This window comes from Miscanthus floridulus, chromosome 18 (genome assembly GCF_019320115.1).
Source record: "Miscanthus floridulus cultivar M001 chromosome 18, ASM1932011v1, whole genome shotgun sequence".
NCBI classification, from domain to species: domain Eukaryota; kingdom Viridiplantae; phylum Streptophyta; class Magnoliopsida; order Poales; family Poaceae; genus Miscanthus; species Miscanthus floridulus.
Genome location: NC_089597.1, coordinates 52,892,625 through 52,958,570, shown reverse-complemented (window position 1 = coordinate 52,958,570; position 65,946 = coordinate 52,892,625). Strand labels below are relative to the sequence as shown.

Here is a 65,946-nt window from a genome sequence, read left to right as displayed (position 1 = left end):
TTCAAGGGTGTTAGCCATTCAACTTGCCACGCCACTCGATCCTAGCGATGATGCAAAGTTAGATCACTCGAGTGGCACTAGATGACCGATATGCAAACAAGTTTGCCCCTCTTGATAGTACGACCATCTATCCTAAACCCGGTCATGAACTTCTCTACACACCTATGACCGGTTAAAAGAAATGCCCTAGGTTATACCTTTGCCTTGCGCATTCCATTCCATCTCCTCCAATGTTGATGCAACACATGCACCAAGAAGATCAACAATGATATGATCCACTTCATATCATCATGTGATCATATTGGTTCATCGATCTTGACTTCACTTGCTTTTCACTGTTGCCTTCATCCATCGGCGCCTAGTCTTGCTCAAGCTTCACCGCCACGTGGTCCATCGCTCCAAAGCCTCTAACTTGCCCTTCACGCTTGCAACCGGTCCATCAAGCCAAGTCTTGTCTTGATCTTCTCCACCTTGACCACATGACTCAATGTCATGTCTCATGTGCAATGAGCTCCTTCATCTTCACATGTGTGAGCTTTGCAACATCTCCAAGCCATTTTCACCTTCATGGCATATGTTGCTCACACACATGTACCTGTGGACTAATTACCTATGTATCTCACATAAACACAATTAGTCCACCTAGATTGTCACTCAATTACCAAAACCACACAAGGACCTTTCAATCTCCCCCTTTTTGGTAATTGATGACAACTCTACAAAGATATGGAAAATAAGCTCTTTTGGATTCATGTTGCTTGCCCAAGCAATTTTACCATGTGAAAATGATTTTGGACAAGTACCACAAACCTGAAATGGTAGTATTAGCTCCACCTACATATGTGCTAGAGTGTTTGATTTGAAGCTCGCACATATGCATAGATTAAAATTGTGGGAGAGTAATTACTACTAAATGATGCTAAGGTGTATAGAATAAACCTTTGAAGCGTGTACCAATTGGAGTTGCACCTTTAATTTCATCCTTAGCACCATGGTTAGCTAGATATCACTTGGAACTAAAAGCACTAGATACCTTGTGAGATCAACATTAAAAGCAAGGTACTAGCATTACTTGAAAAGCATACCAAGTGTCTAGCTATCATCCTATGCATGCTAGTTATCAAATCATTATTCAAGTTCTACAACTAGCATACACCACACAAGCATGCATATTGATTTTGAAAGCTTATGTAATGCAAGCAAGCACATGAATATGCACATATTAAATGCAATCAATCAAAGTTCATGAGCTTGCTCCCCCTACTTGTGTGCTTCTCTTGTCCAAGAATTTTGATCCATCTCTTTTCTTCAATGTTGCTCCCTCTTTGTCCATGTCCATGTCCAACCTCTACTTCTTTGAGCTTTTATATCTTATCTCTCCCCCTTGTAAAATCTCAATCTCAAAGCTTTCATATCTTTGTACAATCTCTCCCCCTTTGTCATCAATTTCCATAAAAGGTGAGCTTCTCATTGATGCAAAGGTATATGTTTGGGGTAGATGGTTGAGGCTTGAATCTTGCATTTTTATGGACATCACTTGATTGTTGAAATGACACCATTTGTAGATACCACTTGTAACTTGTACCACTTGTATCTTGTGTAGGGCTTCTTGAGATACCACACATAAGATTTTTTTATCTTGATATCAATTTGTGGGACACCTCCCCCTATGTGATAGCATGGGTCATCTATTTGATACACTTGAGCTCTTGTAGGTGAGGGATGCATTCTTCATTTGATGATCACTTAAAGTTGAGGATCACTTGTGGAACCATCATCTTTCATGGTTGATATCATATATAGATGTAATACCAGTTGTATGAAGTATATACCACTTGAAAGAATCTTCTAGTTTGGAACCACTTGTTTGTTTTATCAATAAAGACCATTTCTTAAACATTTGCTATCTTTATGAGTACCACTTATAGGATATCACTTGTGAGTTGATCTAGACATCACTTATGAAATCTTGATGAAATACTTGAGTCTAGATACCACTTGAAACAAACAATGTAGATATCCACTTGCATTGTTGTCTAGTGCTTGTACTCTTGTTACTTATCATGAGCTTCTAAGTTGACTTGAACTAAATTGATTTGCCTAAGCTTCCAAGTCCGGTTTGAACCAATGACAAGCTTCTTCACACCTCTTGCAAGGGTTATCTTGCCAATGTTGTACTTGTCACTTGTTAGCAATCCAAATTGAGTCAAGTACTTGGGTTCACTAGCTCATGAACAAATTCATGTACTAACCACTAGATCAAGTAATCATTCAAACAATAGTGGTAGGCTATGAATTTAAGCATTTCATTTGTTATGCATGATCCTATGAAGCATGTACTATATGCACTAACCGCATACTAGTAAGGGATGAAATGATCATGCACATTACAATGATACCTTTGCTATGTTGGAGTAGAGGATAGTCACATAGATTATAATTCATTACTCCAATAGCAATGTGAAGTCCAATTATAAGCTTGGTGAAGACCAATAGATACTATTTTTGAATTCCATTCGTCACCCATATGAAATGAATACCACTTATGATCAAGTGGACTTTCTTGTTATGGTTGGCTTGCTTTATCTTTTGATCTTTGCTTGCATGAGAGCATCAATTTGAGAATACCACTTGAAATATCATGACTAGCTCTCTTTTGGGTGTTGCTTGCTTTTCTTGATCAACCCTTTTGATTGCTTCAATTAAGCATCTCAAATGTTCCTCGGATCACCACTTCCATGTTAGCCTTCCAAGTACCACACTTGGTTCACCTACACATAGGCGGCAAGCCCCTACACTTGGGAGAAGTGACCTCTCTCTAAAGAACCATCCTTGATACTCACTTAAAATGACTTGATTGATTGATCCAAGTGGTGGACTTAACTTGATCAATAACCTTGAATCCTTCTTTAAGTCCTTTTCTTTCTAATTGTTTAAGTCCTTTTCTTTCTTTCAAATGATCTCTAGTCATCACTTAGAACTTAAACTTTATCTCCATCTTGAGTTTGATCTTGATCTTCCAATTTGAGTACCAAATGTGTGCCAAGTACACTTCCACAATCAAATGGCCTTGTACTCTTTTCTTGTCATACTTCTAGATCATCTCAAAACCAAACTTAGGTGCCTCAATTACTTATAAACATGTTTCAACTTGAGAACCTTTCAAGCAAAGTGACTCCAAATAAATCTAATAATTATCACTTTTCTGGCAGATTCTGTACTCTTCAAAGAAAAATACATATCTCCTAAAGTACAAATCCAAATACCACAAAATTTGGTGGAGATGTGCTTCACTAAGTTATCGAGCAGCTGAAAAAATTTGAGCTTCATTTGACTTCTAGATTGCTACCAGATTTCAATTCTTCAACCACTGTTACATGCTCAAAACTGCTCCACTATAGCTGATAAGATCTACTCCAAAACTGAAGCATCTCTTGTCCAATTCTCATGAAATTTATACAACATCTTATATCATAAGTCTAGAGCATGTACACCAATTTTTATGCCAATAAAATAAGTTTTGATCACTCAAACATGGCTAAGATCACAGCTCACTCAGATTTTCAATATAGGACAGATTTCAATCACTTGAGCTATACTTTATCAAATGTGAATCCAATTTGAAATCAACTTGTTTGAATACTTTCACAAGACATAAATCCATTAAATCCACTTACTAAATGTCATCTTTTGAACTTATTCAACACAAATCAATCCAAACTTGATTACTAAGCTATTTATCCATTCAAACATCTCATAGCAAGCAACATTGCATATTTATCCAATTCAATCAACTCATATGCACCCAAATGAAATGATCAACAAGAGATATACTTTGGTTAGCTCATGATCATCTAACTAGCAAGCTTTAACTCAAATAATTTTTCAAGCCATCAAATAATCCAATAAATCACCACAACTTGAATATGACACTTGTATGTTGATAGCACTTGGACTTCACTTAATTTTCACTTGGCATTGGGTTTGGATGTGCACTAAGCTTTATAACTTGACTCAATATGTGATGAACAATTTGAGATCAATTGAATCAAACCTCCAATGCCATGGTACCTACAATCATTCATCCACTTTGTGATGGTACCCAAACTAGTTTGGGTCCTCTCAAGTTAGGAGCAACATACTTAGGCATAGCCTTAGTATGAATAACGAGATGTTTTGCAATTTCAACCAATGATGTATCATTGCCATCCTTTCTAAGCATATTATTATCAATAATTGAAATAGGCTTAGAAATATTACCTAGGGGACATGAATGTGTCATGTGTTCCCTTTCCCAGCATAAGTAGCACTTTCTCTTTGATTGAGCCTTTTCTTCCTTGCTCATGTGGTGCTTCCCATTGCCTTACCTCTTATGGATTGCTTGAGCCTTCTTCTCAAGCTTGGTAGGATACTTAGAGACAAAGTGTCCTGTATTTCCACACTTAAAGCACTTGATGTGAGCATAGACTTTCTTCTCATCTTGTGTCTTGCTCATCATCTTGGCATCTTGAGTTTGCATTGGATGCCTTGCCTTTCCACCCCTTCTTGTTTTCTTCTTCGTCGTCATCAAGTCACCACCATTTTTATGATAGATCTTGACTTGCTCTTGGGGTGTCTTCTCTTGCTCAACTTGTGGCATTGGTTGAGGCTTCACTTGTTGCTTCACCAATTGCTTGGTTGGGCATATTGAGGTAAGATGACCCCAAGTGCGGCACTTGAGGCACTTCACATGCTTGAGCCTCTCTTCTTCTTTCTTCAACTTGAGCTTTTCTTCATTGGGGCAACCATTTGCAAGATGTCCCACTTCATGGCATTTGAAGCATATGAAATGAGAGAGACTCTCCTTTTCTTGCTTCTTTACCTTTCTTTATCTTTTTCTTTCGCCCTTGGTTATGCTCTTCTTGTTGAAGCCGATGCCACACTTGTCACCATAGCTTCTTTGAGTCTTCAATATGTTCTCAAATGTGACTTTTGAGTTGTAGCACCTCTCTAACTTGTTGCTCAAATTCTTCACTTCATTTTTGAGCTCATTGTTCTCCTTCAAAAGGTTAGTCTCACAAGATATAGAAGTAGAACAAGCATCTATATGTGAAGAGCATGGCATATCTAATAAATCATCACAAGAGGTGGATACATGCTTCTTGCCTACATCACAAGGGTTAGCAACAATTTGTGATTGATCAATTGACCCATGTGATGAGCTCTCACTAGTTTTAGATTTTTCATTTGAAGGTTCTTTAGTGAGAAAAGCATGGTCTTGTACCAAGTTATCATGAGTAACACTAAGTTCCTCATGAGCCAATTTTAGCTCCTCATGTGAACAAGTAGTAACATAGAGTAGATGCTTTTGTTGTTCACAGGTGTTCTTTAGAAAAGAGTTTTAAATTTTAAATTTCTCGGTTTTAGCCATCTCTTTTTCTAAAGCTTTTATTATGCAACCATATCTATCTAGAAGCTCCTCATATGAATCAAGATCAATCACATTTGCATTAGATACCTTAGTGTCACCTTGTGACATGAAGCAATGTGATTGTGGCAGAACCTCCTAAATTATAGGACCCACATGCACTTGTCACTGTCCAACGACCTTTGACAACAATGCATATGTTCCTGGTAAATTAAGAAGTCTGTCGGGTGTCCTCGGGAACCCCGAATCATCCATGATTTCCGAGCAGGATCACGTTACAGAGTCATTGCAGTATTACAACATTTATTCAAATATCAGCACCAGAGTAAAAATAGCGGAAGTCTTACGATAACATAGTTTACAAACCAGTTGTTTCAAACCTTACAAACTAAGTTCGATAATTATTACAAAACGAAATAGTGGAGTGGCATTATAATATAATACAAAACACACAATGAAACTGCCCTACCCAAGGACCACACATTTACTTCTCATCGTCAGAACGAACGATAGTCATGCAGCACGATCCAAAACAGATTTGCTCATGAGGCTCACCTGCAACAAGGGTCAACGAACCCTGAGTACAAAAGTACTCAACAAGACTTAACCGAAATAAAACTGATAGAACTCAGGAATGCAGGCTCAGGGATTCAAGGTATGGTTTTAGCAATAATCAAAGTTATTTTGCGTAAAAGCTCTTTAATAAAATTCTTTATTTCAACAATTTAAACTTCATAAAATCATATACAAAGATGACACGATCCGTAATGAGATCATGAAACTTCATATCCAACACCTTCATCAACCATTCTCAAGTTCTAGTTATTAATACTACGATGATGAACAGTGAGTTGAGTCTCCATAACCGAGGAGCAACGACGATTCGAACCGATTATAAACCTAGCTGGGACTTCCAGACCACACGATATATGCAGGTCCCTGACCTGCATATACCAACCTATTCTCGAATCCTCTAAAATAAGAACGAGTCCGCGCCACCCGAGAATACAGTACTCCACCAATCCAGCCCATAGCCACGTGGGTACACGCTATTCCCGCCATCTCTCCACTCCCAGTGCGCGAGTAGCCATTCTCGTAATAGAATCACCAAGTTAAGGCTTACCGGAGTATGTGGTTAGTACTACAAATTCTCACCTCATGCAATTCAACAACGGACGTGCCTTAATCGACAAAGGCGGAAAGAACCCGCTCACAAGACCTCCATGTCTTATGGCTCACACACACCGAGTCCGCCTGGTCTAGATTTATTACTCCACATCCCCATATCACATGATAACATAAGTAACCAACGTTCCATTTGAAACTTGCATGTGACAGTTAATCACCTGACTTCATCGTTCTATGCATAGCTAAGCAAAACTAGGCATATACGAATTTAAAACTGGTAATATGGTAAATATGGAATAACAAGGTTGGTAATGCACCAATTAGGCTCTTACTTAACTCCTCATCACTTAATGCAGTAACGAAAAGCAAAAGCGAAATTAATTTGTAAAACACAAGGTAGGGTTGTATGCATCCGGGGCTTGCCTTCGTTGACGGAAAAGTCCGATTCCTGCGACGTCACACAAGTATTCGATCCGACCTCAACAGACGGATTAACCTCCTCAACAACTTGATTAACTACCACATGTTCACCTTCGTTCACTACACGTAATAACAATGCCATGTTTAACATGATGCGGAATACGAAATATGATGCTCGATGATGGATACAAAAATTAACAATTTGAATACAACTTTCCTTCGCGGTACAGTTGCAAGTCAAACAAACTAAATCTTTTTCATAACACATACATCAACTACCAAGGACCATTATCAACAAATGACCCAAGGTCATCACTCAATCCAAAATTACAAACAAAACCTAAATCACTAAAGGTTACTATTTGCTTTTATGAATTAATTATTTAATTCAAAATTATGAAATAAATCAACTTATTCTAATTGAGCTCAAAATTTTAGTAAATGTTCATTACATGATAACTAAGTGGCAAAACAAATTTCATAATATTTGGACAAGTAAATAAGCCTAGAAAAATCATGGAAATCCATTTATTATTAAATTGAGCAATTTTTATCACATTCAAAAAGTACTGAAAAACATTATTTCATATTTTTCTTAAATACTTTACATCACAGAGAAGTCACACAAAAATTTTCATAATTTTTGGAGCTCTAAAGAAATCTACACAAAAATAAGAAAAACAGACACTATTCATTCAAATCTGAAAATAGAAAATTCCATTTAGAACGCTGAGTCACTGACAACCCGACCCCACCTGTCATCCCTAACCTCCGACGTTGACCACGGCAGCGACGGCTCTGACCGGCGATTTCTCGCCGACGGTGAGATCAATGACGACGGCAAGGGTACTAACATGTTCACTACTTCACAGCGCATCGATCTATGGCACTAACGCGACCAATTACGGACCGAACCAAGCACTTCGCCGATCATGACGGACGCGGTGGCACGGCAGTGCTACGCTGGCGGTGTGCGACCGGTAGAGCTCAAACAAGGGATCCAGGAAGCACCAGTGGCTCACCTCGAACGCGTTGAAGCAAGGAGCAAGGTCGGAGAAGCAACGGAGAGGCGTGACGACGATCATGGTGATCACGGCGGAGCAAAACGTCGTCGGTGATGGTGTACCGGCGACTGTAGTGGTCAAAATGAGCAACCAGCTAAGGATTAAGTACTACAGCATCGAGACGAAACAGAATTAGCCAAAACTAGGGCCGAAGATGCACCGTGGAGCTCTGGCCGCGGCGAATCATGCTCGGCGGAGGAGTTACCGGCCGCGAGGAAGAAGACGATGCAACTCGAGTTCCCGACTTAGACTAGCTGAATTGGTGGGTTGGCTGGATGCGCAAGGATACGGCGGAGTTGGAGCATGCTTTGCCGAGACGGCAATGGCGCTAGGTCGACGGCGAGAGCTCGACGAAGCTGCGGCGGTGGTGACTGGAAAAATAGAGAAGGAAGAAAAACGACGACGACGGCGTCTTGGTTCTTATAACACGACTCAGAAGCTCAAGGAAGCCACGACAGAGCCGTTTCCACGCCAGCGCGACGCCAAGGACGGCCACGACGCGCCTGGAACGCCGAAGAAGGTCGCCGGCGGTGTAGTCTCGACGGTGGATACTGTTCACAGTAATTACAAGTTTGCCATTCGCCAAAATTCACAAATTACTCTCAAATTTTCATAACAACTCAAAAATCTCCAAAAACAAAAGTTGTTCAAAATCAAAAGTTCTACAACTTTGCTTCTATAACCATCTCCTAATTCGGTCTAGATTTTGAAATGAACTTTTGAATTTGAATAGGGAAATTTAACGAATTACGCCTTTTTGAATTACTCAAAATTTTTCTAAACAACTTGAAAAACTCCAAAAACAAACTTTGTATAACTTGCCAAGCTCTACACTTTTGCTTTTGGGATCAACCCCAAATTATGCTTAGATTTTGAAATGGATTTTCAGGGTAGGATTTAAATGCTGAAAAGCGGGGTTTTCTCGAAAAATTCAAAAATCCAAACAAACTTTGAATTTAAGTCAAACAATACAATTCAACACATACCATATGAATATAAACTTGTTTTAGTGTATGCATCTCAAAGTTTTCACCAAATGCCAAATGCTTTGCAATGCATATGATGACATGTCAGGTTTTAGTATTTTAAACACCCGAGGTGTTACAATCCTTCCCCCTAAAAGGAATCTCGCCCCGAGATTCAAAGCCATAGAGTAAGTAATGGAAAAGGAAATGTGTCAATCCAAAAACATCCAGAACTTTTCCATAAAACAACTGAGGTTCTTTTACAAAACACAACTTAGCTCAACTAATATTACTCTATTCTATATTGACGCTAGAAATTCTGGAAACTTTTCTAACAAGTAATCTTCTGATTCCCAAGTAGCTTCCTCTTCTGAATGTTGATTCCATTGTATTTTATAGAACTTGATTGTCCGTCTTCGAGTAACACGGTCTTTCTGATCTAACACTCGGATAGGATATTCGGAATAAGTTAAATCCGGCTCTAGTTCCACTCCTTCAACTTTAACATTCTGTTCAGGCACTCGGAGACACTTCTTTAATTGAGAAACATGGAACACATCATGTACAGCTGTGAGATGTTCAGGTAATTTCAAGCGATATGCCACTTTTCCATACCTCTCCAAAATTTGATACGGCCCAATGTATCGGGGTGCCAACTTTCCTTTAACACCAAAACGGATAACTCCCTTCATTGGTGATACTTTCAGATATACAAAATCTCCTTTGTTGAATACCAATGGTCTCCGTCGTCTATCCGCATAACTCTTTTGGCGGGACTGAGCTATCTTCAGATTACTCTGTATTTACCTAACCTTGTCTTTTGTTTCTTTCACAAGGTCAACTCCAAAGAATCTTCTCTCTCCTGGCTCAGACCAACTCAACGATGTTCTGCATCTACGACCATAGAGTGCTTCAAATGGAGCCATTCTAATGCTTTCCTGATAACTATTGTTGTATGAGAACCCGGCCAAAGGTAAGCACTCATCCCACTTATTAGAATAGTTAAGGACACAACATCTTAACATGTCTTCAAGTACTTGATGGACTCTTTTAGTCTGCCCATCAGTCTGCGGATGATAAGCTGTACTATACAGAAGTTTGGTACCTAACGAAGCATGTAAGTGTTTCCAAAAATTGGAGACAAACTGTGTACCCCTATCTGACACAATAGTCTTGGGTATTCCATGGAGACTCATGATTCTTGCTAAATACATCTTGGCATATTGGATCGTAGGATATATTGTCTTGACTGGAAGAAAATGTGCTGACTTAGTGAGTCGATCTACAATAACCCATACTGAGTCAAATCCCTTTGATGTCCTGGGTAGACCAACAATAAAGTCCATACTTATGTCCTCCCACTTCCAAGATGGAATAGGTAATGGTTGTAATTCACCAGCAGACCTCAAATGTATAGCTTTTACCTTTTGACAAGTATCACACTTTGCTATATATCTAGCAATTTCTATTTTCATTTTAGTCCACCAGAATCTTTGCTTCAAATCATGGTACATCTTGTTGCTTCCCGGATGGATAGATAACCTAGTAGCATGTGCCTCATCTAGAATTGACTGCCGCAACTCAGGAACTTTTGGTACCACCAGGCGATCCTTGAACCATAACACATCTTCATCATCTATGCTAAAACATTCTGCTTTTCCATCCCTGACTCTTTCCTTGATATGGGCTATACCCTTGTTTTCCTTTTGAGCAGCAATAACTTGATCTCGAATAGTAGCTTCAACAATTATGTTGGTCAAACTTCCTTGTTGAATTATTTCTACATTCAACTTCTCCATTTCTTGGCATAAATTGAAACCCATTGTTCTCACTGTCAGACAATTGCAATAACTTTTGCGACTAAGGGCATCTGCAACCACATTTGCTTTACCAGGGTGATAATGTACTTCCAAATCATAATCCTTAATCAGTTCTAACCATCTTCTTTATCGCATGTTCAACTCTAACTGAGTAAAGATATACTTTAAGCTCTTGTGGTCTGTATACATATGGCACGTATTACCAAGTAGGTAATGCCGCCAAATCTTTAGAGCATGAACCACAGCTGCTAACTCCAAGTCATGAGTCAGATAGTGTTCTTCATGTTGCTTAAGTTGCCTGGACGCATAGGCAATGACCCGGCCTTCTTGCATCAACACACATCTAATACCAATACCTGAAGCATCACAATAAACATCAAACAGCTTCTCGATATCAGGTTGAGCTAACACTGGTGCAGTAGTCAACAGCCTTTTCAAAGTCTGGAAAGCCTCTTCACAATCTGATGACCAGACAAACTTGACTTGGTTCTTCAACAATTCAGTTATAGGTTTTGATACTTTAGAGAATTCTGGAATAAACCGACGGTAATATCCCGCCAATCCAAGAAAACTCTAAACTTGATGAACTGTGGTTGGCGGTTTCCAATCAAGCACATCCCTCACTTTGTCAGGATCAACTACAACTCCTTCGGCTGACAAGACATGTCCAAGAAATTGCACTTCCTTAAGCCAAAAATCACACTTGCTGAACTTGGCATACAATTGATGTTCTCTCAAACGAGTCAGAACAATTCTGAGGTGTTCTGCATGTTCTGTCTTATTCTTGGAATATACTAGTATATCATCTATAAATACCACTACAAACTTGTCTAGCTCAGGCATGAATACTGAATTCATCAGGTACATGAAATGAGCTGGAGCATTTGTCAAACCAAAAGACATCACCAAGTATTCATATAATCCATATCTTGTGGTAAATGCCATTTTGGGAATATCTTCAGGCTTTATCTTAATTTGGTGATACCCTGATCTCAAATCTATCTTGGAGAAAACTTTGGCTCCGGCCAATTGATCAAAAAGCAAATCTATCTGAGGTAATGGATACTTATTCTTGATGGTCACTTCACTCAACGGACGATAGTCAACACATAACCTCAGGGTCTCATCTTTCTTTTTCACAAAAATTGCCAGACATCCCCAAGGTGAGGAACTAGGTTGGATAAACCCCTTCTCAATTAATTCTTGTAACTGAGCCTTCAACTCGGCTAATTCCTTAGGTGGCATTCTATAAGCTCTCCGAGAAATTGGAGCTGTTCTAGGTTGTAACTCTATGTTAAACTGTACATCCCTATCAGGTGGTAGACCAGGTAAATCTTTAGGAAACACATCCGGAAATTCATACACTACCGGAATATCTCTAATCTCTTTGACAGCAGTCGCACAAATCTTGCCCACTGATCTTCTTAGGGTTGGAAGTTGGATGAGAAGTTGAGAATTACTATCAAGCAAACTTACTCTTAAAGTCCTATTCAAAGCATCTATAATAGCCTTATGCTGATACATCCAATTCATTCCCAAGATTACATCTATATCCTGATCCTTAAGGATAATCATGGTAGTGGGAAAAATATGCCCACCCAGGTTTACGGGTACCTGGTATACCATTTCCTTAGTACACAGACGTCCCCTGAGCGACTGTATAAAGAAACTTTCCTTTGTTGCCCCAATTGAAATTTCATACTTCATGACAAATGTTCTATTGATGAATGAATGCGATGCGCTAGAATCAAAAAGTATAACTGCAGGGTGATTGGCAACAGGAAACATACCCATCATCACTGGCTCCCCCTCCGGAATTTCTCCAGCTTGAATATAGAACACCCGTCCTGTCTTCCTCTCATCTTTGCCCTTCTGAGCATTCTGATTGTGGTTCTTGTTTGGTGCCTGACCCTGTTGTTGATTGGTAGGGGTCTTCTGATAATTTTGATTAGCCTGCCTAGGATATGGACATTCCCTGGAGAAATGAACAATCCTTCCACAATTGTAACACGGATAGTTGTGACCCTGTGACGTTGGAGCATTGCCACCAGGAGCATTGGTTGACTGTGAGTTCGGATAGGTTATAGCAGGACAAACATTTGACTATTGCCTGGCTTGAGACTGTGGCAGACGGTAAGGAGGACGATAATGGTTTACTAGATGATAAATCACTCTCTGCCTCTTTTGGTTTCCACCAAAAGGTCCAGACGGCACATTCTTTTTCTTCTTGAGCTCCTTATGCTGCCGATACTTTGCCTCTGAAGCAATTGCAATATTTACTGCCTCATGATAAGTGATATTGGTATTGGCTGTCATCATTGTCTGCAGTTTGGTATTCAAACCTCTCATGAACCATTTCTTTTTCTTGGCATCCGTATTAACATGTTCAGATGCATACTGCGACAGATGATTGAATCTTCCCACATACTGCATCACTGTTTGATCCCCTTGCCTCAAAGCAAGGAATTCATCCAGCTTCATAGCCATCACTCCTTCTGGGATATAATGGGCTCTGAAAGCAGTGCGAAATTCTATCCAAGTTAACGGAACGCCTGCGGGTTGCATGGCCATTAGATTTGCATACCAAGCACCAGCTGCACCTCTAAGTTGCTGGGCAGCAAACACCGGTTTCTGAAACTCTATGCAGTGAATAAGATCAAATTTATGCTCCATGGTCCTAAGCCAGTCATCAGCCTCTAGTGGTTCATCTGCCTTGGTGAACACCGGGGGTTTTGTATCCGTGAAATCCACATAGGTAGCCTCATGCCTGTTATGATTGCGGCCACGGTTTCCATGCATCTGATTCTGATTACTTTGAGCCATCTCATGAAGCAAACGAGAATTTTCCATAGTCACATTGACTAATGCAGCGATAGCATCAGCCAGATTGGTCGGCATCGGTGGCGGGTTGGGGATATCATCATCATCTTGTGAAGTACCAGGAATATGCGATCCCCGCGTACGATGCATCTGCTCATAACAAACCAAACTTTATTCACAAGCCTTTATTGAATTGCACAAAAGCTTACTCCAGACACATTACATAGGGTTTACTACTATAAACACCAGACCCTATAAGTACCAAAACAAGATACATAGCTTAACCATAATTAACTATTATACAACTCTACTCTTTTCCGTGATTACTTCAAACTTCCGGCTCGGTATCCATTCTGGAATTATTACCGCCTTCATCATCACTTTCATTGATCATTACTAATTCTTCAGGATCTTCTTCTTCTTCCTCTTTCGATTCGTTATCATCGGCAAGGATGACACCGGGGTCCATGGCATCAGCTTGAGGCTCATGATTTGGGTTTAGTAGATTGCTAAGCCTATGAACTTCCTCATGTAGATAGGTATTATGTTCTTCTAAATCTTCTACATAGAATTCTAGCTCATGAGTTCTAGCTCTAGCTACATTTTCCCTATGCCAAGCCTCATTTCATCCCTCCACCATACGAACTAACATGTTTTCGTAGTTCCTGTGTGTGGTGGTGAGACGCCTCAATTGACCCTGCAATTCTCCTACCTGTATTGCATCCAAAGCCCTATCTCTAGTAGCTTGTGCTAATTCTGCAGAAATTCTCTGTATCTCCACCTGGGGATCAGGCCTAGAACTGCTACTGCTAGCACCATCGTTTCTAGGGGCAAGTTGGTGACGAGGAACTCCTTTGGGTCCTGTGGACTTAGCCATACTGTAGGAAACCAATTTAATCCAAGTAAGACCATTTGATCAAAGTCTAAAGAGCAGCTATGATGGATTACATTACTCAAACCAGTCTCACTACTCAACTCCAGACTAAGAGGTGAAGGAAGTAACGAGTGAATTATTCATGATGCATGAATCGTTCTTACGAACAAAAACATCAAAGTTTATAATGCACATAAACAACATTTATTTTTATATAGGGCATAGTAAGATTACTACTCCACCACACAAGACCCTTTTAATCAAATAAGGAATGGTGAGAAAGAAATAAGATAAGTCAGAAGCAATTTGGACTAAATTAGCAAGTTTAATTTAGTCATCCCAAATCATTTTGAAGTTTTTTGTAAACAATACAACAAAAACCTTGTAACGATTGCTCTGATACCATTCTGTGGCAGAACCTCCTAAATTATAGGACCCACATGCACTTATCACTGTCCAACGACCTTTGACAACAATGCATATGTTCCTGGTAACTTAAGAAGTCTGTCGGGTGTCCTCGGGAACCCCGAATCATCCACGATTTCCGAGCAGGATCACGTTACAGAGTCATTGCAGTATTACAACATTTATTCAAATATCAGCACCAGAGTAAAAACAGTGGAAGTCTTACGATAACATAGTTTACAAACCAGTTGTTTCAAACCTTACAAACTAAGTTCGATAATTATTACAAAACAAAATAGTGGAGTGGCATTATAATATAATACAAAACACACAATGAAACTGCCCTGCCCAAGGACCACATATTTACTTCTCATCGTCAGAACGAACGATAGTCATGCAGCACGATCCAAAACAGATCTACTCATGAGGCTCAGCTGCAACAAGGGTCAACGAACCCTGAGTACAAAAGTACTCAACAAGACTTAACCGAAATAAAACTGATAGAACTCAGGAATGCAGGCTCAGGGATTCAAGGTATGGTTTTAGCAATAATCAAAGTTATTTTGCGTAAAAGCTCTTTAACAAAATTCTTTATTTCAACAATTTAAACTTCATAAAATCATATACAAAGATGACACGATCCGTAATGAGATCATGAAACTTCATATCCAACACCTTCATCAACCATTCTCAAGTTCCAGTTATTAATACTACGATGATGAACAGTGAGTTGAGTCTCCATAACCGAGGAGCAACGACGATTCGAACTGATTATAAACCTAGCTGGGACTTCGAGACCACACGATATATGCAGGTCCCTGACCTACATATACCAACCTATTCTCGGATCCTCTAAAACAAGAACGGGTCTGCGCCACCTGAGAATACAGTACTCCACCAATCCAACCCATAGCCACGTGGGTACACGCTATTCCCACCATCTCTCCACTCCCAGTGCGCGAGTAGCCATTCTCATAATAAAATCGCCAAGTTAAGGCTTACCGGAGTATGTGGTTAGTACTACAAATTCTCACCTCATGCAATTCAACAACGGACGTGCCTTAATCGACACAGTCGGAAAGAACCCGCTCACAAGACCTCCATGTCTTGTGGCTCACACACACCGAGTCCGCCCGGTCTAGATTTATTACTCCACATCCCCATATCACATGATAACATAAGTAACCAAGGTTTCATTTGAAACTTGCATGTGACAGTTAATCACCTGACTTCATCGTTCTACGCATAGCTAAGCAAAACTAGGCATATACGAATTTAAAACTGGTAATATGGTAAATATGGAATAACAAGGTTGGTAATGCACCAATTAGGCTCTTACTTAACTCCTCATCACTTAATGCAGTAACAGAAAGCAAAAGCAAAATTAATTTGTAAAACACAAGGTAGGGTTGTATGCATCCGGGGCTTGCCTTCGTTGACGGAAAAGTCCGATTCCTGCGACGTCACACAAGTATTCGATCCGACCTCAACAGACGGATTAACCTCCTCAACAACTTGATTAACTACCACATGTTCACCTTCGTTCACTACACGTAATAACAATGCCATGTTTAACATGATGCGGAATACGAAATATGATGCTCGATGATGGATACAAAAATTAACAATTTGAATACAACTTTCCTTCGCGGTACAGTTGCAAGTCAAACAAACTAAATCTTTTTCGTAACACATACATCAACTACCAAGGATCATTATCAACAAATGACCCAAGGTCATCACTCAATCCAAAATTACAAACAAAACCTAAATCACTAAAGGTTACTATTTGCTTTTATGAATTAATTATTTAATTCAAAATTATGAAATAAATCAACTTATTCTAATTGAGCTCAAAATTTTAGTAAATGTTCATTACATGATAACTAAGTGGCAAAATAAATTTCATAATTTTTGGACAAGTAAATAAGCCTAGAAAAATCATGGAAATCCATTTATTATTAAATTGAGCAATTTTTATCACATTAAAAAAGTACTGAAAAACATTATTTCATATTTTTCTTAAATACTCTACATCACAGAGAAGTCACACAAAAATTTTCATAATTTTTGGAGCTCTAAAGAAATCTACACAAAAATAAGAAAAATAGACACTATTCATTCAAATCTGAAAATAGAAAAATCCATTTAGAACGCTGAGTCACTGACAACCCGACCCCACCTGTCATCCCTAACCTCCGACGTTGACCACGGCAGCGACGGCTCTAACCAGCGATTTCTCACCGACGGTGAGATCAATGACGACGGCAAGGGTACTAACATGTTCACTACTTCACAGCGCATCGATCTATGGCACTAATGCGACCAATTATGGACCGAACCAAGCACTTCGCCGATCATGACGGACGCGGTGGCACGGCAGTGCTACGCCGGCGGTGTGCGATCGGTAGAGCTCAAACAAGGGATCCAGGAAGCACCAGTGGCTCACCCCGAACGCGTTGAAGCAAGGAGCGAGGTCGGAGAAGCAACGGAGAGGTGTGACGACGATCATGGTGATCACGGCGGAGCAAAACGTCGTCCTTTATGGTGTACCGGTGACTACAGTGGTCAAAATGAGCAACCAGCTAAGGATTAAGTACCACAGCATCGAGATGAAATAGAATCAGCCAAAACCAGGGACGAAGATGCACCGTGGAGCTCTGGCCGCGGCAAATCGTGCTCGGCGGAGGAGTTGCCGGCCGCGAGGAAGAAGACGATGCAACTCGAGTTCCCAACTTAGACTAGCTGAATTGATGGGTTGGCTGGATGCGCAAGGATACGGCGGAGCTGGAGCATGCTTTGCCAAGACGGCAACGGCGCTAGGTCGACGGCGAGAGCTCGACGGAGCTGCGGCGGTGGTGACTAGAAAAACAGAGAAGGAAGAAAAACGACGACGACGGCGTCTCGGTTCTTATAACGCGACTCAGAAGCTCAAGGAAGCCACGACGGAGCCGTTTCCACGCCAGCGCGACGCCAAGGACGGCCACGACGCGCCTGGAACGCCGAAGAAGGTCGCCGGCGGTGTAGTCTCGACGGTGGATACTGTTCACAGTAATTACAAGTTTGCCATTCGCCAAAATTCACAAATTACTCAAATTTTCATAACAACTCAAAAATCTCCAAAAACAAAAGTTGTTCAAAATCAAAAGTTCTACAACTTTGCTTCTATAACCATCTCCTAATTCGGTCTAGATTTTGAAATGAACTTTTGAATTTGAATATGTAAATTTAACGAATTACGCCTTTTTGAATTACTCAAAATTTTTCTAAACAACTTGAAAAACTCCAAAAACAAACTTTGTATAACTTGCCAAGCTCTACACTTTTGCTTTTGGGATCAACCCCAAATTATACTTAGATTTTGAAATGGATTTTCAGGGTAGGATTTAAATGCTGAAAAGTGGGGGTTTCTCGAAAAATTCAAAAATCCAAACAAACTTTGAATTTAAGTCAAACAATACAATTCAACACATACCACATGAATATAAACTTGTTTTAGTGTATGCATCTCAAAGTTTTCATCAAATGCCAAATGCTTTGCAATGCATATGATGACATGTCAGGTTTTAGTATTTTAAACACCCGAGGTGTTACAGTGATGTAGTTGGAGAACTTGAAGAAACATCACTCTCATAGCCCGAGCATGATCTATCATTATCACCGTCAAGTGTGCATGGAGTAGCATCATCATTGGCATCACTTGTAGCATCATCATCAATCTTGTTAAGTGATCTTGTGGTATGATCATCATCATCATCACTTGACCATGAGGTGGAGCAATCTTCTATAATCACCAAATCGTGGTCATGCTCAACACACTCATGCGCCTCCTTCTTAGGCTCATCTGCATCGTCGGAAACTGTCCCATATTTCCCATTGAGATAACTCCAAATCTCATGGGCGGTTGTGGGGGTATGGCCCTTGATATCCATAAGATAAGACATGGGCCGCACCATCAGAGGTGGCCCAACCCACAAGATCAAGGCGTGCACCGCAAGCTATTGTATAGTACCAAATAGGATACTTTTCTTGTAACCCTACCCCTCCAGAGTATATAAGAAGAGGCAGGGGTCCCCTAGTGGACATCGAGATACACCCCATATTCAATACAATACACAAAAGACATAGAACGTAGGGTATTACGTCGATCAGACAGCCCAGACCTGTCTAAATCGTTGTCTATGCGCCTTGTGTTACCTCCGGTTCCTGATTACGCGCACCCCCACCGACAAATCTACCTTCGTGGGATACCCCTCGGAGGACTATCGAGCATCTTCTGTCGATAGTTGGTGCGCCAGGTAGGGGCCTGTGCATGCTGATCCCTAGCGAACCAGATGGCGTAACTCAAGATCAACATCCTTTGCGGCAACTCGGCGGATCGCATCGACATCCTTCGACAACCACAGCGCACGTCTTCGTATGTGGATTGACACCACCAAGCTCTGACTACATCCGTCCAACTCCAACATGAGATCAACTTTGTTCTAGCCGGATAGTGAGCTGCTAAGCGAGTTGCCCGCGTCGCCGACCAGATAATGCCATATGCCGCCAACCAGACATTCTGTCTAAAGCTAAGTCACAACTTTAATATTCTTCTAAATATTCTCTGCTCTTTGTATATTGCCATAATGTTTCTCCGAGATATTTTCTCCATATTTGCTCTCCAAACGATTTTCCGAACCCCTGAACAGTCATGTTGATGCTCAGATGCCTCTAGAGATGGCCTTGTCTCTGGCTCCTCCCTACATGTGCTACGGGCTCCGCGCTCTGCGTTATGGGTGGTCGGCAGCGGCTCCTTGGTCACACCTGTTCCTCCTACACGTGCACAGGCTCCGTGCTCGATGTTATGGTTAACAGGCTAGCTAGGGCTAGAGACTCAGCTACACACTAACTGGTCGAACGGTTTATATTAAATATAAATACATCTTCACACCAACTAATCGCTGAGCTGCATACGCTATTTCATCACCATTGCTGATTTTTCTCTAGAGTTCATATATTTTTACATCATGTACTACCTATTCTACATATTTATATGTCAGGATCATCGTCCAGCTGATCGGACCACCTGGTGCTCAGACTTCTCCACCGATCAACTGGTCGGACCACTTGGTTCATGGACTCCGTCACCGACCAATTGATCGGACTGTTCGTCGGTCGCTTCTACTCAATGCTCACTTCATCGCCGACTAGTTGACCAGACTGTTCATCATTCATGCTTCATCGCCAGCTATGCCGGTTACTCCTCGGCGCTTGGTTTCTTTGTGCTCGAGGACTAAGTGGGCACACTTCACCTTGCGGACATCGCCAGCTACGCCGGGGGCTCCTCAGTGCTTGGACATCGCCAGCGACATGGGGGACTCCTAGGTGCTCGGACATCGCCAGCTACGCTGAGGACTCCTCAGTGCTCGGACGTCGCCAGCTACACCGGGGACTCCCTTGGTGGTCGAATCTTGCTATGTCTCATTGGTGTGCTATCAAGCTGCTCCATGCTGTTCGGATCAGGGTGCTGATCTTGGGCAGCATGTCTGGGGTCTTGATACACGCATGTCAGACAATGTCAGCAAGCTTTCAGACTTCTTTTTCTTTGACCCTACTATAAGATTCATTCTTCATCTTCCAGTAGGCTTGGGGACTAAGTGGGCACACTTCACCTTGCGATGAATGTGCGCTTTTTGATTCAGGGCTCCACCCGTGGACTGGTTGCCTGCTCAGCCGGTCTTCTGCCTTTCTTCTACTTTCTAACCCTAGCACCATGTGACTATGTCACCTACTATCAGGCTCGGGGACTAGTTGTGGGGATATGGCCCCGGGTATCTACAAGACAAGACATGGGCCGCACCATCAGAGGTGGCCCAGCCCACAAGATCAAGGCGTGCACCGCAAGCTATTGTATAGTACCAAATAGGATACTTTCCTTGTAACCCTACCCCTCCAAAGTATATAAGAAGAGGCAGGGGTCCCCTAGTGGACATCGAGATACACCCCATATTCAATACAATACACAAAAGACATAGAACGTAGGGTATTACGTCGATCAGACAGCCCAGACCTGTCTAAATCGTTGTCTATGCGCCTTGTGTTACCTCCGGTTCCTGATTACGCGCACCCCCACCGACAAATCTACCTTCATGGGATACCCCTCGGAGGACTATCGAGCATCTTCTGTCGATAGTTGGCGCGCCAGGTAGGGGCCTGTGCACGCTGATCCCTAGCGAACCAGATGTCGTAACTCAAGATCAACATCCTTCGCAGCAACTCGGCGGATCGCGTCGACATCCTTCGACAACCACAGCGCACGTCTTCGTATGTGGATTGACACCACCAAGCTCCGACTATGTCCGTCCAACTCCAACATGAGATCAACTTTGTTCTAGCCGGATAGTGAGCTGCTAAGCGAGTTGCCCGCGTCGCCGACCAGATAATGCCATATGCCGCCAACCAGACATTCTGTCTAAAGCTAAGTCACAACTTTAATATTCTTCTAAATATTCTCCGCTCTTTGTATATTGCCATAATGTTTCTCTGAGATATTTTCTCCATATTTGCTCTCCAAACGATTTTCCGAACCCCTGAACAGTCATGTTGATGCTTGGATGCCTCTAGAGATGGCCTTGTCTCTGGCTCCTCCCTACATGTGCTACGGGCTCCACGCTCTGCGTTATGGGTGGTCGGCAGCGGCTCCTTGGTCACGCCTGTTCCTCCTACACGTGCACAGGCTCCGTGCTCGATGTTATGGTTAACAGGCTAGCTAGGGCTGGAGACTCAGCTACACACTAACTGGTCGGACGGTTTATATTAAATATAAATACATCTTCACACCAACTAATCGCTGAGCTGCATACGCTATTTCATCGCCATTGCTGATTTTTCTCTAGAGTTCATATATTTTTACATCATGTACTACCTATTCTACATATTTATATGTCAGGATCATCGTCCAGCTGATCGGACCACCTGGTGCTCAGACTTCTCCACCAATCAACTGGTCGGACCACTTGGTTCATGGACTCCGTCACCGACCAATTGATCGGACTGTTCATCGGTCGCTTCTACTCAATGCTCACTTCATCGCCGACTAGTTGACCAGACTGTTCGTCGTTCGTGCTTCATCGCCAGCTATGCCGGTTACTCCTCGGCGCTTGGTTTCTTTGTGCTCGAGGACTAAGTGGGCACACTTCACCTTGCGGACATCGCCAGCTACGCCGGGGGCTCCTCGGTGCTTGGACATCGCTAGCGACACGGGGGACTCCTAGGTGCTCGGACATCGCCAGCTACGCTGAGGACTCCTCAGTGCTCGGACATCGCCAGCTACACCGGGGACTCCCTTGGTGGTCGAATCTTGCTATGTCTCATTGGTGTGCTATCAAGCTTCTCCATGCTGTTCGGATCAGGGTGCTGATCTTGGGCAGCACGTCTGGGGTCTTGATACACGCATGTCAGACAACGTCGGCAAGCTTTCAGACTTCTTTTTCTTTGACCCTACTATAAGATTCATTCTTCATCTTCCAGTAGGCTTGGGGACTAAGTGGGCACACTTCACCTTGTGGTGAATGTGCGCTTTTTGATTTAGGGCTCCACCCGTGGACTGGTTGCCTGCTCAGCCGGTCTTCTGCCTTTCTTCTACTTTCTAACCCTAGCACCACGTGACTACGTCACCTACTATCAGGCTCGGGGACTAGTTGTGGGGATATGGCCCCGGGTATCTACAAGACAAGATATGGGCCGCACCATCAGAGGTGGCCCAGCCCACAAGATCAAGGCGTGCACGGCGTTGCTCGGTGTGCACCGTAAGCTATTGTATAGTACCAAATAGGATACTTTCCTTGTAACCCTACCCCTCTAGAGTATATAAGAAGAGGCAGGGGTCCCCTAGTGGACACCGAGATACACCCCATATTCAATACAATACACAAAAGACACAGGATGTAGGGTATTACGTCGATCATATGGCCCGAACCTATCTAAATCATAGTCTCTGCGCCTTATGTCACCATCCGGTTCCTGATTACGTGCACCCCCACCGACAAATCTACCTTTGTGGGATACCCCTCGGAGGACTGCCGAGCATCTTCTATCAACAACGGTCTTCATGTCAATGATCTCTCCAAATATGCTATCATCCAAAGATCTATACATGATGTTAATAGCTTGGGTGTCGAGATCTAGGCATTTCTCTTATGCTTGAGTTAGATTGTTTTTATCCAACACATGAGAAAATCCGACATCTACCATCCACCACATTTGAGGGTAAATAAACTTAAAATTGCATATCATCCAATTTTTCCACCATGCAAAGTGTGTGCCATAAAAAATGTGTGGACAATCAACATCTAGCCCATAAGTTACCATCCTCTTAGGTTGGTGAAGACCACAAATGAGAGACCTAGCTCTGATACCACATGTAGGGTCGAGATGGCGGACTAGTGGGGGGTGAATAGTCCTTTCTAAATTTAATCGCGCTGGCTAACCAAAACAAATGCAGAATTAAAACAATCGGTCTAGCCAAGACTACACCCCTCTATCAAAGTTCACAAGCACCTTATAAAGATACTAATTAGGCAACAAAGGTGCCAGGTTAGCTAGAGTTCACCTAACAAATTCTAGAAGCAAGGTCACACAAACCTATGCCACTAGTACTTTAAACAACGAGGGAGCTCCTACACATGCTAGTAAGCAAAATCACAAATCTACTTAAGCTCACTAGCAATGCTCAATAACAAGGCTACACAAGCCAAATTATAGAGCGCAAATTTCTTAGCTACACAAACTAAGCAATGTAACTAACAAGGTTACTCAAACCGAATTAGCCACACAAGGGAACTACTTCTATGCTTCACAAGCAAGATGGTAACTAGCAAGCTACACAAGCTAACTAATTACAAGAGCAACTACACAAGCACAATGTATGAAATTTAAAGACAAGCTTGTGTAAAGGGGATGCAAACCAACAGGAAGACAAGGATGACATGGTGATTTTTATCCCGAGGTTTACTTGGTTGCCACCAAGCTAGTCCCCGTTGTGTTGACCGCTCACTTGGTGGTTCGACGACTAATTGGCATCATCCGCCAAGCCCACACGTTGGGCACCGCAAGAACCTACCCACAAGTGAGGCTAGCCAATGCTTGGTTTTATAGCCCCCAAGAAAATAGAGCCATTGTAACCCTTCACTGGGCACTTTTTGAACTAACCGGACTCACAGGTCATAACGACCGGACGTGCAGGAAATAGAGTCTAGTCGCTAGGATGACGCCACACGTCCCCTCCTTTAGAAGCCAACCATTGGGCTTCAATGGCTAGCTCCCGCGCAAGCATACTCTTGACCGGACATGCCTTGGTCCAATGATCGGAAGCGCCGAGGCCAAGTCCGGTTACCAACGCATGTCTGCACAACTGATCGGACCCACCTTTATCCTATGACCGGACTCGACTTTCCCAGCGTCTGGTCACTTCCAGAGAGGTCCTAGAGAGCACTTTTGATGACCGGACCAGACTCTCTATGCATCCGATTGCTCCTAGACATGTTAAAAACACTGACCAGACTTGCTGGTGCTGACCGGACGCGCAGAGTCCGGTCACAAACCTTTCAACGCTAAAATGACTATAACTCTTAGCTCCGAACTCTGATTTCAATGATCTTGGACATTTTTGGAAAGCTTACTCAGAGGGCCACACATCCCACATGCATACTTGATCCAAATCATAATGGATCAAAGCAGTATTCTAATCGAAGGACCATCCTATAGTTCAGAGTATACCAAAAAACCTTTTTCTCTTCTCTAAGTTGATTCACAACAACTCCAACTTCTTCTCCGTTGCAAATGTGCCAACACCACCAAGTGCAAGTGTGTTAGCATTTTCAAAAACATTTTTCAAAGGATTAGTTACTGAATTTATCACGCCACTCGATCCTAGCAACATCGCAAAGTTAGATCGCTCAAGTGGCACTACATGACCGATATGCAAATAAGTTTGCCCCTATTGATAGTACGTCCATCTATCCTAAACCCGGTCATAAACTTCTCTACACACCTATGACTAGTGAAATGAGATGCCCTATAGGCTATACCTTTGCCTTGCGCATTCCATTCCATCTCCTCCAATGTCGATGCAACACATGCACCAACATGATCAACAATGATATGATCCACTTCATATCATCATGTGACCTTATTGGTTCATTGATCTTGACCTCACTTGCTCTTCAGCGTTGCATCGGTCCATTGGTGTCAAGTCTTTGCTCAGGCATCCCGCCACGCGGTCCAGTGCCTCAAAGCCTCTGACTTGCCCTTCACTCTTGCAACCGGTCTAAAAGGATCAAGATGCCCAAGAGGGGGGGTGAATTGGGCTAATTCAAAATTTCTTTGCAATAATTAAATCCTACGGTTAGCCCAATTAACCCCTTGTGCCTAGAAAGTGTTTCTATTGATCTATCGCACAAAAGTTTAGCAACCTATGTTCCAATTCTACTCTAGCATGGCAATTCTATGAATTTAAATGACAAGAATTGAATTGCTCAAAGTAAATGCACAAAGTAAAGAGAGAAGGAGGAATGCGGCGATGTTTTGCCGAGGTATCAGAGAGTCGCCACTCCCCACTAGTCCTCGTTGGAGCACTCGCGCAAGGGTGTAGCTCCCTCTTGATCCGTGCAAGGATCAAGTGCTCTCTACGGGTTGATTCTTTGACGCTCCGTCGCGGTGAATCACCCACAACTGCTCACAACTTGAGTTGGGTCATCCACAAGCTCCGCTAGATGATCAGCAAACTCCCAATCACCACCAAGTCGTCTAGGTGATGGCGATCACCAAGAGTAACAAGCATGAACTCTCACTTGACCACGACAAACCTAATGAGAAGGGTGGATGCACACTTTGCTACTCTTGCTTTCACTAATGAGGGCTCTCTTTAGGATTCTCAAATCTCAATCACCTCACTAGGACATTGCTCTTCTTAGCACTCTCAAAGGTGTTTCTCAGCTATTGGAATGAGCAAAAGTGCCCCCACACATGAATAGAGGAAGTATTTATAACCATGGCTGAAAAACAAACCATTATGTGCCTCTGTGGGGTGACCGGACGCTCCGGTCAGTTCTCCCCGAACTCCAGTGTTTAAGTTGTGCCTGGACGCGTCCGGTCGTGATTTTCCCTCTCTAGAACCTTACTGGAGTCGACCGGATGCTGGGACTCAGCGTCTGGTCACTTCACCTCTCAGCGTCCAGTCACACCAGACGATTTTACCTTGATCAAATGAACTGACTGGACTCTGCGCCAGCGTCCGGTCACTCTGGAGCCAGCGTTCGGTCAGTATTTGACCCTCCATTCACTTCCAACTCTCGATCATATGTGAATGTAGTTTGCTCCAATGGATCTAAGGGCTTTTTTGGAGCTACCTAGTGCTAGATTTAGCAAAGTGTGCACCACACCTAACTCACTAGACTCACCTAGGTCAAGCTACCCGTCCATACCCCCTTAATAGTATGGCCAAAGGAAAAACAAAGTCCTAAACTACTCTAAGTGTCTCTTCCACTCCAATCAACACTTAGAACTAGTCCATCCTTAACCTTGTCATCCATCCTTTGAAAACCGAAACGATTTCCATCGTAGGGGCATGACCACCATGATAGCCCAACCGATCTCCATTACCATAACCTAACTTAATTGCCTCTGCAAAACACACGTTAGTCATAGTAATCATGTATTGTCATTAATCACCGAAACCCAACTAGGGGCCTAGATGCTTTTAATCTCCCCCTTTTTGGTGATTGATGACAATACCACCTCGAGTATGTGAAAGAGTTGAGGTTTTTAACATGCTTGGTTCATATAAGCTTTTGACAATAAGAACAAAGGAGTTAGGCAAGCTTATATGACCCAAGCCAACATGATGTACTCAAAAGATATGAAATAAGCATGAGTACAAGTAATAAAGCTCATTTGCATTGGAGTAAAATGCGGAAGCAAAGCAAATGAGCATAACACTAGTGATATGACATATAAAAGATTCAAAGTAGAGAGCACACATGTCAAATATCACAATCACGTAGATATCACTATCATATAAATATAGTTTGATGCATGAAAGTAAACACACACAAATGCATAATAGTGTATCACACATAAAAACCAAATGTAATAGATAAGCTAATAGATAGACTCCCCCTAAATGTATTGCTCCCCCTATGACTAACATACTCGATCGGGCACTGAGGTATGAGGAGCGAGTTGGAATTGTGTGCCATCATCATCTGATCCAGAGCTCTAAGGAGTCTGACCCTCTGTAGCTGGAAGCGATGCTGAAGCGATCTAGGTCGGATCAGGGACTGGAGCGGCCGTAGAATGTGCAAGAATCACTGAAGCAGCGGCTCTAATGATGCAACAGAAGAAGGGAGCATCTCTGTAGTCCTGGTAATAGGTGCAACTGTAGAAGGACCTGGGACATGTAAATATGGAGTAGGCTACCCTATTAACTCACTGAAAGTTGCTCTAAGGCTCCTAGAGACTGAGGTATCTGGCACTAGCAGCGAGGAAGTCTGAGCCGGTGTGAAGCCTGTCTGAAGAGGTGTGAACTACGGGGCTAGCACTGGCGAGGCAAACCACTAGGACACCTGCTCTATAGGTGAAGCAAACTGTGCTGGTGGCTATCCCTAACTCTGAAGCCCACTAGGCTATAATGCTGGAGTCATAGAAGTGGTGGCAGGCTGGCCAATCTAGGGTGAAGGCTGTGGCGGTGGAGCCCAAATGGCTGACACAACATGCTGCATAAACCCAAGTAGCTACTACTGCATGAGAAGCTGCTGCTGATGCATGGCCTGCTGCTGCTGGATCGCCTGCTGCTGTCGCTAGAACTCATATTGCCGAGTTTGGAACTATGCGAAAGTAGCGGCGGTCTCCTGTGCCTAGCGAGCCTAATCCTGCCTCATCCGCTCAAGGATGGCAAGTAGTGCGGGTCTATCTGTGATGCAGGTGGAGCTAAACTGGAGCTACCGGCCTCATGGTCATGTCATCATGGAGGCATTTGAGGGATATCGTGGTAGTCCTCATCTGAGCTATCGTTGGGGTCGCTCTCGACCATCCCCTCCTGCTGAGCATCAAACTGCTCCTCGACTATAGCTGCTATGCCCCTGATGGTCTCATCCTGCTGAGCTGCATTCTCTAGCACCTCTAGACATCAGCTTGGCTGGCTAGGTGTCCTCACTACACTATGACGGATCATCTGAGTCATATTATATGTAGGGAACTCTGTAATAGCACCACTATACTCTGCCAACATCTCAGGTGGCCTCACAGTAACTGCCCTGTGGATCAAGAATGTAATCCAGTGAGCATATGGCAGCTGCCTGTGACCCCTGAACCCCTCTGCAATAGTATCATCCATCTCTGATAGAAGGAGATCCCAAATATCAAACACTATCTGCTACATCAGAGAGTTCAGTAACCATAACTGTATGTGAGTCAAGCCCTCGCGATACCCCATCCTCGAAAGCAGTGTCCTTCTCATAATAGCATCTAGCACTCTAGCTGTAGGAGTGAGATCACTGGGTGTCCTACTCGACCCCTCGCTGAATGGCTCTGTAAAGCAATGGCGGACTAGATCTATAGGGGGCACAAGACCGCTGTGAGGGCGTCTGGGAGGTGCTGTCTGTCCATAGCAAACCTCATGTAGCCAGATAGGCTACTCCTGAAGTCTGAGTATCTCTCTGACCCTAGTGCTCATCAGCCTATAATCTCTGCCTCTGAAAGCAAAGTGAATGAATCTGTGCTGCGGGTCAATCCAAAGTGTAGCATAGAACTGACGGACCCAAGATGGAACATATAGGCCTGTCCATCCAAGTAAATCTGTCAGCCCTGGTAGGTAAGATAGGTAAGGATGAATATGCTCTCCAGCTGCTACTACAATGGTCTCAATGTTGCACACCCTCTGAGATCTAAATACTGCCCCACTGTTAAGATATGCATTATAAAAATCCTTCTACAGAGGTGTGTAGAAGCCTTCTGAAGTTCAGTCATCCCTCCTCAGCGGGAACCACTGCTCAAAGTCCACAAATCTGAGCTGCTGAACCTGCTTGGCCGTGGCAGCCCTCAAATCCAAGTGAGTCACTAGAGTCGGATCCTGTGGTCTAGGCGGTGGACGTGAACCCCTCCGTTGTGTCTCTGACCTTGGTGTGACTGGAGCATGGGTATGACTAGAGCGGTGAAGCTATGGCTGAGGTACCTGCTCTGTCTGCTCGGCCTGCTCTCCCTCCTAAGTCTAGTCTGCTGGCTGTGGTTACTGCTGAGGCTCCCCCTGAGACTGACTCTCATCAATAGCGACACGCCATCCTCCAACCATGAGAGTCCTAGCTGGACGACCATGACGGCGCTCAACCTGCTCAAGTGTAGCCCTCGTAGATGGAGAAAGTTGATCTACAATAACAACACCACTCTGAGCACCTCCTCTCTTAGCTGCGGCTGCTCTCACTATATCTGCATCAGGGTACTTGTGCTTCCTCGTTGCTAGCTATTTTGTCACCTTGCCTTTTACATCTGTAGGCTGGCGAGGCAGGGCCTCGGATCCTCATCACCGAGACCTCCTCCGACATTCTTAACATGAGCCATCTGAAGAAGCTAAAAAGAACAACTGCCCTGACAAGAATCAACTACCAACTATCACTTTCGAGGCTTCGCCTCGATCCATACTCACGAGCTTGGCCCCGAGTTAACTGTCAACTGCCAAAGGGACCACAACGGCATCGACTCGCTGCACGATAGAATAGATAGGATATACAAATAAATACAATATATCTAGAGATATGAAACCCTAAGAAAGCAAGCAATGGATACGAATTTGGAAACGAGGGCTTGCTACCTTATGAACCGGCGAATCGACGAGAAGAGGAATGAATCGGGGAACCACCGGGTCGGCAACTGAATGTCTAGGGTTAGGGTTGCGGTGAAATTCAGCGACTGAGCAATGCAATGAGGGCACGAGCATGGGCGGCGGTGCTGGAGCTAGGGCATAGGAGCAGAGAGCATGGCGGCGGCACTGGTGCATGGGGGCGGCACTGCTGCTATGGGAGCTCGACGGCGTGCGGGCATGTGAAGGCGCGGGGAGTAGGAGCAGGGCGGCGCAGCTACGGCGGCATGGAGCTAGGGCGCGTGGAGCAGAGGCACAGCAGCGCGGATGTACGACAATGGCGTACGGGCGCGATAGCGCAGGTAGGGCGTGGACAGCGTAGGCGTGGTGGTTGCTGCGGCGACGGGGGCAGGAGCGTTGCGGGCGGATACGACGGCGATGTCGGCGTGGGCTCGAGCGGATTGGGTCAGGTCGCGGCTCAATCTTGGTTATATGGTGGCCCCCATGATGTAACAGAAAAGGAAACAGGAAAGAGTCCAGAAACCGCATGTTTTCTACTGACCGGACACTCCGGTGGTAGCAACCGGACGCTGCCACCCAGCGTCCGGTCGATTCCAGAGAGGTCCAAAATCCCTGGAATCACGACCGGATGCGTCCGATCACCACTGACCAGACGCAGACAGAGTCCGGTCGATCCTGACTTCGTCTTCTTCGCTTGATCGGACGCTGGGAAGGCAGTGTTTCAGTGTCCGGTCACTCCTTCTTAGTAGCAGTTCACCTCCTGTGAACTGACCGGACGCTAGAATTCAGAGTCTGGTGCAGCGTTCGGTCAATCTTTTTCCTGCAAATCTTCAAAGTCCTTCGTGCTGCCTGTTCCCAATCAAGTCCCAACTCCAATAAGATCCAAATAAACACCAATTGAGACTGATGTGAGTGACCTCTCTCAAACCCTCAAATTTTTCAAAAATATTTTGCCTCAGGCTATAATTTTTTTAAGAAAATAGGCAATAAGAGGGCAATTGAAGATAAGCGACAAAGCAACATTCATGCATGTGCAATGCAATACTTGAAAGTAAATCTAGTTGCTTGTCAAGTTTGATCCAAGGTTAAGCTTCTTCACACGCTTTATAGCGGTTATCTTAACCATGTTAGACAAGCCCTATATGCATTACCAAAGATTAAACATATTGTATATTACAATGCAATGCAAGGGACAACACAAGCTCATTTTTAGTGAAGTTACTAAAATAAAGCACATTGGGCTCATTCCGCAATCGACAAAAAGTCACCTCATCTAGCGGTTTAGTGAAGATATCTGCCAATTGATCCTCGGTCCTTACACCTTCTAATGAAATATCATTCTTTGCAACATGATCTCTAAGAAAGTGATGACGGATATCTACGTGCTTGGTGCGAGAGTGTTGAACCAGATTATTTGCAAGTTTTACCGCACTTTCATTGTTGCACAAAAGAGGTACTTTTTCTAGAACTACACCATAATCTAGCAAAGTTTGTTTCATGTAAAGTATTTGTGCACAACAAGCAGCCACAACAATGTATTCCGTTTCAGCGGTGGACAAAGCCACACTATTTTGTTTCTTGGAGGACCAAGACACAAGTGATCTACCAAGCAAATGCACCCTTCGGATGTGTTTTTTCTATCCAGTTTGCAACTGGCATAATCCGAATCGGAATAGCCAACTAATTCAAATATAGCTCCTTTGGGATACCAAAGGCCAATGCTTGGTGTGCTTAAGATACCTAAGGATTCTTTTAACGGCAATCAAATGAGTTTCCTTTGCATTAGCTTGAAATCTAGCACACATACACACACTAAACATGATGTCGGGCCTAGATGCGATTAAATATAATAAGCTACCAATCATGGAGCAGTAGAGAGTTTGATCAACCAAGTTACCTCCCTCATCTAGGTCGAGATGTCCATTAGTTGGCATAGATGGCTTAATTGGCTTACATTCATTTATCTTGAATCTCTTGAGAAGATCATTTCTATATTTCTTTTGAGAGATGGAAATCCCTTCTCTCATTTGCTTGACTTGAAAACCAAGAAAGAATGTAAGCTCTCTAATCATTGACATCTCGAACTCTTTCGACATTAATTCACCAAACTCTTTGCAAGAATCTTCATTTGATGATCCAAAGATGATATCATCAACATACACTTGAGAAATCAAGATATGCCCATCAAGCTTCTTGGTGAATAGTGTGGTGTCGACCTTCCAATGGTGAAGCCCTTCTCAATGAGGAAGTCCCAAAGGCGCTCATACCAAGCTCTTGAGGCTTGTTTAATCCCATATAATGCCTTGGACAACCTATAAACATGATTAGGATATGTAGGGTCTTCAAACCTAGGAGGTTGATCAACATAGACTAGTTCATTAATAAAGCCATTTAAAAATGCACTTTTCACATCCATTTGATATAGTTTCATGTCATGATGTGATGCATATGCAAGGAGGATACGAATGGCTTCTAGTCTTGCAACCGGTGCAAAGGTCTCTCCAAAATCCAAACCTTCAACTTGAGAGAACCCCTTTGCAACTAGTCTTGCCTTATTCCTCACAACTACACCTTAATCATCTTGCTTGTTGCGGAACACCCACTTTGTTCCAATGACTCTTGCACCTTTTGGTCGCTCTTCAAGAGTCCAAACTTCATTGTGGGTGAAGTTGTTCAACTCTTCATGCATGACATTTATCCAATCCGGATCTTGAAGAGCTTCTTCTACCTTAGTAGGCTGAAAACAAGAGACAAAAGAGTGATGTGCAATAAATGAAGCACGTTTTTGTGAGCGAGTCATTACACCCTTTGATGGACTCCCTATGATGAGATCTTGTGTATGATCTTGTAGTAGAGGTGTGTTTCTTCTATTGACCACTTGAGGAGGAGGTTGTGGAGCATCAACATCTTGTGCTTGTACCACCATTTGATCATGGGAGACATGAGTGTCTTCATTTTCGACTCTCCCATCTTTATCACCATCTTGTGGCACATTTGATGAAGAGGGTGGATCAATTACTTGTACATCATCTTTAGGCTTGATGTCTCCAATCAGAATGTTCTTCATAGCCTCCCTCAATGGTTCATCACCTACATCATCAAGATTCTCATGTGCTCCTTGGAAGCCGTTAGATTCATCAAATTCTACATCATATGTTTCTTCAACCAAGCCGGTGGCATAATTAAATACTCTATATGCTTTGGACTTTGATGAGTAACCAACAAGAAAACCAATATCACAACGTCTTTGAAACTTCCCTAGATGTTGCCACTTCTTATAGATGTAGCATTTGCAACCAAACACCCTAAAGAAGGAGACGTCCGGCTTCTTCCCATTGAGCAACTCATAAGGTGTCTTGTCAAGAAACTTTTGAAGGAATAGGCGGTTTGATGCATAGCATGCGGTGTTGATAGCTTCCGCCCATAGAGCTTCGGGGGTGTTGTACTCATCTAGCATTGTTCTTGCAAGAGTGATCAATATCTGATTCTTTCTCTCAACTACACCATTTTATTGAGGAGTATATGTTGTGGAGACCTCATGCTTGATCCCAACTTCATCACAATAGGCTTCTATATTTATGTTGTCAAATTCCTTCACATTGTCACATCTAATCTTCTTGAGCTTCACTTCAAATTCATTTTGTGCTCTCTTGGCAAACTTCTTGAAGCAAGATGCAACTTCAGATTTGTCATGAAGAAAGAATACCCATGTGTATCTTGAATAGTCATCAATAATAACAAGACAATAAAGATTTCCTCCCAAACTCTTGTATGTTGTTGGTCCAAATAAGTCCATGTGAAGGAGTTCTAGCACTCTTGTGGTTGACATGAAAGCTTTTGTTGGATGAGTATTTGCAACTTGCTTGCCGGTTTGACATGCACTACAAAGCTTGTCCTTCTCAAACTTCACATCCTTCAACCCTCTCACCAAATCATTCTTCATTAGCTTCTTGAGTGAGCTCATCCCAACATGAGCAAGTCTTTTATGCCATAGCCACCCAAGTGTTGTTTTGGTGAATAGGTATGTCTTCAAGTTAGCATCTTTAGAGGTGAAGTCCACTAGATATAGGTTGTTGTATCTAAATCCTTTGAATATTACTTGATCATTATCCTTTTTAGATACAACAACTTTCTTCTCGGTAAACAAACATTAGAAGCCAAGATCACACAATTGTCCAACGGATAGCAAGTTGAAGCTCAATGAAGCAACTTATAGCACATTTGAGATAGAATGATCATTTGAAATTGTCACTTTGCCCAATTCTTTAACCTTGCCCTTTGAATTATCTCCGAATGTGATTCTTTCTTGTCCATCTACTTCTTCATCTAGTGAGGTGAACATATGAGGATCATCGGTCATATATTGTGTGCAACCACTATCAATAACTCAATGACTTCCACCGGTCTTGTAGTTCACCTATAGACAAGAGATCAAGCTTTAGGAACCCAAACTTATTGAGGGCCCTTCACCTTCTCAACAAGTGACTTTGCAACCCAAATTTTCTTAGGCCTATTCTTGTTTGGAGGTTCTAAGAACATGACTTTCATCTTTCCACTAGAATCCTTTCTAAGCATGTAATGAGTATTGAAGGCAAAAGGTCTAGCATACTTGGGCAAGGGTTGTGGTGGTGGAGTTTGGTACTCATGGGCAAAGTGGCATTCTTGTCCACACTCAAAACATCTCTTTGGCTTTGACTTTGACTTGTGTTGTTGTTGAGCTTGAACCTTCTTCTCTTGGTTTGCCAAGTACCTAATGCCACTTCTATCCATCTTTATGATGGTGTTCATTAGTAGCTCACTTTGAAGATGCTTGCCTCTTGTGAACTTGCTCAATCTAATCTTAAGATGCTCTTTCTCCAACTTGAGCTTCTTGTTCTCTTCCTTGAGAGCATCATTATTTTTGTTTTCCTTGAGATTCTTGTTCTCTTCTTTGAGCTTCTTATTCTCAAGAGTCAAATCACTATCATGATCAAGAGTTTCTAGCACAATAGTGTTGTGGCTTTTGATCTCTTCAAGATCTTTCTTGAGCTTTTCATTGTCATTCTTGAGCATAACAAACTCATCATAATCATCGGCCTCAACCACTTGCTTGCCCTTGCTACTAGAACTTTGCTCAATGCTCTCAATGATCAAATCATCACATGATGTAGCTATATCAATCTTAACAACGTTGTAGTAGCATCATGTGGCTCATTAGATAGAAATTCTTAAGCAATGATAAGATTATCATGATTAATCTTAAGAGTAGTATATTCTTCTTTTAGCTTGTTGTGGCTAGTGATGAGCTCATTGTGTATCCTCTCAAGTTTATCATGCTTATCTTTAAGCTCTTTCTTAGAAGATTTGAGATCCTTGAGTTTGGATGATATAGCATCATTTGCTTCTCTAAGCTCAACACTAGCCTTTTCGGTTACATCACATTTAGCTAAAAGAGAATCATTCTTAGCTTCTAGTTTTTCATTTTTAGCTCTACTCTTTCTAATGATCTTAGTGTATTGATTTAGTAATTTAACAAGATCATCATAAGAAGGTGATTCATATTCATCATCATCACTATCGCTATCATCATTGCTAGCATGTTCATCACCACTACTATCATCATTTGATACCTTGCGATCACCCTTGGCCATAAGGCATAGGTGTGTAGAGGATGATGGTGGTGGTGGCGGTGAAGGTGATGAAGAGTCAATAACAATGGCGGCCACCTTCTCGTTGTCACTATCATCATCGGATGAGCTACTAGATGAATCAATGTCCGTGAGCCAATCACCGACGATGTATGCCTTTCCACTTTTCTTCTTCTTGTGGAAGTCCTTCTTCTTGCCATCTCTCTTCTTGTATGGCTTGTTTTTCTTCTTCTCATCTTCTTCTTTATTGCTTGAGTCATCTTTCTTGCCCTTGTACTTGTTCTTGTACTTATCTTTCTTGGGCTTTGTGCATTGATGTGCTAGATGACCAAGTTCTCCACAATTTTAGCAATCCATCTCCGAGATTGGCTTCCTTCTAGAGCTTGTGAAGAACTTTTTCTTGCCATCGAACTTGATGCCACTCTTGTTGAGCTTCTTTAGCATCTTGGCAGTTCTTTTCACCATGAGAGCAATACTTGCATCATCAACTTCATCATCACTTGAGCTCTCATACTCAAGCCTTGCATTGCCCTTCTCTTGGCTAGCTTTGAATGCTAAGTCCTTTTCTTTCTTCTTAGTGGAGGATGAGCCATCTTGTGGTGTGATGTGCATGTACATTTTGTCAATGGGGAGGACACTCAAGATCTTTCTTACAACATCAGATGGTTGCATTTGAGTGAGTCTAAGGCTGGATAATGAGCTAGCTTGGCTCGTTACGGCTCGGCTCGTTTTGGCTCGTTAAGATAACGAGCTAGCTCGGCTCGGCTCGGCTCATTATCCTAACGAGCCAGAAAGCTAGCTCGGCTTGGCTCGTTAAAAGCTCGAGCTGGCTCGTTAAGCTCGCGAGCCAGGTATAAAAAATACGCAAAATATAATATTTGCATTTATCTAAAGTTTGAGAATAATAATAATATAAAAGAAATGTATCTAGACTAGTTACCAGTCAATTTATAGGGTCTAGACCAGTTATCAGTCAATTGTAAAGTGCAAGACATGAAGTAATACAAAAACTAATATAAGTTTTGATACTTTTTTTTCCTGAAAGCTTGGCTCGTTTAGCTCGCGAGCTGGCTCGAGTTGGCTCGTTATAGCTAACGAGCTAAAATCTTGGCTCGGCTCGGCTCGTTATCATAACGAGTCGAGTCGAGCCAGCCACGAGCCGAGCGAGCTAACGAGCTTCGAGTTTTTCGTCCAGCCTTAAGTGAGTCCAAGCCCATTGACTTTCTCTACAAGAACATTCAAGTGTGAGTACATTTCATTAGCACATTCTTTATGAAGCATCTCAAAAGAGTTAAGCTTTTTCATGACAAGATGATAGCGTTCCTCACGCTCACTCTTTGTTCCCTCATTGAGCGTAGAAACGTCCGACCATAGTGCATGGACGTCTTTGTGGTTCCTCACCCGGTTCAACTCATCTTTGCAAAGGCCTCTAAAGATGGTGTTTCGAGCCTTTGTATTCCATTTTTTGTAATTCACCTCATCGCCTTGTAGGTGTGTAGTATCCCGAGGTTTTGGAAAGCCTTGTGAGACGGCTCTAAGTATTCCAACATCTAGAGCTTCTAGATACGCCTCCATGCGGATTTTCCAATATGGAAAATCATCCCCCTCAAAGGTAGGAGGAGGTCCATCCCCGTGAGACATCTTTCTCTAGGCGGTTAAGCCTAAAAACGTGAGCACGAGGCTCCGATACCAATTGAAAGGATCAAGATGCCCAAGAGGGAGGTGAATTGGGCTAATTCGAAATTTCTTTGCAATAATTAAATCATACGGTTAGCCCAATTAACCCCTTGTGCTTAGAAAGTGTTTTTATTGATCTACCGCACAAAAGTTTAGCAACCTATGTTCCAATTTTACTCTAATATGGCAATTCTATGAATGTAAATGACAAGAATTGAATTGCTCAAAGTAAATGCACAAAGTAAAGAGAGAAGGAGGAATGCGGCGATGTTTTGGCGAGGTATCAGAGAGTCGCCACTCCCCACTAGTCCTCGTTGGAGCACCCGCGTAAGGATGTAACTCCTTCTTGATCCGCGCAAGGATCAAGTGCTCTCTACGGGTTGATTCTTTGACGCTCCGTCGCGGAGAATCACCCACAACTGCTCACAACTTGAGTTGGGTCATCCACAAGCTCCGTCGGATGATCACCAAACTCCCAATCACCACCAAGCCATCTAGGTGATGGCGATCACCAAGAGTAACAAGCACAAACTCTCACTTGACCATGACAAGCCTAATGAGAAGGGTGGATGCACACTTTGCTACTCTTGCTTTCACTAATGAGGGCTCTTTTTGGGATTCTCAAATCTCAATTACCTCACTAGGACCTTGCTCTTCTTGGCACTCTCAAAGGTGTTTCTCAGCTGTTGGAATGAGCAAAAGTGCCCCTACACATGAATAGAGGAAGTATTTATAACCATGGCTGAAAAATAAACCATTATGTGTCTCTGCGGGGTGACCGGATGCTTCGGTCAGTTCTCCCCGAACTCCAGTGTTTAAGTTGTGACCGGACGCTGTCCAACACTGACCGAACACGTCCGGTCGTGATTTTCCCTCTCTGGAACCTTACTGGAGTCGACCGGACGTTGGGACTCAGCGTCCGGTCACTTCACCTCTCAGCGCCCGGTCGCACCAGACGATTTTACCTTGATCAAATGAACTGACCGGACTCTGCGCCAGCGTCCGGTCACCCCGGAGCCAGCGTCCGGTCAGTATTTGATCCTCCATTCACTTCCAACTCTCGATCATATGTGAATGCAGTTTGCTCCATTGGATCTAAGGGTTTTTTAGGAGCTACCTAGTGCTAGATTTAGCAAAGTGTGCACCACACCTAACTCACTAGACTCACCTAGGTCAAGCTACCCGTCCATACCCCCCTTAATACCCCCCTTAATAGTACGGCCAAAGGAAAAACAAAGTCCTAAACTACTTTAAGTGTCTCTTCCACTCCAATCGATACTTAAAACTAGTCCATCCTTAACCCTGTCGTCCATCATTTGAAAACCAAAACGATTTCCATCATAGGGGCATGACCACCATGATAGTCCAATCGATCTCCATTACCATGACCTAATTTAATTGCCTCTGCAAAACACACGTTAGTCATAGTAATCACGTATTGTCATTAATCACCGAAACCCAACTAGGGGCCTATATGCTTTCATGGTCCATCAAGCCAAGCCTTGTCTTGATCTTCTCTACCTTAGTCACATGACTCCATGTCATGTCTCATATGCAATGAGCTCCTTTATCACATGTGTGAGCTTTGCAACATCTCCGAGCCATTTTCACCACCATGACATATGTTACTCACACACATGTACCTGTGGACAAATTTCCTGTGTATCTCACATCAAACACAATTAGTCTATCTAGGTTGTCACTCAATTACCAAAACCAAACAAGGACCTTTCACAGGCACATGCACAACAGTATTTAGTTGTGCAGGAGTGCGCTTGCACCCACACTATAGGCCACTGCCCAAGCGTTGCATCTGTTGTGCAGTCTCCCAGTGATACCCACACCGCCCAATCTCACTACAAGGTCACCCCCTGGCCACCGCGCCCCATCGTCGTAGGGCAACTGCACCACCGCCGCCGACGACCTGAGCCGCGTCGCCGTTGGAGCACCCTCCGAAGAGCAGGATCCCAATTGCCGAAGCACATGCACGCGCTGGAGCAAGATCCCGAGCTCAGGATGCACCCTCGCCGCAGAAGCAGGATCCCCGCCGAGACAGGCCAGGAAGGCGAAACACCATGTCATCGACCTCGACCTCCCACGCCGCTCTCCCTCTACGAGATGCTGCACGTCGGAGCAAAATCCTGAGCTTGGGCCGCACCCTTGCCGTTGTAACAGGATCCAACCTGCGGCAGGCCTGGGCGGGCTGCACCCTTGAGCTCTGGGAGATCTCCTCATGGCCTGCTTCCATGGTTGCTTCCACCGCAGGGAGAGGGAGGGAGATCACACGTGAGGGAGAGATGACGTCGGTGAGTAAGAGGGGATGCAAGAGACAAAGGCGTATGGTTGAGGATGGAGAAGGGGTAGCGTTACCCATCTCTGAGAATCGGTGACCATATACATGTTATGCAACCGAACGAACACAATCAGTTTGCATTCCAACAACTAGTGCATGTAACCAAACGAAGTTTCAAGGTGTGCAAAGAGCAAAACGTAGACAACCAAACACCGGTTAAAAGCATAAGGCTATGCTGGATTGGATATCCAATGCTAGACTCTTATGCAGGCTATCATAGTGCGAGTAATCAATCAGACACTAACTGTATATATATGCATGTAAAAAATTACTATAGGTGCCTATGATTGCTTGATGGTTCATCGCTACTGATTTTCCCCAGGAAATCAGAAAAAGGGAAACAATGAAGCAAAGAGAGTGGGAGCGCATTGTTGGGGGCTCCGGCCCGTAGAGACAAGGCCCACGAGGCTACGGTTTAGGCAGTCCTTCGCCTTCTTCCCAGCTCCCTCCTCACACCGTTGCGGCGCGGCACCACCCCCGAACCCGACCGCCGCCCCCCACCATGTTGTCCCGATTGCCGGCGACGGTGAGCCTTCTTCGCCGGTCTCTCCGGGAACCGCGCGGCTTCAGCTCCTCCGCCTCCTCTGTGCTGGCTTCATCTAAGGAAAAGGCCGACGGGAAGCTCGTGGCGTCGGTGCTGTTCGAGCGCCTCCCCATCGTCATCCCCAAGATTCATCCCGTTGTCTACGCCTTCCAAGAATTCTCGTACGGCAGATCCGCTCATCCAGTTCGCTCTACCCTTATATGATCTTGCTTCGTTATGCTTATTTGGTTTTGCGTGGCTTTGGTTCGTTTCTCTGTTTAGATTTCGGTGGAGGCAGCAGTACAGACGGCAATACCCCGAAGAGGTCCTTGGCAAGGCCGACGCGAGGTGATGCCCCTCCCTCTCCCTTGTGTCCCTTGTGTCATAGACTTATGTTTTCCTAATTCACTGCCCCTATTCCTGGTTGTTCTGATTTTGCAGTGAGGGTAGGGTAACAAATTCAACTTTAAAATGGGATGGGATGAGTGCATTTTCGTTGTGCATAAGCACAAACAACCCTTCCAAAATTGCCAGAAGAGAGAAAAATAGTATGCTTTTGTGGTGCATTAGTACAGGGTCTTGATTAGTATTTAGAAAAAAGACATAGGCGGTGCTTTCCAAATAGTAAGTCGTTTTGGCTTTTTCAGACACATTGCTTTTGCTATATATCTAGACATAATGTATATGTAGGTACAAGCTATGCACCTAGAAAAGCCAGAACAACTTACAATTTAGAATATATGGAGGGAGTAATGGAGTATTACATATACTTTGCAACTATCTTACTGAGTGTTTTGGCAATTATCAATAAAATGCAAATGTATTAGAATGGAGGGAGTGGGAGTGGAAATGGGAGTGTGTGATGCTCTGTGTACAAGCCCTATGTTTATGTTTGAATTAGCTTATTATGCATTTTTTAGACCATATGTTATGTTTGAATTTGCATTTGGAATTGTGGATTTAAAATGATGTTGAATTTTGTGTGTTAGAAACATAATAATTTATCCTATAATCCTGAAACTGATATTGGGGCAGCCCTAATACCACGACCTTATTGGTAGTGGCAGACGAATGATTCTACTCTACTAAAATAGGACCAAAACGTAAAAAGGTACCCATGTTGGGTCACACTTAGAGAAATTGCAAAAAGACTCATGATAGATGATAGACATACTTGAGCTCTATACTTAAATGTAGAACAGACTAGATTGGGACTTGATTAAAAAAACGAAGTGATAAATAAACTTAGACATGTCTTCATTATGTGAATCAGGCCACTACATGTTTTATTATAAGCTATGACTCCTCTCTGACTCTGATACATGGGAGTTTTACTATGGCCTTCTCAGTTTTATCCCTTTGAGTGACCCTTTTTTATTTGGGTGTGAAAAATATCCTAACTCTTTTCTTTCTGTAGGGGTAAGGGTGATTATCATATTGATTATGTCCCTGCTCCAAGGATTACCGAGGCTGACAAAACAAATGACCGGAAGTAAGTTTTGCACCTCCATGTCTTTCTATATGGTTCTTCTGGGCAGAGATTGGCATGCCTTAAGGTTATTGTTTGTATCCATACACTCAGGTGTCCGTGTCTTGCATGTCTCTAATTACTATGATAACTAGCTGAACTGCAGATGTGATTGTGCAATGAAATTACATTTGTCTGTGCAATGCCTCTAATTAAAATATAGCTTCCATTTGTGAGGCAACCATAATACCAAAAATATCATTGAATACGCGTTGCAATTTGGTCATGAAATAATCATAGGTCTCTATTTTTCTTTCGATTTGTGGTAGAATTTCTTGTATTTATCCAATGATATGGAATATGGATTGTGGAGGGAGTTTCTACCCCTGAAAGCTATGGATTTCTCCCATTCTTTAGCAATTCATTGGTGCTTCCCTGTTCTACTTCTTACAGTGGTACACACATTATAATTGATTTTGATTTACAATCTTCAAACATGTGTATTGCTTTAGTTGTACTTGGCTAGTTGCCCATCATGACCTGTGCTACAGCAACTTTTATAGCTCCATATGATTCAAAGTACAAGCTGTCGAAGTCTTAAGCTACTTTTGTTTTGAGGGCAAGTAATGCAGATCACAACAGGCTATTCACGATCGCTACAATGTGTCTGCTCTTGTGAGAAGCTGAAATAGGAGAGCATCATTGGATGGGTTCATAGCTAAAACATTCATTGATGTTATTCTCTGTGTCTGCTCAAAGATGACTTGAATAGACATGATGAGGATTTGTTTTTTCAACTTGCAAGTGTGGCACCATAGAATTGCGCTGAAAGTTGAATATATTTTATGAATTAGTTCCATGGCATTTCTTAGCTTTTAAGTACTGCGCTGTCCAATCCCCTACTGAACCATTGTTTTTATGTAGGTCTTTACAACGAGCTCTTGATAATAAACTTTATCTCCTGCTGTATGGCAACGCTTATGGGGCTCCGGATGGAAAGCCTGTATGGCATTTTCCTGAAAAAGTATACGAAAATGAAGAAACTATGCGACTGGTATGCAGTTCTGCAATTTTACAAATGAAAAACTATCAATTAATTTTTTATGTAGTCTTCTTTCAGTTTCTTTTGCCTACATCACATCCTTAAAAGCACAACTGATTTGAAGAAGTTATATGTGGTTTCTATATACTGGATTCTGTTTCAGTGTGCCGAGGCTGCATTAAAATCTGTTCTTGGGGGACTTGACCATACATACTTTGTTGGCAATGCTCCAATGGCTCATATGGCAGTTGAACAAACGGATTCAAGTGCTTCACCATTCAAGGTGCCTAATTCATTTGACCAATTGATGAAAGCTCTTTGCAATACATTGTAGTTCCTTGCGTGTTGTAAGGAAATTAGTTCACTAATATCCTTGCCATGTTTCCTCATCGCTTGTCAGCACTGGCTTTTGCTTTTCTGTTTAGGCTTTGTATGCTAGGAAGATCTGTTCGTTGGCAATTCTCTGTATCATTAATCCTGTTATGCTTTTCGCAGCGTTTCTTTTTCAAGTCACAAGTGGTTGGCACAACGAAATACCATATTGGAAAATGCAAGGACTTTGCGTGGGTGACCAAAGACGAGCTGCTGGAGTATTTTCCTGAGAACAAGGATTTCTTCAACAAGATGATCATCCACATTAGATAGCTCTGTAATCAGGCCTGGGCTATTACCATTTTGTTTCTTGACTGGTGGACAAGTTTAGCGCCACTATTTTATCGTCACGAGCTGCATTGGCAGGAAACCACCAGTGCGGGCAGTTGATGACACATGGCCATTTTGCCTCTCTTTCCTTGGGCTGATCATGTATCAATGTTTGTCACTATGACATTGCTGTAGCATGTAGTCCTCTCCTAGCTGCTGTATGTTCACATGACGTGTTATCAGTTTGTTGTCCATGGGGAAAAAATAATTAGCATGGTGACATTTGATTCCCCTGCTTTGTAATCCTTCATCCTGGTCAATGTTTGTGGAATCTGTAGCTCTGGACCCGGCACTTGGGGAATTCTGGCAACGCTCCTGATAGCATTTCATTCAGGTTATTCTGCATCCTGAATAAAAAATCAAGTATGTTCTTCTGATGTGTTAGAAGGTCATGATTTCCCCCCTCTAATCCATAGTGATGCCATGCACATCTCTAGGGAGTGGGCCCACACCGTCGTGTATACGGCGTGGCCCGTGGCTCATGCAGACCAACACGTGGCGAGTCCCAAAGCACACCGCCTCTGATTCTCACATGCCGATGAACACCTTCGTCTTGCAGGCGTCCAACTCTCTTTTCTCTTCTCCTGTTCTTCCCGCTGCTGCTAGCCTGTTACAGAGGCTTCCGGCTTCGCTGCCAGGGCAGGGCAGGGCACAACAAGAAGACTACACATACGAGCAGCAGAGTTGTGAGCTCGTGATACTGACCTGCGAGGCGAGGCGATTGGTTAGGACCTAGGCCTCGCTCTGATCCATGCAGGTCCCTGCGGGTTTCCTCGTCAAGCTCTGGAGCTTCGTGTCCTTCGTGCCCTTCTTCATCCTCCTCCTGCTCCTGGGATCCATCAAAGGTAACAGCAGCAGCACAGATTGGCCACGGCTTTTATTTATGAATTGTTTCTGTGTGGATGATTTCATTTGTAGTATTGTGCTCAGTGTTAACGATTGTCCATGTCATGTGTGGTTCAGGCAGATGCAAATGATTCGCTCTTCTTTTCTGCAGCTGTCCTAGTCGGTCCGGTTACGGCTTCCATCGTATTCTTTGGGAGCTCTGCGGTTATTATTGGTCTCTGGCCTGCGCATTTCATCTGGACATACTACTGTGTTCTTAAGTACGGTAACTTCCTCTACATTGGCAAGTTTTGTGTGATTTCCTTGCCTCTCATCTGTATCCTGATTAATTAAATGAATGTGATATCAATGATGTGATCATTTCTGTTAGTTCTGGTTTTGCAGAACCGAAAGGATCGGGGTGGAGTTGAAGATTCTTATTGGAACACTGTTACCATTACCGCTGCTTCTCTTGCCCGGGCTTGCTATTGTTGGGAGTCTTCTGGGTGGTATAGGCTATGGAGTTTTTGTACCTCTTATGGCGACCTTTGAGGCTGTTGGCGAGGGTGTCACTGACAAGCTCACTCATTGTTTTATGGTATGGTTGTGCCTTTTAGGTTCAGATTCTTTCCTTTGATCGGGTAAGAGTCTGTGTAATAGTTCTATTGACACCATCTCATTGCTGTAGGATGTAACTGTAAGCACAATAGCTGGAGCTTGCACGGTTGTCCGTGATGTCACCAATTTCTGCTTCCACTCGTACTTCTCTTTCATGGATGATCTTATTGAGAAAATGGGGGACGATGAAGCCCCTCTTGACATCAAGTATGTTTTGAACTTACATTTTCCCTCTCCCAGTAATCAAGACCAACTATTGAGCATATTACATCTTTTTTCAGAACCAATGCTAATCATGCATATATCTTCAACCGATATTGAACTTCAAAACATACACCTTAATAAGCATACTTATACTTCCTCAGATCATAAATATAAGTCCATTTAGGTTTGTCCTAAGTCAATCTATTTCTTTTTGAAAGGACGGGAAGAACTTTATTGTAGTTTTATTATAAGAAGAGAATTGACCCAGTTTGTAAGGACCCTAAAACCTTACAAGAAACAAACACCTACCCTGCTCAGGAGGGAGCAGAACACCACTGATCACTGGAGTAACACTCCCCGCCAACTACTACTCAACAACTTGCTCAGAATTGACTACTAAAACATGACTAAAAAACAACTAAAGCAGCAAAACTTTTGAGAAGAGATGACCCCACAACAGCTCTAGAGCAACAACGTGTATCATTAATAGCCCAACATACTGAAAACGACCCAGGGGAAAAAAAACAGAAAACCTTCATCCTGGTCAATGTTTCGGACCAAAGATATTTCAGGAGGGACCATGTAATGGGGATATTGGGGCCTTGTGCAAACTGATGTTTACCTCTCCAGGCCACGCATGTCATCACATAGCAGCAACCAGGGTTCTTCTGACCAGATCACTAGGGTCTATTGGCCTTACACTATGACAGATCCTTATAGTCAGTTCCACGGCCTTGGATGCTCTTCCCTTTTTTTTTGAACGGTGCATTCATGTTCAACCAAAATCATTAATGCTTCCATCTTCATCTTGGAAGAGGGCTGTTTGAAATGCTGTGCAAAATGATTGAACAGATCAGAACCCATATTCTTGGAGAAAGGTGACAATTCACCTAATCTCTTTTATTAGAGAATTCTTGTGCCCACTGGATAGTATCTTTGCCTTAAGTTGGCTTTTATCAGCTAGCTGACTACTCTTTTGTTGATTACTTTGTGTTCCCTGTGGGTGATGCAGCTAGTAATGGTACTGATAGTGTAGTTGTGATGCTAACGAGGAATTGATCTTATCCTTGTATATCTCAAAAAAATCACTCGTTGTAGCAGTACAGCTGGATTTAGTGCCGTCAGATTGCATCACCGATACAGTTGCTGCATTGGTGGTGATGTTGTCAATCTGCATTTCCACTTCAGCTGCCAGTGAAGGGCTGTAAACCAGACTGTGTAGCTGTTTGTTCAATGCTTAGTTCATGGTCTTCCACTGAAGCAGGCTTAGGGTTCACAAAGCCAGCCGGGTGCTGGTGCATTGGTGTGCACATTAACTTCTGTGACAAGTGGTTCCTTCGCCACCATGGTGTACAGAACATCATCCATTAGTCTCCAAGGATGGTGTAGGCCAAACCCTTTTTCGTCTTAACTAAAAGTATATTGTATTAAATGAAACAATTATATGCATTATAAAGTTTTTTCATTAAGAATCTAGTAATCTCAATATTTTGTTGCCAATCTACATAAATTTTGGACATTTATGACCGGAGGAAAGATCAAATCATGTGTGCAGTTTTGTTACTAACATTATACGGTGCTTTGATGTAGGTTGTCTTATCTACCACGAAGCATGCTCATTGCCTTTATCGCTGTTCCAGTGGATGTGCTGATGATAAGTGCAGTGGCTTTGTGGAAAAGCCCCTGCATGTTGTTGAAAGGATGGCAAAGGTTATGTGAGGATCTAGTTAGAAGGGAAGGGCCATTTTTAGAAACTGTATGTGTGCCTTTTGCTGGTTTGGCCATTATACTATGGCCACTTGCTGTGATTGGGGGGTTACTAGCTTCATTTTTCAGCAGCTTCTTTTTCGGTTTTCGTGCAGGACTGATTGCTTATCAGGTCTAGTATTTTCTCTGATGAAACAAGAATACACATGAAGTAAGCTGTACTCATATGCTTTTACAATTATGCACAGGAGGCTTCTTTCCAAATGGGACTTGCATATATGATTTCAGCAGTAGCAATGTTTGATGAATACACCAATGATTTGCTTTACCTGAGAGAAGGATCATGCCTCCCAAGGTATGTTTCGATGTATATTTCATATTTCCATTACATTTAGCAGTTACCTTCTACAATTTGTTTATCACTTGCATGCCATTTCTTCCATGTGCATAGATTATTTATTCAATTTGTCAGTAAGCCACTTTTGACAGACAGGCCGAAATATCGGAAAGCAGATGTCAGGAAGTGTGAAACTGGCAAGGAAGAGCACAAGCTTACGACTGAACCTGAAGAGAGGCAACAAAATGGCCATCATAAGCATAGAAGGGTGTTGCATCCATCAAAGACATTATTGCAAACAGTCCAGCGACTAAGACCGATTCAAGTATGCAAATCTCTCTTAATCATGCCTCTCTCTTAATCATGCCTGATCTATATCTCTGTTCTAGCAACTAAGATTTAATATCCTCTCCTTTTTTTTCACTTATAAACTCCATAGATATGGGATTGGTTCTTCCGTTCCTGTGAGCTCAATGGAAGGATATTACTGAGTGAGGGCCTGATAACTGCCGAAGATATGGAGGAATATATCACCAAAGGAAAATGCAAGAAGTTAGGCATTAAATTACCTACCTGGTGTCTCTTTCAGTGTCTGTTACGATCTGCAAATTCTGATTCGGACGGTTTACTCATATGTACGATTCTGTACCCAACATGTGAACGAATGTCCACTTCAAAACCTAACAATATGATTCAGTGTGCACTGTCCCTGTTTCATCTTTTTGTTTCACCAACATAGCTCGTATGTTCATGTAGCTCATAATGTCGAAGTGACAAACTTCAACTGGCCTAAAGACAGAGTATTTGACTGGTTGCTCGGGCCACTTCTGGTCATCAAGGATCAAATGACGAAACTGGAGATCACTGAAGACGAGGAGATGTGCTTGAGGAAGCTGATCATGACAAACAAGAACGAGAAGCCATCTGACTGGGACGATTCCGGTTTCCCCTCAGACGACAATATAAAGAGGGGTCAGCTGCAGGCGATAATCAGAAGGTACGACCGTACAAGCGCACCCTTATTTCCACATGCTATACTTTCAACAATAAATAAACCTGAAGCAACTCCAAGTAACAAACCCATCTATTCATAATAGGTTGCAAGGGATTGTGGCCAACATGTCCCGAGTACCGAGTTTCAGGAGGCGCTTCATCAACCTGGTGAAGGCAATGTATCTAGAGGCGATCGAAGCAGGAGCTATCGACGGATCGTGTGACATCAAACGCGAAGTTAAGGTGGATGTTGGTACTGAAAGATTCGGTGACAGAGGTGCGGAAGATATTGCCGGTTCATCAACTCAACCTCAATCGAACATTGACGTGGTGTGATAGTGTACTAGTGTAGTGTGCACAAGATATTTTGAACACTCCTCAGCCTCACTCCCGTGAGCCTTTATTTAGGATCGCTGTATCTCTCTAGTATATACGGTTTATCGTGGAAAGAAACTTGTTAATGGCATGTTTAAGGGATCAAGGATTCAAGGCACGAACTCTGTGGGACGTGGTTGATGTAGTTTATTTGTATTAGGGCAGTCCCAATGCTATTAATTTCCATAGACACTACCTATAGAAATTATGGTCCGATAGTTTGTACAGAACAATTTTTTATCCAATCACAAACATTCTCTCTACATTCTCTACCAATCACATCTCTTTATGTCTTGGTTCTTGTGTAGACATGGTTTCTAACTTAGACCCGGTGTCTATGATTTTTGCTCTCTCTCTTCAATAACTACCTTGCCACATCAGCAAAACGCTTAGGTGGCAGTACAATTAATGTCCATAGAAACTATAATGGTTTCTGCATTGGGAGCGCCCTTATGGTCTCCAATAACAGTTCTCCTATTCACTCTTGCCGGGGTCATTTCCGCACCTCATTTATCATTTATAAAACTTATTAACTCTCAAGTATAAGGGCCTTTAGAAAAAACTCCCAAGCAAACGATGGTTTCAAAAAAGGGCCGACACTTGTCTTTGTTTCACGATGGTGGCTTTGTACTTTAGGCCCTATTTGTTTTAGCTTCTTGGGTTTCAAAAGCCAAAAAGCTTCCACGAGTCAAAAGCTAAAAAAGAAGCACAAAGTTCCTTGATCTTTATCGTGTGTTTGATGGCGTTTGATCCAATGAATTATATTTGGAGCACTTGGATCAATGGGCCCACCTTCAACCACTATATATATATATGTGTGGGTACTCCCTAGATCTGTTAAGTATTTAATTGAGTTGTTAACTGGTTCACTGCTCTTATCGAGTGCTTTAGTCAATTTTGTCGGGATCTGGATCAGAGTAGTAAATATATTACACGTGGTGTATAGGCTATAATCTTTACATGTGTCTACGGCTTGCCCTATGGTTTGTCTTGTGGTAATTAGAAGGTGGTGACAACCGTGTTTGATCTCTATATTCCACCACGATAGGTAAGTTCTTAAAGTGTAGGTCCTTCCCTTTTAGGAGCCTTAGTGCCCTTCTCACCCCTTTCCACTGCTAATTCTCATACAATGATCCGAAGTGATCATCCTTTATATCTACCTTACCTTTCTAGTTATCATAACCATATAAATCTCTCTACCCAATCTATCATATACCCTTGTTTCATCTTAGGACAAACCTAGTCCTTTGTTAGACCACTTTACATTCCACATGGAAATCGACACTTTTAAATATTCCTAGGCGAAAGTTACATTGATAGTCCTGCACTTGCGGTTTTATCTGTTTGTCACTGTTGATGTCAACAAACGACAGCAACGACGACAATGTAGGATAGACAGTAGGGATGAAAACGGATCGGATACGGACGGATATCACCGATATTACATTTGTTTTTATATTTCTGTCCGGATTCGGATTCGAATACGGATAGTGTCAACTATGTCGGATAGGATACGATTGGATATCGACATCATAAATATGTGATTTGAGTATTCGGATATGGATACGGTATCGGATGTTGGATATCCGGACTCGGATACGGATAGATCTCAACCCCTCTAAACGGATTCGGTTTCGAATACGGTCGGAAAATATCTGTTCCGTTTTCATCCCTAATAGACAGCAACGACGACAATGCAGGATGATAGCGGTGGCAGCTATGTTGGTGGGCTCGGGCGCACTAGTGGGCTTTTTTTTTATATATATTTTGTGATTCATTTTCAGAGACAAGCATCATGCCTGCCTCAGAAAACTCTAAAAAACACAGACAATGATTGTGAGGCGGGTAGCATGCCTGTCTCTGAAAAGTGATTATGACCTCCTCTATAAACTTTTCTAATAGTAGTGGAACATAAACAACATGAATATAAATCACGTAAAGTAGATGAGCTCAAATGGACAAAATACAATGGAGATATGGAATTATTTACTGTGTTCTGCGTGACTTGCTAGTTACCCTTACTCCACGTTCAGGCAAACTCAAAGACTTTAACACACCTTGATTGAGCCTTCCAATCACACCAGATTGGCTCTTCACCAAGAGAGCTTGATCGAGCCGGTTAAGCAATGGGCTTTCCAAAGCTCCAATCAACTACAGTTGCACTTCACCACTCCGGTACGGGTAGGCCTAGGGAGGCAGATCTGGCCAGGGGCATGGCATATCGGCTGGTGGAAAGGCATATTTGTCAAGGCTAGCGGTGTGAGACATCAACAACGTTGAAGGAGATATCACAGCGGCGGTGCAACCTGGATAAGGTGACTTGGTATTTATTAACGTACACCGAGAAATCCGCAAGCGCATGGATACCGATATAGCTTTCACCCGGGAGTATTCTAGGATATCGTATTTATCCATAGGGAAGCAGTGGTTAAAGAAGTTGATAGCTAACCATCATGTATCTACTAACTTAGTATACCGACTAAACTAAAGTGGGGTAAGTGACATGCGATAAATTAGGGTGACACACAAGAAGCTCTACTCTAGAAGGGATGAAGTGAAAGCATAGCTAAATGGGAAGGACAACGAGTGAGGGAGTTTCCTAAATTCTTCTCTATATTCTAGAGCAGACCAGACGAGATAACTAGGAATGGGTAAGACATAGTGATCACACACAATAACACTTTGGAGCAACAGTACCTTTCCGACCCTCGAAGAAGGTGAGAAAGAGTGGTCGGGGGAAGGCTGCCAATAAGCTCTACGAAAACACCAATCCGAACGTCATGGATTGCAAAGGCCTTACAGAGCTGTCACCTCTGGGGCTACCACAACTATCCGTAGGATTGGGCGCAAACTCAGGTAAACACTAAACTAGACACCACGTCTATGCTAACGATTACTACTCTACTTACGTATGGTAACTAAAGCACTCGATGCGAGCGGAGATCCCATACTAAGGTGTGATACAACTATGCTAACCGTACTTAGCTAAAAAACAAGGCATGAACTAGATAAACAATAAAGAAGATACTAATATATTACATAGAAAGTAATATATTGAAATAAGGAAAGTACTACAAGAGAGATACAAAGCTATACTAGACTCTTGAAGACCGCTCTAGACTCTAGGAAGAGCTCCTCTTCACTCTAACTCCCACTAAAGCTCAGACTAAGACTACATCTTGAGAGTAGAGAGAGTTTCTCTTGTGGTGTGTAGGTGTGTTACAAGTGAGGGGTGATGGTCCTATTTATAGTGCTAGGTGGAGTAGGGGCTACTCCATCGCCACGTCAGTGATCCGTGTGACACCTTCTCCTTGCCCTTGGATCGAACCAACCTTGAACCACCATAAATCAACACATAGGATTGCTCCCAAGTGTGTTTCCTTGCATATGTCTGAAGGAGAGGTGGTGGAGTGGCTGAGGGGTGCCGGGCAGCGTAGGTAGGGCGTCGGACGGCTCCCCACTATTAAGTGGACCCTCCTCCTTTGGTGTGGGGCCCCTTGGGATGTAGTAGAGTGTGGGTATGAACACCATTTGTCCATTTGAGCACCCGACATACCGGATGGTGAGTCAGCAATCCATGTGATGCTTCTTTTCGGCCCTTGATCATGCACCGACTTGGAATCAATGGTGGAGAAGGCTTGGAGGTGTGTTTCTTGGCCATTTCAGATGGATTGTGAGGTGGCACTGGTGGGGCCACATCGGCCGGTGCCATGGTGGGGCCGAGCAGCGCAACCAAGTGGCCCATGGTGGCCCACCTTTCTCCAATTGCTTCTAGTTGCTTGATTTTTGATATTTTTGTATAGTTTTCCTGCATGACCAAAGATCTCCAAGTACAAGTGGAAATATGTGAATTATAAACATAAATCACTACTTGCGGTATTGTTTTCTCCCATTGTTGCTGCAATGTTAATGGTCAAAATAGGCATTTAGTGACCGTCAACAGTGACCAGCAACGTCTGCACGTCGATGGGCTTAGCAGGCCTAATCGGTGGGCTCTGCTAGCCAGTTTTTTGGATCCATCATCACCATTGGTTCGTGACATGAGTCAGTGGTGATAATATTATCACTGCCAATTTGAACCAGCATCGATGAGCTTGATTATCACCGTTGACTTTTACCACCAAAAGGGCTATACTGGCGTGTAGTAGTGCGGTTTCATATTCTATTGATCATGGTATATCGAGCCATTTTTGATTGGATAGTTTTGTTTTTCATTTTTCTTGTAATATGATCTCCATATATATTTGATTATAGCAATATGATATTCAATTTCATTTTGAGGATACGTGAAAGTTGAAACAATTGAAGCCTCTTTTGTAGTTTTGACCGTTTTCGTCCTTACTCACTGACAATACACTACTATAGATTGATATATCGTTGTCACCACTTTCACTGCCGTAGTGATATAAGCGATGGTGTTATACTTGCACCGTCAGTTGGACCAATAGCGAGGCCTCCTGAGGAAGGAAACAGGTAGTTGAAACTTTTACCACCAATGGGTTAACAATAGATGTGGCAGTGGTATTTTCTCAGTCGTATGAAAAGCCGAGATGACTGGGATACATGTTTTGGCCGTCGGCCCTCCACGACTGTTTGGTCTATCGGCGGTAAAGTCAGCGTGGGTTATTTCCCAATTACCCACAACACAGTTGCATCACCATTACTTACACTTCTCCATCTTCAAGGTTGGCCTATTTAACCAGGGTCTGGATGCACCTCTTGGGCTCAATCAACACACTCGTGAGCTACTGTATCGTTCCTCATTGCCAAGAAGTGCTTTGTCTTCATCCTTGCACCTCTCACGGTCTGGCCATGAGAGGTACAAGATGGAGATAAAGCATCTCATAGGTGTTTGGAGAAGGTCTTCAAGATTGGGTGCTTTAGATTCCATAACCTTGCTGCCCCTGAGCATCGAGATGCAGATCTGCATCCCTCAACCCTCAGAGGTAGCAAGATTATAGAATATAAAGAACCTCACTGAGATGCAGGTGCAAGTTTTGCGAGGTGCTCCTTCTCCATTCTTGGCGAGGTGCTGCCGTTGAACAGGAGCTTGACCTTGATGATTGTAGATCTTCTTGCAGATCTTGTGTTAATAGAAGATCTGTAATCATCTGGTTCTCTCCTGTTTAGGGGCTCCATACTTGATTGGGGGTGCTTCAAGTTTGCGAGGTGCTCGTTCTTCAAGATTTGGTGATTCCATCTTGCAGCTCTCACGGTCAAGAAGCAGATCGCATCCCTTGACCGTGAGGGTTGCAAGATGGAAGGTAGAGCACCTCACTGAGGGTGAAGTTTTGTGATGTGTTGCGTCGTTCTCTAGATTCTATAATCTTTGTATGTGCAAACTGCCGTATGATAGAGATCTATTATCACATAGACCTCAATGGAAAATACGTAAAGAAGTACTATACCCAGGTATTTGGGTCGATGCTTGATAGTCGAGTCTCATCGGCTCAAAATATAGCTGACACCTAGAGTATTGCCTTTAGAATAAAAAATAACAATAAAAGACATAGGATCAAAAGTGACATTCAAATAGTAGATTCTTTACTTATAAGACCCTAGATATAATCTATGGTTCTGAGAAAACATTGTTTACAACATCTTCTGCATGGATGATCACTGCAATAGCCTTGGCAGCATTAGTGAAGTCTCCAATCAGCTCCTCTTGATCTTCCAGCTGATCAATGTCCAAAAAACCAGGTTCCAGGTGATGGAGCTCATGCCCTAAACACAGTTGCGCTGTAGCCAGAGCGGTACCGACACCAGAGCGGACCCCATGAGTTGCCACTTCTCTAGCATGAACCGAGATATCCTATAGGCAATCTTCATGAGAAACTCCCCTGGCGTTGACTGCTGCAACTACGCCATGTGCTGCCCGTTGGAGGATCTCATGGCGACTCTCTAGGTCAATTTTTCGGTGATGAGCCTCCTCAATCTCGCGACGAGAAGCAGCCAGTTGTTCCTCAAGATCTAATGAAAATAAAGGGTTATCGGATAAAGTCACGAATATAAAAGGAAAGACTCTTCAAAGAAATTTTACCTACTGCCCTAGCATGAGCTTCATCAGCCCTCATTTGAGCAACATTGGTCTCTTCTTTAGATGCAGAGAGGGCTGTTTTAATGGCGTCGAGACATAGCTCGAGCTGACCTACCTCACGCATTGCTTCAGAATATAGGTTTTCAGCCTCCCTCCTTTCGCGGATAAGATTCTAGACATCCTGACCATCATATGATTCGGAGTTAGAGGATGAAGATGAAGATACCAGGGACCAAGTAAAATGCACAATCGATTATTGTCCAACCTATGCCAGAGTTGGCCGATGCACCACAACATGAGAGGTAGCTCTGCATATTCGAAGGATTAATGCAAGGCAGCCATTGAGATAAGAAATCATTCCCTCTCACCCTTGGTGATAAAGGGGGACACGAAGGTGTGGAGGCGGATCCACGACTTCTAGAGTTTCCTCCCTTGGACGCTTGCCATGAACCATTGTTTAGAAGAAGACTAAAAGGAGAAAACGAAGAAGAAAAAATATGTGTCACAGCACAACAAATGAACACAAGCAATATTCCTTCTACTTCTCCTTGCCTCCAAATTTATAGCCCTAGGGGACCTCTATAGTGGGTTCATTGAGTTACACATGAGATTGGGGGGCATGTGTTCACACCGAAATTTAGAAAGATGCACAGGAAGCCCAAAACTCAGGGCGTCCGCAATGGCAATTTGCAAATAGCTAGCTAGATGAGGCATAAAAATAATAAAAATGAACACTGTAGTAGAGAGTTATGTGAGTTGTGAGAGAGGTGTTTCTAGGAGATCGTGCTAGACTAGCTATTTGGGAGTCGCTAGCTATTTGATCTCTCTCCTTGATAACCAATGGAATTCTTTCTAGACTAGCTATTTGGGAACCATTGGGGATGCCCTTAGGGAAGTGTGTGTGAGTGTTGAATGTCGTTCCAACTTCCAATACCGTCCCCACCACTTATTATGCCAGGAACCGTCGTAGAGCAAGGCTAATAATACAGCCGGCTTGCTGCCTTCTCTCAGCCCACCCATATACCTCTGTCCCTAAGAGAATGTAATTTTGGTATACGTGCCAGCTTAAGTGTTTCACGTTTGACCAAGTTTTTAGTAAATAATATTTGTTGGTATTTATTAAGTGTAAATAGAATATGAAGGATTATGCAAGCATACAGAATACCATTGTAGCATTTTACCGGGAGTATTCTAGGTATCATTATTTATATTTTACCATAGGGAAATAGTGGGGTAAAGATTTATTGGATAAGAAAGGAATGTCTACTAATCAACATACCAGCATAGCTAAAGCAGGGGTGAATATAATGATAGGAATTAAGCATAATGACACTCAGGGGATAGATCACTAAGATACTATAAACTAGTTAACTCAGGAGAACAATGGGTGAGGTAGATTCCTATGATATTCCTATTACATGGTCAAAGTATATATATATACACCCAACAATAGCTAAGACTAACTCTACTCTTGTGTACTTTGGGACGCCGCTTAGATATAGAGCACCACGAAGGATAACTCTACTGACGTGACTACGGTCCTACAATTTAAGAACCTGCTCACGTGGGGTGGACTACAGAGGATAGATGGGGCTATCACGTCCCACTGCTACTACACGGCTAGGGAATAGGATGCACTCACAAGCAAAGCATCGTGTAAGCACCACGTTTACACGAGGCTCGGCTACTTAGCCCAACCGGTAAACTAGCAAGTTAAGCGCTCTGTGAACCCACACACAAAAGTAATGATAACCTTAACTAAGGAAGATATATATTCAAAGTAAGCATAGCCATGTAGATGGGAATATGATAAATTGATAATAAGTCTTACAAGATGTAGAAGTGAAGATACAATGCTTTGCCGAGCCTCCAAGACTAGATCTAGAACTTGAGCATGAGCCCAACTCGACCCTCACTCCCTCACAACTAATCTACTACATTAGAGAGTTCTAGACCTAATTCTCCTAGCATGTGTTGATCTAAATGAGAGATATGAATTAGGGTTTCCAAGATGGCTCCACGGAGGGGGGTAGGGGCTACTATATATAGGGGTAGTGTCAAATCTAGACCCTCGGATCAAAATGACATTGAGCAATGGCGTAGATTTGATCTTTAAGGCGGTGGAAAAACCGACGTTTAAGCGGAGGCTGATAGGCGGGACCCACAGGCCGGTCGGCCTAGGGGTTGGGCCGACCGGCCCACTACCGGCACCATTTGGCCCAATCTTTGGTGGTTTGCCTTCTGGATGATTCTAGATCCTTCCTAAGTTGGTTTCATCATGGATAAACGTGATTTGCTCTGACGAATAGGTCCACCTTGACGATTTTCTGATTAAATCCTCCTGCAAACACAAATTCATGGAATTTATTAGTTTAAACCCCTAGACCTTTGTTTGGTGATGGAATTAAGTATATATGCAGGTTATATTGATGATTTATGATTGATGTTAATGACCATCAATAAGGTCCCCCACACTTAACCTTTGCTAGTCCTTGAGCAAAGCCAAACTTAGTAATGGATCAGTAGTTGCTACAATGCTTTTACGCCTCAAAAGTACACATGCGTTCAATCCAAAATTCTCCTCCATATTAGAATAAACTAATCTGACTTTCAAACTTACCCATATTAGCTTCAACCATGGGGCTTCTTAGCCTTCACTTGGGTCTTGAGTAATTGAAAGACAAAACGATCAAGTCAAGCACTATGTCTCAAGTTCTTTGTTCCACCATTGTTCTAGAGTTTTTGTAAGTTTTCAAAATAAAACTCAGAGATTCCATTGTATGACACTCTCAACTCTCTCAATATATGTGGCATTTGTGGATCCTTACCAAGGCATAAAATGATGTTATGCCTTTTCTCTTCCTAGCACTAAGGCTTATGTGGAGTTCATCGGTAGGGAGAAAACTAGAGCATACTTGCAATGCATATATTGTAAGTCAAACCTCGGATTCAAAGAGAGTTGAGACATACAATCAAATCAAGATGTGCATGTGTGTGGATATATGAGGTGGATATATATGGTGGCTAGCCTGATTCTACTTTGCTCCTTAAAAACTTATCTCTCTTTTGAAACTTGAAAACATTTGCTAGAGAACATGTGCTATCTTATTCATCTCTTTTTTTTCAGGCAGGCATTTGAGTACCCATTGTGTTAAATATTTCGGACACTTGTCCATTTTTTTTCAACTATCTTTTTTCTTTTTATATGAATAACTTTTGCATAGCCCATGCCTCTTCTCCGCAACAAAACTTTTGAGAGATAGCAACAAGAACTTTGGAGGATTTATTTGGTGGATGGAAAAACCTATCAAGCATATTTTTGGTGTTCACTCCCAGTATAGGAGTAAAACATTTTGGGTGGATCTAAATGGAATGTCATGTTTTTGCACCTACCCCTAGTGTAGGAGTAGTGCATATGTGGGTGGAGTGTACGTGATCTTGATTTTAAGAGCATGACAAGCCTCTCATAAGGGTCAATAAAGCTTGACAAAACTCAATGCAAAACAAGCAGCATATCTGTGGAAGTTTTTCTAGCCTAAATAACATGATGGCTCTGGTAGGAAGTCAAGCTTTGTCATACAGGAACTCATCATGTAGCATTTTTGTATTTTTTAAAAGATAAATGTCCAAAACTTTAGTGTCACTTGGAACAAGATAAACAGCAGCTCAGACCTTCTCATATCATATCCGTCAATTACATAGACTTTGATCAAGCATATGCTACCCATGAGTTTCAAGTTCAGAGTAAATCCTTATATCAAAACAATCTTATCCAAAACTCGGGAGAATTCAAGGCTAAAAACTAGATACTTGAAAGGAATTACAACAGAGCAACTATTCATCATTTCCATTTTAAGAGATGATCTTCAGAGTCCTTTTTTTTTTATTTTATTCAGCACTTAAAAATAAACTAAAGCAAACTAGACACACTCTCTTTATTTTGTTTTCATTTTTAGATCACACATTATAACTATATATATCTATAAAGATAACTTTTTATTTTGTTTTTAGTTATTCATCTTTTTTTTTCTAAAACAAACTAAGAATAATAAAAGGAAAATAAATATTTATCTAGATACATGGGGGATGCCTTCTTCCCCATGCTGGCTGTTGTCGTGGTTCCTCAACGAGGTGGCTAGATGTAGAGGTGCTGGAATAGAGCCTTCCAATTTTGATTTTGCTGTTGTTGTTGTTGCTGGAGGCTGGCCATCTCATGTCCCATGCTTAACTACCATTGCGCATGATTATGTAACATACCTTGTTTGACATCATTTGTCTCTTCAATGGTTACGAGTCTGTTGTCGAAGCGGTGGTAGACCTTCTAAGAGTCATGATACCCTCGGCCAGAGAAAAACGTGCATCCTCCCTGATGCCCACTTGAGGTTGCTTTATAATCTTGCCCTTGGTAGTTGTGGAAGTTCATTGATCGAGTACCTCAATTCACTCTTGAAGATAAGGATTCTTGAGGTGGCGCCTCTAGTAGTGGCGCTTCCTATTGGTGTTTCGAGTAAACACCAATGAGTAGATTTCTAATATTGCGCATTGTTTACACCAAAATTTGGGAAGAGGAATGTGGGAACTCAAAGCTCCCAAGATTGTGTCATCAAGGAATCGATTGCATAAAGGTCGATATCAGCTGATTCAAATACAACACTAGAATTGGCTCTCTTCAGATGACTCCAGCATATAACGACAAAAGCTACGGTTGGCATTGGAAAAAACATGTTGGGCTCTATAAAAGGGGAAAGATTAGGGTCCAAGTTATCTTAGATTAGGAATGTTTTCTCTTATGCCAAGGATCGTAATGAATCGTACTTAAGTAGGATTCATGCTTAGGCTCCAGGTAGAAATATTGAACCCCAACTATTGTAAAAGGACATCCAATCAATCAAATACAATTTACCTTTTTTTAGCTCCAGCCAACCCTTAGGAGTAGGAGTAGAGTAGATCTTGGCGAGTTCTTCAGCAAGCAGGGTTGCATCGGTCCAGCCGACCTCTGACTTGTCTGTAAGTACCGTCATGGCTTATACTTCTATTTGTGTGGCTGCATCGATCCGGTCGACCTTCACTGTGAACTCTAGTATAAGCTAGTTATCGACTCTTTTCTAGTTCAAGGACGGCTACATCGATCCGGTCGACCTCCACTGCTCAAATTAGATTAAGGTCAAAGTTATTGACTCTACTTAAGGGTGGCATCCTTCGGGTAGATTCATTAAGTTACCGATCTTGCTGATGTTCTTATTATCGTTAGTTTGCAGCAACATCAACCTGCCCGGTCGAGATCAATCTATATCGACCTCATATCTTTTTAGTCCATCGCGTGCCTTGCTACAACACAATATTGTTCACCTTGAGCGATGGTTTATGTTTCATTGGCTGTTTCTACTTTGATCTTGATCGTGCATAGCACGCGGTTAAGGCATGTATGATCTTGAAGAGGTTTGCTGGCTAGTTGAATTTGGTCTATAGTTCGCTATTATGGCTGTAACGATTCAGTCGATCCCCACTAATGGCACTGTAGATTGGAGGATGCTAGTTAATAGATCTGTTCTTGATTAGGCATGACCTTAACTGTTTGCTATGCCTGCATCAGCTAAATAGCCGATCGCCTATGCGTTAATGCCTACATTGTGTTTACATGATTCTGTTAAACGAGAATAGATCTGTTTACTTTAAAGGTTTGATTTGTTGTCTTTATCACGGCTGCATCGATCCGATCGAACCCCACTATTAGAGATAGCAGGTTAGGTCTGATGAGTCCATAGGTTTGTCCACGTGAAATAGTCGATTGTTCACACACCGTAGTTCCTTTTCACCCGAATCGGCTAGCCGATTCGCCTGAGCCTTCACGTATAGCATGTCTTTCAGAAAGCTTATCGAAGTATAGATGGTTTTATGGTTTCTAAGGTTTTAGTTTGTTATTATCATCATAGGTGCCATCGATCCGGTTGAACCTCACTATTGATGGTAACAGATTAGATTCAGAGCGTTTGTAGATCCATTTGTATTAGACAGTCGATTTGTTTCTCATGTTATATCCTTCATCGATTAGATTCATCGGCTCAATGCTTTATACTGGTAATATCTGCCTAGCTGATGATCTCACTTATGTCTACATGTACTATACCTGTCAACATAAAAATCAATCACTACCCATGAGCTTTATAGTCCGTAACAGTCGATTTCTATGCGTATTGGCTATTTAGTCGATTTTCCCATCTGGCTACTCCCAAAGCGGCACACTTGGAACAGTCTGGGCAAAGACCGGCATGTTCTACCTTAAATTACTGATAAACTTTCTCTCCTTGTCAATTGCAGGTCAAATTGACTAGCATGTCTTAGGAGGAATTCATAGGATCGGTTACCCCTGCGTTGAAGCCAAGCGGATCTCCAGCCTTGCTCCGTCAAGCAGATCCTTCCGGCTTGCCATGTGTCAACACATTTTCATGCTGACACACATTTTGGCACACCCGGTGGGACCCCACAATTGTCATGGTGGCTTAAAACAACAGTGACATCCTTATGGTGCCTTATGAAGACCTACCTAATGGAGATAAAGATGTCATCAACAAAGCTATAGAAGAATTTCAGAACAAGTGTTTGTTGTCCTACACCAAGACACGCGACAATACAATTGTTCAGAAATATCTACTACCAAGAGTTCTGTTGCATGGGCAGACAGATGCAGATGAAGCTGAAGATAGGCGTTTCTTCGTAGAGGCTGTAAACAAATTTGTTCATGATGCCATGTCGAATCATAATGAAGTTTTCTTGAACACATTCCACAACAAGATGAAAGAGGTGTTTTGTGGGTTTTCAGTTGATCAGGTTGGGCCGGCTTATTACAACATTCCACATCCATCGACTCAGGGGACTAATCAAGCCGATACTAGCCATCAAGAAGCAGCACCAGCTGGCAATGATGATGTCCAGGTAGTTTAGAGCTCATCTGAGTAGACTCAAGGTGCTACTACTAATCAGATACAGTATAATCCTGGATCATCAGTATAGCATGTGTAACAGCCGACAGGGCAAGATCAGAACCAGATAGTTAATTTTGGCATATCAGGCCAAATACTGTCGTCGGCTCAAAAAATAGCGCCATCAGTTCAAAGGATTCGTAAAGACATAGATCCTAATATCTATAACTAGAGACTTCAAGCAGCAAACTAGCGAAGGACCCAATAGATAGAGATTCCACAAGGGTATCATTATGGCACAGATTAACCCTTCACATGATTCCAAACCTGGGGTATCAAGGTACCCAAAATTTTAATCCATAGATGGGCCAGCAATTGCAGAGTAATCCAACTTGAAATACTGATGAGTTGTTGCTTAGAGTGACCGAAATGATGAAGAATCAGTTCGGTTCGAAGCCGAAAGGGCAGACCTTCTCGTACAAACACCCATATCCAGAATGGTATGGTTTGGTCTCTCTTCCTACAAATTACAGGCTCCCAGAATTTACTAAGTTCACTGGCCAAGATAGCACAAGCACAATAGAACATGTCAGTCGGTATCTTACACAGTTGAGCAAAGCATCCATTGAAGAGGCCCATCGAGTTCGCTTCTTCTCCTTGTCTCTATCAGGGCCAGCCTTCACTTGGTTCTCATCACTGCTAGTTAATTCCATTGCCAATTAGGCTGACCTGGAGAAGAAGTTTCATACATATTTTTATATTGGGACCGGAGAAAAGAAAATTATCGATCCGACGACCATAAGGCAGAGAACTAATGAACTGGGCACCGAGTTTCTTTAGAGGTTCTGAGAGACTAGAAATTTGTGCTTCTCATTGAACTTGACTGATGATCAACTTGCTGCTTTGTCTGTTCAAGGAATGTTGCCAACATGGAGAGAGAAGCTGATGGGGCAAGAATTTAACAATTTAGGTCAATTGGCTCAACGAGTGGCAATGCTCAATAGCTAATTTTAGAATATGTGTAGAGATACCCGATTCTAGAAGAGTACCACAATGGCCAAAGCCTATAATCCATATTCAGTCGATGATGACTATGAGGATGACGAAGAAGAAGAGGTTGCTGCGGCTGAATGGAATTGGGGTAAGAAGACAGTAATGGTGTCAAATCCTTGGGGAAGAGGAGTTGAAGAAAGCTACGATTTCAACATCACAAAATCAGACAAGCTCTTTGATTTCTTGCTCAAGAAGGGACAGATCAAGTTGCTCGATAATCATGTTATGTTGCCCCCTAATCAGTTGAAGAACAAGAAGTTCTGCAAATTTCATAATGCCACTTCTCATTCCACTAATGAGTGCAGAGTGTTTCGACAACAAATACAGAGGGCTATTCAACACGGAAGGCTCAAATTTGATACACCTCGAAAGATGAAAGTTGATGATATTCCTTTCCCTAGAGATCAGAACATGGTTGATGCTAGGTTACTCAAAGAAAAGACTAAAGTCCTAACATCAACTAGATCAAGAGAAACTAGAACAGTCGATCCTGAGACGTAAATATCGACTGATGAATATAGAGAAATTAGAAGGCATCGTGACCAACAAAAGAGCCGAAATGAGAAGGGAGAGATGTCAAAGGATGGGGCAACAAGGCCGCGTGTTACGTCTCAAATTTTGTTGAATAAATAGCAGCAGCAAAAGGAAAAGGATTATCAGCGTTGGCTAGAAGAGCGAGAATACCAGCGTCAACAGGAAAAAGAGAGGTATGAAAGAAAGCAAGCTGAATCGCATTGGAATTGTCCTTTCTTTAGACATTGCTGGAACGAAGGTTTGAACTTGCCTACCAGAAATAACTGTCCAGAGTGCAGCGAGCAATATTGGGAGTTTAGGCAATCTCAAACCAGCTGTCGGTCTATCCATGCTCAAGATGAGTATCATCATAATAACATAGATCGGCGCTTTAAAAATAGAAGTGTTCATGATCGGCTTGGAAAGCGAATTGTTGATCAAAACTGGGCTGATTATGAAGAAGAAAGTAATGAGGAAGAATATGTTTGGCAGGAAGGCCAATGGTGTTCAGGGGGTCTAACTAGAAGCTAGAAAAGAAGAGTGCAATGCTTAAGGAATAGAGAATTAGAACAGGCTCAGGCATCTGGTAAACCTCAAATGTGGCGTGCTAAACAAATAGCCGATAGAGGGCAACCATCGGCTAATATTCAAATGGCTTTTCTGCTATCGTCAGAATTCAGGGCTCCAATAGATCAAGAAGTTTATTCAGATTTTGATGAATTGGAGTATGAAGAGATAGTTGCCAAGTTGATGGTTATACAACAGGCTATATTCGATAAGCCAGTCAAACATTGGCATTTAAAGGCTTTATATGTAAAAGGTTTTGTTGATGGGAAGCTGATGAACATGATGTTGGTGGATGGAGGTGCTTCTGTCAATCTTATGCCTTATACCACTTTTCGCAAGCTTGGCAAGGGATCAGGAGATTTAATTGAGACCGACATGATGCTTAAGGATTTTGGGGGTAATGCGTCTAAGAGCCGGGGGGCAATGAATGTCGAACTAACAATCGAGAGTAAGACTCTGCTCACCACATTTTTCGTCATCGATGGAAAATGTTCATATAGTTTACTCCTCGGTCATTACTGTATTCATGCAAATTATTGTGTGCCATCAACCATGCATCAATGTTTGATTCAATGGCATGGAGATGATGTCGAGCTGGTTCACGCTGATGAATCTGTGAGTATCGCAACAGCCGATCTAGTATTTTGGGAGCTAGAAGACTTTGAGTGCTTTTCTGGCAAGCTATGGGAAGGAGGCTTCATTAAGATCAGTAATGAAAGCCAATAGCCGATCCAAGAAGTCGGCTTCGAAAATTTATCTTAATGGATAATCCAATAGATGTTACAGATGGTAAACTAGGACATGGCTTTATGTTAGCCGATGAATTATAAGAGATAGATATTGGTTCTGAAGATAGACCTAGGCCAATGTATATAAGTACCAAGTTGGATCCTGAGTATAAGCAAGAGTTAGTGGGTTTATTAAAGGAATTTAAAGATTGTTTTGCTTAGGAATACTATTAAATGCCTGGTCTAGACCGATCGATTATTGAACATCGGTTGCCAATCAAATCTAGATATCGGCCGTTTAAACAAGCTCTAAGGAGATTCAACCCAAATGTTCTTGATGATATAAAAAAGGAGACAGAGAGGTTGCTAGAAGCGAAATTTATTCGACCGTGTCGATATGCAGAATGGATATCGAATGTTGTTCCAGTGTATAAGAAAAATGGGAAGTTAAGAGTTTGCATCGATTTTAGAGATCTGAACAAAGCTACACCCATAGATGGTTATCCGATGCCGATAGCCGATATGTTGGTAGATGCGGCAGTCGGGCACAAGGTTATTAGTTTCATGGACGACAATGTAGGATATAATCAAATTTTTATGGCTGAGGAAGATATAGCAAAAATAACTTTTAGATGCCCTGGCGCAATCGGTTTATTTGAATGGGTTGTGATGTCTTTTAGTTTGAAGAATGCCGGTGCAACTTATCAGAGGGCAATGAATTACATTTTCATAAGTTGATCAGCAGGATTGTTGAAATTTACATTGACGATGTGATGGTAAAATCCAAAGGATACAAGGAACAGCTAGCTGATTTGCGGGAAACTTTGGAGTGCACAAGAAAACATGGTCTAAAGATGAATCCTAATAAGTGTGCCTTTGGAGTATCAGCTGGACAATTCTTGGGCTTCATGGTCCATGAGAGAGGAATCGAAATTGGTCAAAAAAACATGAAAGCAATTGATGAGGTAGCGCCCCCGACTACTAAAACAGAGTTACAATCTTTGCGTGGTAAGATTAATTGTATTAGGAGGTTTATTTTGAATTTGTTGGATAGAGTTCTGCCGTTTTCTCCCTTGTTGAAATTAAAAAATGATCAAGAATTTAAATGGGGTGATGTACAACAAAAAGCGTTTGAGGAGATAAAAGAATACACGAAATGTCCACTCGTGCTGATCCCTCCTCAGCAAGGTAAGCCTTTTAAGTTGTACATATCGGCCGATGACCAAATGATTAGATCGGCCCTGATGTAAGAGTTCGAAGGGAAAGAGCGAGTTGTTTTCTATCTCAATACGAGGCTTCTGGATCCAGAGATAAGATATTCTCCCATCGAAAAGTTATGCTTATGCTTATATTTCTCTTGCACTAAGTTATGACATTACTTGTTGTCGACTGATTGTACGACTGATGTGATCAAGCACATGCTGTCAATGCCAATATTAAATGGAAGAATGGGATAGTGGATTCTTGCGTTGTCAGAATTTGACTTAAGGTACGAATTGGCTAAAGCAGTCAAAGGGCAAGTAATAGCCGATTTTGTCACCCAACATCATAAGCCAAGTGTTGGCTATGTGGAGCCGGTACCCTAGATGTTGTTCTTTGATGGGTCATCATGCAAGCAAGGTGGCGGCATTGGTGTTGTTATTATTTCACCTCGGGGGGCAAGTTTTGAGTTTGCTTTTCCAGCGGAACCAATGATTACCAACAACCAAGCAGAATATAAAGGTATTCTTAAGGGGCTTCAACTTCTTCATGAAGTAAAGGCTGAGGCAATTAAAGTATTAGGAGATTCGCAGTTAATTATTAATCAGTTGATTGGCCTATATGAGTGTAAAGAAGATACTCTGAGGGGATATTATGATGAGTGCCAAGGGTTGCTCAAGGAATTCCCTCATGTCTCTCTTCAACATATTCCAAGAGCAC

General features: G+C 42.6%; 2 protein-coding genes across 2 annotated transcripts; both read left to right on the top strand.

The window, feature by feature from the left end:
* Positions 1-39,806: 39,806 nt before the first annotated feature.
* On the top strand, positions 39,807-43,526 carry LOC136521535 (large ribosomal subunit protein mL46-like). Its single transcript, XM_066515282.1, has 6 exons — positions 39,807-40,119; positions 40,220-40,285; positions 41,355-41,429; positions 42,330-42,459; positions 42,611-42,730; positions 42,943-43,526. The coding sequence occupies exons 1-6, from the start codon at positions 39,917-39,919 to the stop codon at positions 43,090-43,092; spliced, it is 744 nt and encodes a 247-aa protein (XP_066371379.1). The 5' UTR covers positions 39,807-39,916; the 3' UTR covers positions 43,093-43,526.
* Positions 43,356-48,358, top strand: LOC136521534 (uncharacterized membrane protein At3g27390-like). The gene is made up of 11 exons (XM_066515281.1): positions 43,356-43,483; positions 43,587-43,994; positions 44,147-44,255; positions 44,380-44,572; positions 44,663-44,799; positions 46,387-46,675; positions 46,752-46,858; positions 46,997-47,165; positions 47,280-47,475; positions 47,597-47,837; positions 47,938-48,358. The coding sequence occupies exons 2-11, from the start codon at positions 43,901-43,903 to the stop codon at positions 48,167-48,169; spliced, it is 1,767 nt and encodes a 588-aa protein (XP_066371378.1). The 5' UTR covers positions 43,356-43,483; positions 43,587-43,900; the 3' UTR covers positions 48,170-48,358.
* Positions 48,359-65,946: the final 17,588 nt, after the last annotated feature.

Bases quoted from the DNA above. Each gene is read 5' to 3' on its own strand.
- LOC136521535 (XM_066515282.1), top strand. From the start codon at position 39,917: ATGTTGTCCCGATTGCCGGCGACGGTGAGCCTTCTTCGCCGGTCTCTC. The intron at 42,460-42,610 runs GTATGCAGTTCT...ATTCTGTTTCAG, and splicing joins ATGAAGAAACTATGCGACTG to TGTGCCGAGGCTGCATTAAA. The intron at 42,731-42,942 runs GTGCCTAATTCA...TGCTTTTCGCAG, and splicing joins CAAGTGCTTCACCATTCAAG to CGTTTCTTTTTCAAGTCACA.
- LOC136521534 (XM_066515281.1), top strand. From the start codon at position 43,901: ATGCAGGTCCCTGCGGGTTTCCTCGTCAAGCTCTGGAGCTTCGTGTCC. The intron at 44,800-46,386 runs GTATGTTTTGAA...GCTTTGATGTAG, and splicing joins GAAGCCCCTCTTGACATCAA to GTTGTCTTATCTACCACGAA. The intron at 46,859-46,996 runs GTATGTTTCGAT...TTTGACAGACAG, and splicing joins GAAGGATCATGCCTCCCAAG to GCCGAAATATCGGAAAGCAG.